The following is a 72,089-nucleotide window of genomic DNA, read 5'->3' as shown; positions in this document are numbered from 1 at the left end:
CAAACACTGCGTCTACCATTCTCAACATTGCCCATTTCGTGGTGCTTCTTCAAAAGAGTTTGAATAACACATCTTGAAACCCTAGTCTGCTTTGACATCTTTGCTTGGGAGAGACCTTGCAGATGCAGTATAACTACCTTATGTTTTGCTGTTTTGCTCAATCTTGCCATGGTGTATGACTTGTGACATGAAATGGTCTTTCATAACCTCACCTTAGTAGCAGTTTGGACGTTCCTCACCCAGTTTTAAGTCTACTGCACAACTGTTACTGCTTCAGTTAATGACTGAAATGAGATCAATGATCATTAGCACCTGCTTGGTACACCTGACTCTAATCTTGCAAAATCCCTGCCTATGCAAGTGTTCAAAGTGTGTAAGTGTAAGGCCCCTTTCACACTAACGTCCCGTTCAGGCCCGCCTGTCAGTTTTTCAGGCGGACCTGAACGGGTGCTCCATAGAGCTCTATGGAGCGTCGGATGTCAGCGGTGACATGTCCGCTGACATCCGACCCGCTCCGATCCGAAAAAGTGTGACGGAGGAAAAAGCTATTTTTCCATCCGTCTGCGGATCGGATCGGATGACGACGGGCACTGCGGTCCGTCGTCATCCGATCTCCCATAGGGGAGAGCGGCGCTGTGACAGGTCCGTCCCTGCACAGTGTGCGGAGACAGACCTGTCATCTCCCTGCTCAGCGGGGATCGGCGGAGTGATCCCCGCTGAGCAAACGGACATCCACGGGGCGGATCAGAACTGATCCGCCCCGTGTGAAAGGACCCTAAGGCCGCGTACACACGCGGGGACTGTTCGCTCAACTTTGTCCGCTGAACAGTGTTTCAGCGGACAGTCCGCTGGTGTGTGGGCTTCAGCGGACAGTTTCAGCGGACAGTTTGACGAACAAAGTTTTTCGGAAATCCCGAAAAACTGTCCACTGAAACTTGGTTTGAGCGGACAGTCCCCTCGTGTGTAGGCTTGTTCGTCAAACTAAGTTCCGCGCATACTCAGAAAGAATTTACAGGGCGGACAGGGCGGAAGCGCTCGGTCTTGTAAAACTAGTGTTCGTATTGAAGCTAGCATATTCGTCATGCTGCTAATTTTGTGGTTTTTTAATATAGCCCGTTCTTTTCTTCTTCGTAATGCAAGAAAAGTGAAGTAGCTTTGCTGCTTATATTCACACATATATATATATATATATATACACATATATATATGTGTGTGTCTATCTTAAAAAATATATATATATAAAAAAAAAAAAAAAAAATGTGTATATATATATATATATATATATATATATATTTATTTCTGAAAAAAAAAATAGAATTTATCTATTACTATATATTTTTGGAACTACTATTGTCATATTTTTTTTTTTTTTTTTTGTGGGGGGTTTGAAACAAGATGGACTTGCATTTTTTTTTGGCCAAGCAGGACTATGCAAGTAGAGATAGATAGATAGATAGATAGATAGATAGATAGATAGATAGATAGATAGATAGATAGATACCCAAACCAGCATTTTAGCTTACACATGATTGCATGTTCAAAATCAGCAGAGCTTCCCCTCATTTCAAATGTTAAGCCTCAAATTTACAGCGACTGCACTTCCAAGTGCACTTGCAGTGCTTTAAAAATTGCACTTGAAGTTAGCATATTTACATGAACGTGTGTTTTGTAACTAACCCCCAGAGTCTTTTGACATGTATCTGCCTACTCACAAATAAACTTTGTTTTTTAAGCCAAAATTATACAAAAATATTTAAAAAAAACTAAAATAAAAAAAACATACAAGATTTTTTTGAAATAATAAATTTTTATTTTTCCTCAGAACAAAAATAAATCAAGAGGGAGGCAACACTGGAGACAATTTTGACGTTTGTGAAGCCTTTTGTCCCCCAGGCACACATCAAGTGAGTGGACACCAAAATTCCGAACCTGCGTAGCATGTACATAGGGAGCACAACCAGGTCCTAGAATCCCAAAGACCAGGAACAGCAGCAGATGAGATCTATGTCCCCAGACTGTGGTACTACAACAGCCTGCGTCTTCTTTCAGAGCAGACTGAAGCCAGGCAGTCACTTGCGACTCTTCCGTCTAGCCTTCCCTCCACGCGTCGCTGGAGGCTGTGCCCCTGGTGGTGGAGTTGTGGTAGGAGGAGGAGGAGGAGGAGGAGCAGTAGGGTCTGTGTTGTAAAGCTTAGTGGTGGGTGTGAGCTCACCCTTCAGACCCCGTTGGATGGCATCAAAAAAGATTGCTTCACACAAGTTTCGCTGTGGTTTGTCCATTTCTTGTAGCTTACTAGCCAGATAAGTGGCATAGGCCTCCTCCGGATTGGGGGGTTTTGACAAAATTTGTGTGGCTTGGCGTATAAGCACCAAGGACTCCTCCTCTGTACGGCCCATCCTCCTGGGCCTTTTGCTGGCTAGGCGGAGGGGAGGGACCTGGCTTTCAGTCCGACTCCTGCTGGGCCCAGCTAGCTCTTGTGTGTGGCTGGTCCCGGCCTCCTCCTCCATACCACTGGTCCCGGCCTCCTCCTGGGTGAGCTCATCCTGTGTAAAAAAACAAAGAAATCAATAAATAAAATATGTCTATATTTAGAAATCATCAATCACTAACAATTTTACAGTTCTCACTTGCAAATACATTTGTCTTGAAATACAAAAGGCTATCATTTTGACACCATCATTTTTCCATCAGTTCATCAAGATTTGAGCCACATTTGTGTAAACTACTGTATCCTTCTATCTAATTTAATTTGTGATGAAATCCTAGATTTGGAAGCAATTCAAACATTGAACTTGACATCATTAATATTTGAGCAATCCAAACTTTAGAAAATAAAATATACCTGGCTCCAGCTGGGCGCATCAACTTCGTCCAGCAAGGAAGGGTCTGGATCTTCCAGGGATGGCTCACCTGAGGCGGAGGGAAGGGTGGAGGGACGGGTAGACGGAAGAGTCGAAAGTGACGGCCTGGCTTCTGACGTGTCATCCAGAAAACGCAGCCTGTCATAATACCACAGCTTAGGTACATAGACCTGACCTGCTGCTGCTCCTGATGTTTGGGACTCTAGGATCTTTCTTTGCTCCCGCCTATACCCGCTACGCAGGTTCTTAATTTTGGCGTTCACAAAGCCAGTGTCTGCCTGGGGGACTCGGGTTTTCACAAACGCCAAAACTGTCTCCAGTGTCTTCTTCCGGGCAGCACGGCTTGAATATTGGGGGTGTTTTGTATCCCAAAGATTGCTGTGCGACTCCACTAAATCGAGAAATGTTGAGAGGAAGGCCTCCTCCTTAAAGGGGTCTGCAGTATACCTTTGCATTTTCTGAAAAAAAAAAAAAAAGTCAGACCAAATGCACACTATATTGTGACAATGTAGGCGAGACACACACTACTACACACGCTACCCCCCACACACACACTACCCCCCACACACACACACACACACACTAAACACTACTGCCCCATACACATACACACACACACACACACACACACACACCACACACACTACCCCTCCCACACACACACTACCCCTCCCACACACACACACACACACACTACCCCCACCCCCCCCCCCCACCCCCCTATACACCCACCTCCACCCCCATACTACCACACAAAACACCAACCCCACTCAACCACCAACCCACATAAAAATCAATTAAACATCAATAAGAACAAAATTCAATATGCACATCCCTAACGCAGGCTTTAAATTAAACGAAAATAAAACGATAACTATCTTACCGTCGCGTGTAGCACTCGCTGCTTCCGTTCGGACAAGCGTACGGCCTCGTGGTAACGCTTTATATACAGCGCATGCGCGCAGGCTCCGCCTGCGTCGCCCGCCCCTGACGTTCCTTGCGACCGTGTTTCCCCGCCCCTTTTACCCTCGTTCCGCTGTGGGTGAATGAGAGGAGAAAATGGCGGACGCAAATTCTATGAGCAGCGTGAGCAGTGCGGAGGAAAACCATGGGCCCCATGCTTCCGGAGCAAGGAGGAGATATAAGGCCACCAATATGGCCTTTGAAGAGATGGTGGAGATGGTGGCTATCTTAAAGAGGAAGTAAACCCTTTCAAACCACTTTGACCTACAGGTAAGCCTAGATTAAGGCTTACCTGTAGGTCCAAGCAATATCTCCTAAACCTATATGGTTTAGGAGATATTTGCCCGAAAATGGGCACCGCTGTCTACGGCTCATGCGCCGTAGACAGCGGCGCGCAGGCGCACTAAACGCGGCAAATCCAAGAATGGAGCTGCCTAATTTGTCGTCTCCCGTGCGCATGCGCAGGAGTGACGTCATCGCGGCTTCGCCGAATGACAGCGGCGGAGCTGCGAGACGCGATTCCCGTGCGCATGCGCGGGAGTGACGTCATCGCGGCTTCGCCGCTGTGATTCGGCGGAGCTGCGAGACGCCACCAGCAAGATGGATGCGGCGGACTACAGGGGACAGCGGCGACTTCGCTGGCTCCTGTGTCAGGTAAGTGACACATAATGAGCTACTATGCGATGCATAGTAGTACATTATGCTTTACCTTTGCAGGGAAAAAAAGAGGAAGTAAACCCATCAGGGTTTACTTCCTCTTTAAAAAGGGAGGATTATGATGGGGAACATGGCCCGTACCCCAAACCTAATGTCCGGAAAAGCGCCATCTTGGATGAGGTAGTCACAACCTTGGAGACCAAATTTGGAGTACGAAGAGGCAAGGACCAGCTCCGGAAACGATGGTCCGATATCAAGTCCAGGGAGCCGGACCAATATTACCGCATCAAAAAGGTCCTGAAAAAAAGTGAGTAAACTCCGCGTTTCTCGTGACTGTCGGACATAATCGTTCGTGTAGATAGTGTATGTAAATCTGGTGTATTTTATCGTAATCGTTCGTGTAGATAGTGTACATAAATCTGGCGGATTTTATCGTAATCGTTCGTGTAGGTAGTGTATGAAAATTTGGCGGATTTTTCCGTAATCGTTCGTGTAGGTAGTGTCTGAAAACTGGCGGATTTGATCGTAATCGTTCGTGTAGGTAGTGTATGTAAATCTGGCGGATTTGATCGTAATCGTTCGTGTAGGTAGTTTATGTAAATCTGGCGGATTTGATCGTTCGTGTAGTTAATAGTTCATGTAATGAGCGCATATAGTTGTTCGTATATGTGGGCGTAAATAGCATGAATTTGTGTATGGTGTAAATTTATCTGGTGTTGGATTAGATTTTAATTAGTTATTATTTTTTTTGTATTGTTCATGATAAACTGAATTGTCACGCTCAGTTTATAGGATATACATTTTTGCTAAAGTTTCATAAATTTATTCAGTGCAATGTAGACTCAATTAAAAAAATGAGATAGATAGATAAAATGCTGGTTCAACATCTGGACTAGGAAACTTTTATAAGTGTAGTTTGGGCCATCATAGAACATTTTTGACATAATCACACACAGGTACTCCAGGCGATGATTCGAGTGTGTCCGTCTGTGAAACTTGGACAAAAGATATACAGTATCAGTTTGGTTAAAGGCTAGGTTCACATTGCTGCAATGTACGAGATCAAATGTGATTTGCACCGCACTGCAGTGCAAATCACATGTGATCTCTGTGTGATGCGATTTCAGCCATGCATATAGTATGGCTGAATTTGCATCGCATCCGGACCAAACTTGTACATGGCCCTTTTTTTAGTCCACAGTCGAATCGGATCACATGGGTGTTCACACCATGTGGTCCGATTCCTGTCCGAGTTTAAAGATTGCACTGTGAAATGAGAACTAATTTGGAGGTGTCAATAAAACTTTACACTGATACTCCCAGCAGGTCACATAGGGCAGTGCGAACTGCACATGCGATGCGTGAAACCACAGTAGATTTCTAGCGTTAGCACATCGCAGCAGTCTGAACACAGCCTAACTAAAAAAAAGTCATTTTAAGGATGTATTAAACTAGGATCTTGTAATAACCAGCTAATAATTTTACACCACTTCAAACCAATGTTTCATATTCAAATTTCTGAACTCAAATATCACTATGCTTAAAAGTATTTTTTTTTTTTTTTTTTTTCATTCTCATAGGAGAACAAAGACTCAGACAAGAGGCGGAGCAGCCCAGGACCCCCCGACCTCGCCAGCCTGATTGGGCACTTAGCCCCAGCCCCGCATCAGTATTGGAGCTGCCCAGCCCAGTGTCCGAGAGGGAGCAGCCAAGCTCGGTATCCTCCGCTGGACCAAGCTCCGTAGCTCCACTGGATGAGCCCAGCCCAGGGCTAGATGTGGAGGAGGAAGAGCAGGTGGAGTTACACACCCCACAAAGTGAAAGTGAGTGTCTGACAACCCAGCTTAAGGTAAACAATTAATGGCTGTATATTTTAACCAATTTTTTATCTACACATGTTTTTAGGTGATGATCTGGTTGTGGTAGGAGAAGCCGCGGAGCCATTTTCAGCGGACAGTGCCCAGAGGCTGATAGGGCAGATCATGGCCTGGAATGCCAGGATCGATTTAATGGAGAGCAACATCCAGGCCATGCAACAACAAATCCTGGCCATACAACAACAAATCCTGGCCATACAACAGCAGCTGGTCCCTATGAGGCAGGAAATGAAGAACATGATCGATGTTTTAGGGAGAATCTAAGCCCCTTTTCCCCTAAAACACAATCGATCATGTTCTTCATTTCCTTGCCAAAAGGTTTTTAATGTTTTTACAAGATTTTTAGAGGCCAAATTTTGAAGATGCACACGGTGTGTCAACATGTGCTATGTGCCATCAGAGGATCGCAATGGACGCATTTGGTGTTTGCAAACCCTTCCTCATTCTAGTATGTGAGAGGAAGGGATTGCACACACCAAACACGTCCATTGATCACTCATGATGGTACATAGCACATGTTGACATTACCAATTTTTGGTGTGCATCTTCAAAATTTGGCTTTACCCCTTGTTTTATGTAAATAGTTAAAAATCTGATTTTATTTTTTTATTTTTGTGATAATTGTATTTTTGATATATCTATATATTTCGTTGTTTACCAAAAAAAAAAAAAAAAAAAAAAGAATTTATAAAAAAAAAAAAAAAAAAAAAAAAACAAGTTTAAAAAACAATTTCCCAAAAAAATAAAAAAAAATAAAAGAATTTATAAAAAAAAAAAAAAAAAAGACACAAAAAACTAAAAAAGATCTAAATAAGAGGCACTGGTTGGAATATGCACTATTAAAAAATCAAAAAAAAAAAAAGATGTGTGTGTGTGTGTGTCTACTTCTTTCAATACTCAATACCAGTTTGGGAAGTCATTTTGTGTTTTCTGTCACAAAGGGCCTTATTTCCTATTGTCAAAAACCACTTTGCTATACAAATGCACTAGGACAGGAATATGCAATTAGTGGAAATCCAGCTGTTGCAGAACTACAAGTCCCATGAAGCATAGCAAGACTGACAGCCACAAGCATGAGACCCAGAGGCATGATTGACTTGTAGTTTTGCACCAGCTGGAGGTTGGCCAATTGCATATCCCTGAATTAGGACAATGTAGGATACAAGCAACGTGAAAAGCAAACAAGAACCAAACTTCAAAATTTGAACAGACAAGACATATTTCAAGAAAAATACATTTTTATTGGTCAGCTGGCATTGGAATAGCCCCCCTACCATTAAAATAGCTGACATAGCGGTCACGCACCTCACGTGCTGTTTGGGGGGCTAAGCCAGGAAGGGCATGATCCAGCCCTGTCAGTTCTGGAAGCCTGAGTCCGGCCTCAGGCCCAATAGGCTGCAGGTACTGGTTACCTGAAAATTTCCTTAGAAAATTGTGCAGAATGCAGCAGCACAGAATAACATAGTTCAGTTTATATTCTGCCAGGTTGATGGCTGTCAGTAACAGACGGAACCGGCTGGCCATAATGCCAAAGGCACTCTCCACAACCCTTCTTGCTCTGGCCAGCCGGTAATTATAAATCCTCCTCTCCGGGGTGAGGGTCCTTTGGGGGAAGGGTCTCATAAGATGTTCACTCAGACCGAACGCTTCATCAGCCAGAAAAACAAACGGGAGCCCCTCCACATTCTCGGCATCTGGTGGCAAGTCCAGGCCACCAGTGGTAAGACGGTGGCAGAACTCGGTCTGCCTAAAGACTCCTCCGTCAGACATCCGGCCGTTCTTCCCCACATCCACATAAAGAAAGTCACATTGTGCCGACACCACCGCCATTAGCACCACACTATGGAACCCCTTATAATTCCAATAGTAGGACCCCGAATGGGGTGGGGGCACAATCCTCACATGTTTCCCGTCGATGGCCCCTCCGCAGTTGGGGAAGTCCCAACGGGCAGTGAACTGGGAAGCCACAGTCTGCCATTCCTGTGGCGTGGAAGGAAGCTGGGGAGTCAAACACATGAAACAAAAAAAAAATTAGTCATTAAATAAAAACAATTCATAACAAATAAAAATCAAAAACATTTTGGAACAACAGTTAAACAGAAATATTGCAAATTTGTTTTCTGCCAAAAAAAAAAAAAAAAAAGTAGGCGGACCAATTCACAGATTAATCAGCCCTCTGATGGACCAGGGGACATAAATTAGGTGGGTAAGTGGGGTGGGGGGACTAATTACTAAGTATCCAACACCTGCAAGCAATTTGAGTGGGGTGGGGGGACTAATTACTAAGTATCCAACACCTGCAAGCAATTTGAGTGGGGTGGGGGGACTAATTACTAAGTATCCGACACCTGCAAGCAATTTGAGTGGGGTGGGGGGACTAATTAATAAGTATCCAACACCTGCAACCAATTTGAGTGGGGTGGGGGACTAATTAATAAGTATCCAACACGTGCAACCAATTTGAGTGGGGGGAATATATAAGGAGTTGGCAATCCATATCTATATATCTATATATCTCTATATATCTCTATATATCTCTATATATCTCTATATATCTCTATATCTCTATATATATCTATATATCTATATATCTCTATATATCTCTATATATCTCTATATATCTCTATATCTCTATATATCTCTATATCTCTATATCTCTATATCTCTATATCTCTATATATCTCTATATATCTCTATATATATCTCTATATATCTCTATATATATCTATATATCTATACATCTCTATATCTCTATCTCTCTCTCTCTCTCTCTCTACACACACAGGGTGTATACAAAGAGTATACAAAGGGTGGGGGGGCAAGTAAAATAGTACAATGGAGCTGACAATATGAATTATAGAGAAAAACAAACAGTCTCGGCTGTGGGTGTATATGGGGCCCAGGATTGAATGCTGAGGACGTTAATGAAAGCAAATATGCATGTGAGACACAAAAAAGGTAAAAAGCAAAAAAAAAATTATAAAAAACCCATTAAAAAAAAAAAAATGCATTCATATAAAGGGGACATTCACATCATATTCCTGTCATGGATATTAAAAGTCATGATGAAATGAATACAAACATACAATGCATACAATGCATATAATGCAATATTAAAAGAACAAACTTACCTTCATATATTCCTTCTGCAGGACCCGAATAATGGCAGAACAGGTCTCTGGAATAATGATCCCCAGAGCCTGGGGGGAGATGCCTGTCGAGAACTTGAGGTCCTGAAGGCTTCTCCCTGTCGCCAAGTAGCGCAACGTGGCGACGAGCCTCTGCTCCAGAGTGATGGCTTGCCGCATGCAGGTATCCTGCCTGCTGATATAAGGGGTCATCAAAGCCAGCAGACGGTGAAAAACGGGGTCCGTCATCCTGAGATAATTCCTGAAATCATCAGGATTATTCTCACGGATCTCACGGAGTAAAGGCATATGCGAGAATTGGTCACGCTGGCGCAACCAATTCTTTGTCCATGAACTCCTCCTCACCCTGTTCACAGACTGGGCTCGGGTCAAAGTATTAACCCCAACACCAAGCCCCAATATAGCACGAACTCGTTCCCGAGTACGTCCACACTCCATGGCTTTGAAACGGTCGGCTGGACAGACAAGCTCAACTGAACGCACTGAAGAACAGCCAGACCTATGAAGAACGACCTGAAACCCAGAAACGAGCGGACCAGAAGCGCCTAATAACAGGTACAACTGATCCACGCGTACCGAAAGACAGATACAAACCTCACAGGTAGACTGCGCCGCAGCGAACGGACAAATTAAGCTGAAGTCTGAAAAGCGTGAATCGTCTCTAACCAAACTTCTACTAACGCAAAGTCAGCAGAAGGAGCCCAAAGGGTGCTTTGCTGTGTCTTGGACTTCCTATTTCTAGTCCCGTCGTACGTGACGTACGTCATCGCGCACGGTTTCAGCGGACTGTTCGTTCGTCGTGTGTGGCCAAGTCCATCCATGCTAATTTTGAGCGGACTGTCCGCTGAAACTGTTTGACGAACAAAGTTGAGCGAACAGTCCCCGCGTGTGTACGCGGCCTAAGAATTCATGCTGGTTTGAAGCCAAAGGGTAGTTATACCAAATATTGATTTGATTTAGATTTTTATTCTGTTCGCTCACTTTTTTTTGTAAATCGGTAAAAATGAACAATTCAAATATATACATTGCCTTGAAAAAGTATTCATACTTCTTGAAATTTTCCACATTTTGTCCTGTTACAACCAAAAATGTAAATTTATTTTATTGGGATTTTATGTGATAAACCAACACAAAGTGGCACATAATTGTGAAGTGGAAGGAAAATGATAAATGGTTTTAAATTTTTTTTTACAAATAAATATCTGAAAATTGTGGCGTGCATTTGTATTCAGCCCCACTGAGTCAATACTTTGTTGAACCACCTTTCACTACAATTACAGCTGCAAGTCTTTTTGGGTATGTCTACCAGCTTTGCACTCTTATGCCCCGTACACACGATAGGATTTTCGGATGGAAAATGTGTGATAGGATCTTGTTGTCGGAAATTCTGACCATGTGTAGGCTCCATCACACATTTTCAATAGGAATTTTCGTCACACAAAATTTGAGATCTGATTCTCAAATGTTCCGCCAACAAAATCTATTGACGGAAATTCCAATCGTGTGTACACAATTCCGATGCACAAAGTGCCACGCATGGTCGGAATCAAGCAGCAGAGCAGCACTTAATTTTTCTCATCGTATGTGTTGTACGTCACCGCGTTCTTGACGTTCTGAATTTTCGACCAACTTTGTGTGACCGTGTGTATGCAAGACATGTTTGAGCCAACATCCGGCGGAAAAATCCCATGGGTTTTGTTGTTGAAAAATCCTATCGTGTATACAGGGCATAAAGAGTGACATTTTTGATGATCTTTCTATGCAAAATAGAAAGCTCTGTCAGATTGGATGGAGAGCGCCTGTTAACAGAAATTTTCAAGTCTTGCCACAGATTCTCAATAGGATTTAGGTCTGGATTTTGACTGGGCCATTCTAAAACAAGAATGTGCTTTGTTCTAAACCATTCCATCCATTGTAGTTCTGGCTGTATGTTTAGGATCATTGTCCTGCTGGAACCTTTTCTTCTAAGCCCTTGTACACACGGTCGGAGAATCTGTCGGAATGCGTCTTATCGGACCGTGTCGTCGGATAATCCGACTGTGTGTGGTATGCATCAGACTGATTCCGTCAGAATATCCGTCGGACCCAATTTTCCAACATGTTGGAAATATTTCACGACCAACTGGGCCGATCGGACATACTCCGATCATGTGTAGAGAATTTTGATCGGACCAAGTGCCACGCATGCTCACATCAAATTCCTACATCAAAGCTATTGGCTACTAGCCTGAATGTAGTCCCATCGTAACGAAATTACGTCATCACGTTCTGAAAGATCGGATTTTTCGCCAACTTTGTCCGACCGTGTGTATGCAACAGTTTCGGACAAGATCTGACAGACAAAATCCGACGGGCAAAATCCGACGGATTTGGTTGTGGAAATCTCCGACCGTGTGTACAGGGCCTTAGATTGCCCTGTATTTGGCTCCATCCATCTGCCCATCAGCTCTGGCCAGCTTCCCTGTCCCTGCTGAAGAAAGGCATCCTCACAACATGATACTGCCACCACCATGTTTTACAGTGGGAATGGTGTGTTCAGGGTGATGTGTAGGGATGAGCCGAACACCCCCCGGTTCGGTTCGCACCAGAACTTTTGAACGGACCCCAAATTCGTACGAACTTTAGAACCCCATTGAAGTCTATGGGACTCGAACAATCGAAATTAAAAGTGCTAATTTTAACGGCTAATATGCAAGATACTGTCCTAAAAAGGGTTTGGGGACCTGGCTCCTGCCCCAGGGGACATGGGTCAATGCCTAAAATGTTTTTAAAAATGGCCGTTTTGGCGGGAGCACTGATTTTAATGACGATTAAAGGGAAAAAATAAGTGAAATATTCCTTTAAATATGGTGCCTGGGGGGTGTCTGTAGTATGCCTGTGAAGTGCCACGTGTTTCCCGTGTTTAGAACAGTCCCTGCACAAAATGACATTAAATGGAAATAACATCATTTAAAACTCCTTGCGGTTTTAATGTTATATCTGGTTCCTGCAATATGGTTGAAAATCATTGAGAAAAATGGCATGGGTAGCCCTCCCTGCCCATTACCAGCCCCTTTGGGTCTTGTACGCATATTAAGGGGAACCCAGTACCCATATTAAAAAAAGGAAATGCGTGTGGCCCCCAGGCCCTATATACTCAGAACAGCAGTATACAGGCGGTGCAAACAAGACAGGGACTGTGTAGGTTTGTTGTGTTAAGTTGAATCTGTTTGTAATTTTCAACTGGTACATTTTTAAAGTGTAGCTCCAGTCAAAAAAACTATTTTTAAGCTTTTTGGAAAACATAGGGAAGGGTTATCACCCCTGTATAATTTGTTTTGTCGTCCATCTTTTTTCATCTCACTTGCTGTTGTCTCCTTCCGTTTGCAAGTAGGAGATGTTTGTAAGTTGGATGTTTGAAAGTAGGGGCCTGCCCTATATGCTCTGCAGAAATGGCGGAACAAGGTGTTGGTTTTGCCAAAACATTGTAAGCCCTGAAAGTGACTCTTGGTGGGCGCTGGAGCGCCCTGCTGTGAACAATTATATCAAGAATTGTAATTACATGCCATTGTTAAACAGTGGTAGAAAAATTGACCTTTGGTGGTTGTGGTGCTGGTGCCTCACAGTTACTCTGGGTGGGCACAGGAACGGGCCCTCCTGTGAAATATTATATCAAGAATTGTAATTACATGTCCCTGTTAAACAGGGGCAGAAAAATTTGGCCTTAGGCACTGCTGCTGGTGCCACCACACTGCAACCTCTTCCATATACTCTAGTTTTTTTTGCTGGAATTAGCCCTGCTGCAAAGCATTGCATCAAAAATTGTACTTAAACGCCCCTATTAAACAGGGGCAGAAAAATTGGGCCTTAGGCTGAGGTGAATATCGCGGTGTATACTGCGGTCAGGGCACGCAGACAATAACCAGAAAACAGCATAGATAAAGGGGTATATACAGATATATACTGTGCTGTGCTGGAGGCACACACAACTTCCAATAACTCCTGCAGATGGCAATTGGGCTCAAATAGAGAACAGCTATGTACGTGGATTATAGCGGTATGTACTGGGTACAGAGCACGCAAACAGCACGCACTATCTCCTAACACTACTGACTGCAAGCTCTATTATTAAAGATGGATCACTAGCTATATAGGTGAGGTGAATATCACGGTGTATACTGCGGTCAGGGCACACAGACAATAACCAGAAAACAGCAGAGATAAAGGGGTATATACAGATGTATACTGTGCTGTGCTGGAGGCACACACAACTTCCAATAACTCCTGCAGATGGCAATTGGGCTCAAATAGAGAACAGCTATGTAGGTGGATTATAGCGGTATGTACTGGGTACAGAGCACGCAGACAGCACGCACTATCTCCTAACACTACTGACTGCAAGCTCTATTATTAAAGATAGATCACTAGCTATATAGGTGGGGTGAATATAGTGGTGTATACTGCGGTCAGGGCACAGACAATAACCACTACACAAGAGCAAGATAGGAAATCAGCCAAAAACGATCGGTGTGTAACTGTGTTGAAGGTACACAGAACACCCACTGCTTCAGATGCCAACACACTACACGAGGCCGCCTCAAAGGCGGCCTTATATAGTGTGGGGCGTGCACTACACAGCCTGAGCTATGATTGGCCACAGGCAGGATGCCTGTGGCCAACCATGGCTCTCCTCGCTGCTGGCGCTGCGATTGGCCAAGCATGCGGGGTCACAGTGCATGCTTGGCCAATCGTGAGCCAGCAATGCATTGCGCCATCGCAGTGCATTGTGGGCCGTGCGCGCCACACGAATTGTGACGTGAACGGACCAAGAGTTTGGATTTCGCCGAGCGGACGAACAGCCAATGTTCGAGTCGAACGTACGTTCGACTCGAACACGAAGCTCATCCCTAGTGGTGACGTGGGAGTCCCATGAGTGCAGTTCAAGCTGGCGAGGTGGCAAGCACAAGTAGTGTCCCGCTGCCACCAAGAAGAAGACAAAGGCAGACCCGTCGTTCCCATAGTGCCCTTCCTGCAGAATTCACCAATCCTGATTGGGTGCCCACCACTTCTGCAGCACCAGTACTTCCCCCATTCACTGGCCAACCCGGTATTCAGGTGGATACAGCTGATTTTACGCCACTTGATTTTTATTCGTTGTATTTCACAGAAGATCTCTATAGCTCTATTGTGGACCAAACTAATTTATATGCTGGTCAACACATTGCCGCTAATCCCCAGTTGCCTTCCCTTGCCAGAGATTGGAAACCAGTTACGGTTTCCGAATTTAAGACCTTTCTGGGCCTTTCCCTCAACATGGGCACACATAAATTCATGATGTTGCGGGCATATTGGTCCACGCATCCGACTGACCACATGCCCGTGTTCTCTAACTCCATGTCCAGGAAACGATACGAGCAGATCTTGCGGTTCATGCACTTCAATGACAATGAACTTTGTCGTCCTCGTGGAAACCCCGAATGCAATCGGCTCTACAAAATTCGGCCCCTCAAAAACCACTTCAACCAACGTTTTGCAGACTTGTTTACTCCCCATCAAGTTGTCTGCGTTGATGAGTCCCTGATTACGTTTTCTGGTCGCTTGTCATTCAAACAATACATTCCCAACGAGCGTACCAGATACGGGGTCAATCTCTATAAGTTCTGTGACAGGGCCACAGGCTATAAATGGAGTTTTATGGTTTATGAGGGTAAAGATAGTCACGTAGAGCCGGAGAACTGCCCTGACTACATAGGAAGCGCTGGCAAGATAGTGTGGAACTTGGTGTCACCCTTGTTCGGAAAGGGGTACCACTTGTACGTGGACAATTATTACACGAGCGTGCCACTGTTTAGTCATTTGTTTGATCATCAGATTGGAGCATGTGGCACCGTGCGACCTACTCGCCGTGGCTTTCCCCAGGGGCTTGTAGATTCCCGTCTTAGGCTGGGGGAGAGAGCCTGCTATCGGTGTAATAATTTGCTCGCTGTGAAGTGGAGGGATAATAAGTTGTAAATAAATAAATTGTAATTAAACGCCCCTGTTAAACAGGGGCAGAAAAATTGGGCCTTAGGCACTGGTGCTGGTGCCACCACACTGCAACCTCTCCCATATACTCTTGTTTTATTGCAGGAATTAGCCCTGCTGCAAAGCATTGCATCAAAAATTGTAATTAAACGCCCCTGTTAAACAGGGGCAGAAAAATTGGGCCTTAGGCACTGGTGCTGGTGCCACGACACTGCAACCTCTCCCATATACTCTTGTTTTATTGCAGGAATTAGCCCTGCTGCAAAGCATTGCATAAAAAATTGTAATTGAACGCCCCTGTTAAACAGGGGCAGAAAAATTGGGCCTTAGGCACTGGTGCTGGTGCCACCACACTGCAACCTCTCCCATATACTCTTGTTTTATTGCAGGAATTAGCCCTGCTGCAAAGCATTGCATCAAAAATTGTAATTAAACGCCCCTGTTAAACAGGGGCAGAAAAATTGGGCTGATGGCATCACCCAGAACCAGAAATGTTCTTCCAACATATCAGCGGAGGAGGAAGAGGATAGACAATCAACATAACAGGACAGTCACTCAGCATCAGCATAGGCAGTCTTGAAGGGATGTGATATTTCAAAAAAAATTATTCGGTTACATCAGCTTCAGGTGCTTGGTAGCTGTGGGTGATCCAAGACTGATTCATCTTCATGAAGGTCAGTCAATCAACTGATTCGGTGGAATGGCGCACCCTGTGATCGGTAACAAAGCCACCAGCAGCACTGAAGGTGCGTTCCGAAAGAACGCTGGATGCAGGACTGGCCAGTAGCTCAATTGCATACTGTGCAAGCTCTGGCCAGTGATCCATCCTCAAGACCCAGCAAGCCAGAGGATTTTCGGTGGGAAAGGTATCCAAGTCTGACCTTGCCCCTAGGTATTCCTGCACCATGTAAATCAGACGCTGGCGATGGTTGCTGGGTTGCTGGAACCGATCATACCTTGGGGCTGCGGACTAAAAAATTGTCTGAAAGCATCAGTCAAACGGCCACCTTCTCCACCGCTCCGTCTGACCGATGCCTCAGCAACACGTTGTCCAGGAGTTTTCTAACCTCCCAGTCTCTGGGAACGCGTTGCACAGACCTTTCTGCAAGGCCTCCCGGAGATGTCTCATCCTCTAGTCCCTCTGCGATGGCAAGATAAGGTCGGCAACCTTACCCTTGTACCGTGGATCAAGGAGAGTGGCCAGCCAGTAATGGTCCCTCTCCTTGATCCGAAGAATACGAGGATCCTTCCGCAGGCTTTGCAGGATCAGGGAGGCCATGCAGCGTAGGTTAGCTGAGGCATTCGGTCCGGAGTCCTCTGGGTCACTAAGGACAACATGATCCGCAGCTACCTCCTCCCAGCCACGTACAAGTCCACGTGTTTCTTGGGACTGTAAATCATCCCTACAAGACTGCTGCTGCTGATGCTGAGTGCCAGCCTCCACCTCCATGCTGACACAATCATCCTCCTCCTCCTCTTCCTCCTCCTCATCCTCTTCATGTGTGATGGGTGGCACAGCAGGAACACTGTCTGGATAAAGGGGGCCTTGAGAGGCAAGGAAGTCCTCCTCTTCCTGCCTCTGTTCTGCCTCAAGTGCCCTGTCCATTATTCCATGCAGCGTATGCTCCAAGAGGTGGACAAGAGGTACAGTGTCACTGATGCATGCACTGTCACTGCTCACCATCCTTGTGGCCTCCTCAAACGGTGACAGGACAGTGCATGCATCCCTGATCATGCCCCACTGGCTTGGTGAGAAAAAACCGAGCTCCCCTGACCCTGTCCTGGTGCTGTAGTTGCACAGGTACTCATTGATGGCCCTCTGCTGCGTGTGCAGCCGCTGCAGCATGGCCAACGTTGAGTTCCACCTGGTGGGCATGTCACATATAAGGCGGTTCTTGGGCAGGTTCAACTCCTTTTGGAGCTCAGCCAGCCGAGCACAGGCATTAAATGATCGGCGGAAATGCACACAGACTTTCCTGGCCTGCTTCAGGCCATCCTGTAAGCCGAGGTACCTGCCCAAGAACCGCTGCACCACCAGGTTAAGGACGTGAGCTACACAGGGCACATGGGTCAGTTGTCCCTGTCGGAGGGCGGAGAGGAGGTTGGTGCCATTGTCGCAAACCACCATTCCTGGCTTAAGCTGGCGTGGCGTCAACCACCTCTCGGCCTGCCCCTGCAGAGCTGACAAAGCATCCGCCCCAGTGTGGCTCCTGTCCCCCAAACAAACCAGAGCAAGCACGGCATGGCATCGTTTTGCCTGCGTACTTGCGTAGCCCCTGGAACGCCTAGTTCTGAGGACAGAGCACTGGAAGAGGCCATGGAGGAAGAAGAAGAGGAGGGGGTGGAGGAGAGAGGTGTGTCACAACCAATAGTAGCATTTTGGAGGCGTGGTGGCGGAACAACCTCCAACACTACTGCACCTTGTCCTGCATCCTTCCCAGCTGCCAGAAGAGTGACCCAATGGGCCGTGAAAGACAGGTAACGTCCCTGTCCATGCCTGCTGGACCATGAGTCAGCGGTAATATGCACCTTACCGCTGACCGCCCTGTCAAGCGAGGCAAGGACATTGCCTTCCACATGCCGGTAGAGAGCCGGAATCGCCTTCCGTGAGAAAAAGTGGCGTTTGGGGACCTGCCACTGAGGAACCGCACATTGTACAAACTCACGGAAGGGGGCCGAGTCTACAAACTGAAAAGGCAGCAGTTGAAGAGCTAGCAATTTAGCCAAGCTAGCATTCAACCGCTGGGCATGTGGATGGCTGGGAGTGAACTTCTTTCGCCGGTCCAGCAGCTGGGGCAGGGACATTTGCCTGCTATAATCGGACGTGGGTGTACTGCTAGCAGAGTGCCTGGAAGCACTTGGCTGTGACACACCTAATTCTACACCTTCATTCCTCTCAGAGCAGGTTTCAGAGAGGACTGAAGGTCTAGTGGGGTTGGAGATGCCAGCTGATGAGGAGCAAGGAGAGGTCCGCTTTGTTCTTTGGTGTGGGTCTTTGAGGTACGCTTGCCAACGAGCTGCATGGCAGGTCAACATATGTCTGGTCAAGCATGTGGTGCCCAAGCGGCTGATGTTTTGGCCACGCGAGATACGCTTGAGACATATGTTGCAAATAGCAGCGGTGCGATCTGATGCACTCGTCTCAAAAAAGGCCCACACCAAAGAACTTTTAGAATAACGAGCAGAGGCAGCGCCCTGCACAGGCGGAGCTCTGCGGTGTGATTCAGTCGGTGTACTGCCCCTAAGCTGGCCCCCGGAGGGCAATCTGCCTCGTTGGACATGTGCCTCCTCCCCCTCCTCCTCCTCTCTCCTACCAGGCACCCACATGGAGTCAGTGCCCTCATCATCCCCTCCCTCTTCTTCGCTGTAGCAAACCTGGCAATATGCTGCAGCTTGTGGAACATGACTGCCAGATTGCTGTCCTTCTTGAGCATCCCCTCTCTCTGCATTTATGCTACTGCCTTCCTCTAGCTGAGTGTCATCATCAGAGCCTACAAAACACTGGGCATCCTCCTGGAGCATGTACCCAACACTGTGCTCAAAGAGTTCAGGAGACTCCTCAGGAGGACGTGGTGGGTCTAGGGAAGGAGTCACTGATGATGACATTGAGACGAGGGAAGACGATGCGTTGGCAGCTGCTTTGCTAGTACCCTGAGACTGGGTGAGAGAGGATGAGGAGGATGAAGAGGGCTTGGTCATCCACTCTACCAAGTCATTGGCATGTTGCGGTTCAACATGTCCAGCTGCCGAAAAGAAGGACAAGCCCACGTGCTGATGACAATGCACCGCGTCCATGACCAGCACTGTTGTCTCTAGACACAGAGCCTGCTTGCCCTCTTTTATTGGCTCGCGCCTGTCTGCCTCTCCTTGCTGGCCTTCCAGACATGGTAATGGCCTGAAGGGAGTTGGGTAAAACAGCAGTTGGGTAGTGTATATTGTGCTGGAGGCACACAACACCCACTAACTCCTGCAGATGCCTTTATTATAGAACACCAGAGATAAAGGGGTATACTGTAATGGAGTCACACAACACCCACTAAGCCCTGCAGATGGCTCTATTAGAGAACAGCAATAAAGGGTAGATACAGGTGTATATTGTGCTGGAGGCACAAAACACCCACTAACTCCTGCAGATGCCTTTTTTATAGAACACCAGAGATAAAGGGGTATATACAGATGTATACTGTGCTGTGCTGGAGGCACACGCAACTTCCAATAACTCCTGCAGGTGGCAAGTGGGCTCAAATAAAGAAGAGCTATGTAGGTGGATATAGCGGTGTGTACTGGGTACAGAGCGCGCAGACAGCACGCACAAGCTCCTAACACTACTGACTGCAAGCTCTATTATAAAAGATAGATCACTAGCTATATAGGTGAGGTGAATATAGCGGTGTATACTGCGGTCAGGGCAAGCAGACAACAACCACTACAGAAGAGCAAGATCGAAAATCGCCCGATAACGATCGGTGTGTACTGTGTTGAAGGTACACAGAACACCCACTAACTGCTTCAGACGCCAACACACTACACAAGGCCACCGCGCTGGTGGCCTTATATAGTGTGGGGCGTGTACTACACAGCCTGAGCTATGATTGGCCACAGGCATCCTGCCTGTGGCCAATCATGGTTCTCCTCGCTGCTGGCGCTGTGATTGGCCAAGCATGCGGGGTCACAGTGCATGCTTGGCCAATCATGAGCCAGCAATGCACTGCGATGACGCAGTGCATTGTGGTCCGTGAGCGCCACACGAATTTGGCGCGAACGGCCCATAATGTTCGGAATTCGCCGAACGGGCGAACAGCCGATGTTCGAGTCGAACGTATTTTCGACTCGAACACGAAGCTCATCCCTAGTGATGTGTAGTGTTAGCTTTCTGCCACACATACAGTGCCTTGCAAAAGTATTCACCCCTTTGGTATTTTTCGTGTTTTGTTGCCTCACAACCTGAAATTAACATGGATTGTTTGAGGATTTGCATCATTTAATTTATAGAACATGGACAAAAGAACATAAATAAATAAAAATGCTATAAATCTATCCCCTATTTTGTAGACGCTATAACTTTTGCACAAACCAGTCAATATACACTTATTGCAATTTTTTTAACCAAAAATATGTAGAAGAATACATATCAGCCTAAACTGAGGAAAAAAAAATATTTTTAAATATTTTGGGGGGATATTTATTATAACAAAAAGTAAAAAATAATGTTTTTTTTTCAAAATTGTCACTCTTTTTTTGTTTATAGCGCAAAAAATAAAAAACGCAGAGACGATCAAATACCACCAAAAGAAAGCTCTATTTGTGGGAAAAACAGATGTCAATTTTGTTTGGGTACAATGTCGCATGATGGCTCAATTGTCAATTAAAGCAAATCACAAAATCATTCAGCAACAAAATCTTCCGCGGATGAAGCTGTTAAAAAAACATTGAACTAAAGGCTGTAATGTAACAAAATAGTTAAAAATACAAGGGGCTGAATACTTTTGAAAGGCACTTTAGCATTTTGTTCTTAGGCCAAAAAGTAGAATTTTGGTCTCATCTGACCAGAGAGCCTTCTTCCACATGTTTACTGTGTCCTCCACATGGAATCTCACAAACTGAAAACAGAACTTCTTATAGCTTTCTTTCAGCAATGACTTTCTTCTTGCCACTCTTCCATAAAGGACAGATTTGTGGAGCGGACTACTAATAGTTGTCCTGTGGACATATTCTCCTACCTGAGCTGTGGTTCTCTGCAGAGTTTCCATGGGCCTCTTGGCTGCTTCTCTGATTAATGCTTTCCTTGCCTGGCCTGTCAATTTAGGTGGACAGCCATGTCTTGGTAGGTTTGCAGTTGTGTCATACCCTTTACATTTTCAAATGATTGATCGAACAGTGCCCGTGAGATGTTGAAAGCTTGGGATATTTTTATAACCTAACCTTGCTTTAGGCCTCATTTACATGAGGCGGATCCGCTCAGCGGTGTCCGCCAGCTCAGCAGGAGATCTCTCCGCTGAACCGGCGGATGACAGGTCCGTCTCTGCTCACTGAGCACAGAGGGGCCTGTCAGAGGACCGCTGATTCCTATGGAGAGATTGGATAAAAACAGACAGAACATTTCCATTTTCATCAGATTTCATACGTTGCAATCTGCCCAGACAGATGGGGAACATTTCGCCATATGTCTGATTATAGCGGATCAGGTGGCAGACGGGAGTGTCAGTGGACACATCTCCACTAACATCCTTCTCCCCATAGGAGTCAATGGATGGCCTGCATGGATCCGCCTGAAAAGCTGACAGGCGGATCCGAGGTTCCCAGGTCGCCTACCCATGCACTAGATTTTAGTTAGGGGTATTAGAGTAAAGGGGGCTGAATACAAATGCACCCCACACTTTTCACATATTTATTTGTCAAAAAATTTGAAAACCAATTATCATTATCCTTCCACTTCACAATTATATGCCACTTTGTGTTGGTCTATCACATAAAATCCCACCATCCCTCTGCCTCTGATCCCACCATCCCTCTGCCAGTGATTCCACCATCCCTCTACCACTGGAGAAAAATTTTGATTTTCTGACTGCTTGAATTTTTGGGTTGAAAGTTTAACAATGCGCACTTGCGTAGTAATTGTGATGTATTTTGATGTATCGTGGAATCTAATTGAATTGTGGACAGGATAATCGTAATCAAATCGAATCGTGAGACCAGTGAAGAAGCACCCCTAATCTGCAGGTGTTCTCTTCCCTGTGAGTTGAAACCTAATAATCCAGTGTAAGATTAGAGTGCTCTTTTGTGAGAGGCAGCCTGGAATGGCAATCTCTTACCATCCCTTCACAGTCTCTGACCATCTCCTGTATTATGTCCACAGTCTCTGTCCATCTCCTGTATCATGCCCGAAATCTCTGACCATCTCTTATATCATGCTCGCAGTCTCTGACCATCTCTTGTATCATGTCTGCAGTCTCTGACCATCTCTTGTATCATGTCTGCAGTATCTGATCATACTCTGGATCAAGTCTGCAATCTCTCACTATCTCCTCTACCATGCCCACAGTCTCTGATCCTCTCCTGTATCATGCCCGCAGTCTCTGACCATCTCTTGTATTATGTCCGCAGTCTCTGACCATCTCTTGTATCATGTCCGCAGTCTCTGACCATCTCTTGTATCATGTCTGCTGTCTCTGACAATCTCTTGTATTATGTCCTCAGAGCCTCCACTAATACAATTAGAAATGTGTTTAAGATTAAGAGATATTAGACATACTAGAGGAGATGGTTGGAGACTAACAGAATCTCTAATGAACAGCAAGATGGCCTCTGTTAGAGAGACCCCCCTTCAGGTCCCACTAGAGCCCATTGTAATCTCTAAAGGGGCCTGGTGGGGGCCCTTTCTAACAGACATTCTAACAAAGGCCATCTCTGTGCCCATTAGAGAGACCCCCCCCCCCCCCAGGTCCCTTTAGAGTACTCTGCTTCTCTTCTTGTATTTTGTTTATTGTTAAGGGATCGTGGGAGAATCCCAGGGTAACGAAAACTCCTTAGGGAAGCATCTCTGTGCTTGAGTCATTGCCATAGAAAAATTTGTAAAGGGGAGCAATTAGTAAGATGACCCCGCCCATGTTTGGGAACCAGAAATATTCCAGGCATCTGTGACCCTAGGATCTGTAGAGAGAGATGTGTATCCTGCCTACATGCGGAGTGATCTGTGGAACTGTCTGGGGGAGGGGCTGTGCTCTGCAGTGACCGCCCAGCGCAGGAGAGAGAATTGGAGAACGGGCAAGCAGCCTGAGCCTAGGAGGGGGAGGAAGCAAAGAGGACTCGTTGAGTGGAAAATATATATATATATATATATAATATATTTTTTTGCAAGGGGAGAGACCGGAGAGCCTGGAGTGTGGTGCTGCAGGAAAACCTGGAGATTGTATTCTATTCTATATACAGGTGAAAAAAGGTAAGAGAAAGAAGACTAAGTAAAGGGGATCTAATCTGTGGGGGACTTGCCCTGGCCTGGCCCGCTGTAAAGAGGGCTCTATATGGGAAACCCTGGTCTGGCCTGCGCTTCAGGTGATAATGACTAAGCCCCTCCCCTTCATGACATTGTCAAAAAGGGGCGAAGCATGAGTGACCTTAAAATTATGCCCCCCCTCGAAAAAAGTTCTGCGGACACACATGCACATAGGTATGGAGTATATCCAGTATGTGTATGCAGTGTACAGTACAAAATACATTTATTGTACTTTAGTTTGGTATAACAACTCTATCCTGTGATAACAGTGTAACTGTGAATGGTTGAGCTTTATTTAGCATTTACTCTCAATATTTTGTAGATTATAAACTTTGGGCATCCTGCTGACAACATTCAGACACTTGTCCCTCTGTGTGCTGTGCTCCATCCTGCAATCAGCGAGCTGCTGGGGAAGAAATGTTAAATCCGCTGAGCTCTCAGTAGTATTCTCCTGCAGGCGAGTATTCTAATAGAACATCTTGTGTATATATCTATATGCGGTATTTATCATTGTGTGTTTCCTGCATGTGTCTGTTATGAAAGATTAATCCCAAAGGTGAAGCTTGTAAAGACGGTGTTGTCAGATTTTAAGTCAACACACTCTAGTAACATATGACGCAGAACGTCTTCATATGTTTTTACGGCAGAGATATCTAATTTAATATCTCATGGCAAAATGTGGTCCTGCAGAGATCTTTTATGGCCTCAAACAGTTATGATATTGCAGTTTACCAATTCTTAGATATGGTGGCTGCATTCATTTTCTTTTAGGTTTTCTCGCCTTTATTTTCACCTGGTTATCTGGCCAATAAGTCTGTTGTTTTCAACAGAACAAGTTGGCCTGCAAATGTATCATTTAGAGGGTTAAGACAAACCAATTTACTACTGTTGCTGTAAGTGCCTGTGTAACTGCAGTGTGGGCTGGAGTTTGGCTTCAATTTTGTTAGTGTATCCAAAACTTCTAGTACATCTAACACCCCCCTCCCCCTAGACTCATAACGCTGCTGTCAGCTGTGCCCTGTGCTCATTTATCCATAGTGGGGGCATTCTAATACATTCTAATACAGGAGGGAAAAAAAGCAGAAAAAAACCCCCAAAAAAATACAGCCACCACATCTTATGCCCCGTACACATGATCAGACATTCCAACAACAAAATCCATGGGATTTTTTCCAACGGATGTTGGGTCAAACTTATCTTGCATACACACGGGCACACAATGTTGTCAGAAATTCCGAACGTCAAGAACACGGTGACGTACGACGAGCCGAGAAAATTGAAGTTCAATAGTAAGTGTGTATCTTCTGCATGATTCCGATCATGCATAGAACTTTGTGCTTCGGAATTGTGTACACACGATCGGAATTTCCAACAATGGATTTTGTTGGGAGAAAATTTGAGATCCAGATCTCAAATTTTGTGTGTTGGAAGTCCAAATGGAAAATGTCCGATGAAACGGTCAGAATTTCTGACAAAGAGCTCCCATTGAACATTTTCCGTTGGAAAATCCGACCGTGTGTACACGGTATAAGGAATGGTAAGCTGCAAGAACACCCGCTGCACTGGAAGTTTACCTCTTTTTTTTCAATAAGTTTTTAATGAGCATTATATCAAACAGAGCAGGCAAAATGTTCCATACATATAAATTTGCAGAAATGAGATAGAGGTAATACTGTCTAACGCGGTTAAACTATAGATGTTACCTGCATGTCACATATGACATTAAAGAGGATCAAGATATACAGATCATTTCAGTCAACATGTCTCAGCTTTACTCTCACATTACGTAACCAACCTAGACTATTTGTAATAAGCGGTGAGTATCTCCTTATTCAATAATAAAGAAAGTACTAACTAATAGAGAGAATTAATTAGCAAAACCTGTATGGTAATAGGGCTACATTAGAAATGCTGCTGTAAGATTGATCTTTGATTTTGCATGTAAGATCAATTGCTGAAGTGCAGTAGATGAGAGTATAAAGGGGATTTTCACAAGGGAAAAAAGGGCAGAAGAGAAGAAGAAAAAGGAAGCAATTCAGCTAATCTTCCATGAGCTCTCCACATCTTCTGAATCATACCTTTTCATCCTGGAATACCTATATAGGTCGCCCTGGGGTCCCATGTAGAATTGAACCTAGCTGCCATGTCAGTCATGGAGCTCACCATTTTCTCCTGGGCCATTATCCAGGACATTTTCAGTTTAGCTGCTGAGAAAAAGACCTTTGGTTGTTTCCATGCTCTTGCTATGGTCAATTTAGCACCCAAAAAAGATAAAGAAGATTAAGCCCATGGTAGCTCTATTGGTGTTAGGTAAATATTCATTGAGGGCTATAGAGGGGCTCTTGGGGATTTGGTATCCTGTTACCTTGCACATCATGTGGAAGATTCTGTTCCAAAATCCCCTCAGTTTCGGACATTCCCACCAGATGTGGATCATTGATCCTGATGATGCACAGTCTCTGAAGCAGAGAGATGAGGAGGAGGGAAACATTTTTGCTAATCTAGCTGGAACTAAGTACCACCTGGTAATCACTTTCAGGTTCACCTCCATATTAACGATATTTCATGTAGCGGCCATAACCCATTGCAGGGCGGCCTTGACTTAATGGGCTTACCAGTTACCTTCTCATGGCCTGCTCTTCCACATCTAGGGGTTCCCAGGCTTGATACCCAACGACTTGAACACTGACACAGAGGAAGTCCTCTTTAAATGGTTCTATTTTGTAGTAAGAACTCTCAAATAACACAGTCTCTTAGGGAACAGAGGGCACAGGTGAAGAACTCAGGCACCTTGAACTGCAGGTCTAGCAAAGTCTCTATTTCCACCCAGAGAGTAGCCACTCGCAGCTGTGTACTTCAAGGCTGAACGGATCTCTAGCCAGAGATCATGGCAGTCAGCACGTTGACTCAAACTTGAACAATCAACTAAAGGTGAACAGGAACCTTTTTCCGCTGTACCTGGAACATTTCCGTCTCCTCAATGGTACTGAAAAAGTGTGAATTCGTCAATGTCCTTCCCAACTCAGTAACCAGCCACTTCTCAGGATGCCACTTGCTGACCCTCCTCCGAAGAGTCCTCCCCCGGTCACTTCCACGAGCTGTGGTGTCCCTCCAAGCCGAGAGCACACCCGGACCCTTTGAATCCTCCCTCAGTTACTGCGCCTCGGACCAGCAGGTTCTGAGACTCGGGAACAGATGGATCCCTACTCCAGTCCAGGCAGGTCTACCAGGGGCCACTAACAGGAACATGTTGTGGGATGTCAAACACCCCGTGACTGGGACCACTCATGGGGCTACCCCGGTTCTGGAACCCGAACAGACCACACGGGTCTTGCGAACACCTCTCCCCGTCACGTGACCCACACCGCTTAAGTACCCCCTTCCCAGACTCCTCAGCGGGCCCCAGCACTCCCACTGATTGGCTCCGAGAAGGCCGATACCCAAACATCCAACCAGACCTGGTTCTGGCCTGTCATGTGCACCTCACCGTCCACATGACCAGGCAGAACTTCTAAACACAGCCTGGGCAGACTGGTGTTAAGGCCCACCTACATAATCAGCTCTCAGAACCTTTATTGTTCTGAGGCAAAAACTAAATTTACATGCGTGTGACATTTTGTCCAAAATGTCATCCCCTACATTCATATGCATATAAGGTAGTTTGGTGCCATTTGTGGCCAGTGACAGGTAAATAATCAAAATACCACTCCTCTGCTCTGTGGCTTGGCCACACCATTGTTCATATGTCGTTAATCTTGGGGGTTCTGATTTGTTCTTCCATAGGGAATTTAAGAAATGGGAAATCTGTAGAAATCTATACTGCTCCGATTCTGGCATTTCCCGTTTATTTTTGCAATCATTAAGCGAGAGCGGACCCTTAGGAGTTAGAAAGTGTCCAATGCAGTATAACCCCCATCCAACCACCAGCGGAAAGCCTGTATGTTCATACCAGGGGTACATTTGGGGATATGAAAAATATGTGCCAACAGTTGAATATCTGAAGTTAGGGAGGGGGGGTTGTTTTAGGCTATCTCAAAGGGCTATCGAGATAGACAGCACTGGAGACATAATTGGTGGACGGTCTCTTGGAGGACACCATAGAAAAAGTCCAACGTGTGAATTGGGGCTGCTTTACGCACTATATGTACCCAATAAGGTTTTTCCAGGTGTCTGTAGATTACTGATAGTTGTTCCAAGTGTGCCGCTCAGTAGTACCACAGTAAATTAGGAACCCCCAATCCTCCCTGTCTTCTTGGTCTATATAGAGTCCTCTTCGCGAGAAGGGGACCTGAGGTTCCCCAGATAAATTTCCAAAGTTTGCTTTGGAATTTTTGTAGGTGATCTGTCCTTAGGGGAATCGGGAGGGACCTGAAGAGATATAGTACTTTGGGAAGGAGCATCATCTTGATTGCATTTATCCTCCCAAGCCAGATCAGTTCGTAGAGGGCCCCGCCTTTGAGCTTCGCTTCAAGCTTATTATACAGCGGGGGGAAGTTAACCTGATAAAGATGTACGAATTTCAGGGAGAGTTCTACTCCCAGATAACGAATGGTGGAGTCACTCCATTCAAATTGGAAGGAGTTTTTAAGGGTCTGAGCAGTTTGATGAGGGATTGTTATATTTAGAATTTGTGACTTAGAGAAGTTGACCTGCAACCCAGCAGCCTTAGTAAAGTCTAATTAATGATTAATAATGAATGAATGAATTAATCTAATTAATAGTAATTTGCAGATGTTCAGGAGTGAGATTGTTGGTGATGTGACAAATGGTAATAGGTCGTCCGCAAAACCGTGCGCATTCATGCGTCTGCTGTCCGCAGTCAACCCCCCGAACATCAGGATGGTTACGAATGGCTATCGCCAGGGTTTCTATTGCCACTGTGAATATAGGCTCAGAGTAATATCCTGTAGTTGGACTTGTGCTTCTGGTTGGGAGTAGAAGGCCCTCATAAGTCCCATGAATTTCTGACCAAAACCCCAGGGGACCTTGTATTTCAACTAAAGCATGGGACACTTTGCATTGATGGCAAGTACTATCCCTTGTGGTGATTAAAAAAAACTATCCTTAAGCTGTAATGCAAAAATTGTAAACATATACAGAGATATACCCCAACAGTACACATGCATATGCCAGAACTCTGTTGGACCTGCTTTGGACAGTCTGATGGTAAGATCCACATTTTTTACTGTAGCAAGGTCCCAGGCTTCCTTCAGTCTGATGAGAACTTCCAGGGCCAAAGACAGCCGACATCCTTCTCAAGATACCGCTCAAGCTTACCCCCACTGGCCTGCTTGGTCCCGGGCTTGACACACAAGGCTGCTCTGCAAGTGTCACCTCCGCTAGCTGGGTCCCTGACATGATACCCACTGAAGATTCCCAATTCTTCACTGGCTCCGGCTGGTGAGAAGGCTGCTCCAGTACTTGCTTCAGTTACTCACTGTGGTCCCTGGTAATAAGATGGTTGGTCCCTTAGTGGCGACAGCTTCCCTTTTACCTCTGGCCACAGCAGGTTTTCCTGTTGGCAGAACTGTCAATTTTAGTTGAACTGCAAGCTGCAGTCCCAACCCTGCGCTACTCTCTTGCTTCTGGATAGGCCCTCAGACAGCCTAGCAGCCACATGTGCCTGGGATAAGCCCAATCTCTAGCCTAGCAGCCCGGGCAGTACAACACACATCCACCCAGACAGCCATCCAGGTGGCACAAAACACAGATTACCTGACTCCACCAAAATATATAGCTTCTCCCATCGGGCCAAAGGATACAAAAAAAAACCCTGCCCATTGTCTGAGATACCCCATATACCCACAATCTGACCTTGCATTGCCCTTCTCGTATCTAATACCACCAGGTACCTGGCCACCTAGTGGTAGAAGAAAATAGTGCAATGAGGCCAAACTTAGGGAGAAATCAATTGATCTCTAACAATTAGCCAAGATGACTATTCCTGGCAAGTAAATTTTGAGGAGCAACCCTGCCTAAACTCCAGGGTGCTACATTACTAATACAGTGGACTTTTCCCTTTGCATCACAGACTTTTATTCAACATTAGAAACACTGTACTCTCAAACTTTTAATATAACCCAACATTAAAGCTGAACTTTAGCCCCATCAGTGCCCATCAGTGAAGAAGAAAACTTACTTATTTACAAAGTTTTGAAACTGAAACAAAAAAAAAACATATTTGTTTTCAAAATTTTCAGTATTTTTTTATTTGTTTAGCGAAAAATAAAAACCGTAGAGGTGATCAAATACCACCAAAAGAAAGCTCTATTTGTGGGAAAAAAATGATAAAAATTTTATTTGGGTACAGTGTAGTATGACCGCGCAATTGTCATTCAAAATGCGACAGCGCTGAAAGCTGAAAATTGGTCTGGGCAGGAAGGTGTTTAAGTGCCCGGTATCTAAGTGTTTAAACTACATAGATGGTTCTTTACTGTGAGAGCTGCAAGGATGTGGAATTCCCTTCCACAGACGGTAGTATCAGCAGGGAGCATCGATAGTTTCAAAAAACTATTAGATAAGCACCTGAACAACCACAACATACAGGGATATACAATGTAATACTGACATATAATCACACACATAGGTTGGACTTGATGGACTTGTGTCTTTTTTCAACCTCACCTATTATGTAACTATGTATGATTGGGATGAAGTGTGGGATTCTCCCTTTTGATCTTTGGTCTCGTTAAGAGACCATTTGATTCTATTTAAATTGGTGCATAGATCCTATATTACGCCATACTGACTTCATAAGGTGAACCCTACATGTTCTTCTGACTGTTGGTGGTGTGGTGTGGTGTGGCTCTGGGAGACTTCACACACATTTTCTGGACTTGTCCATATATTGCAGTGTTTTGGATGGAGGTGGTGAAGGCTTTGTTTAATTCTATTTTACGCACTTATATGCCAGTTACTATATCATTGTGTTTGTTGGGTTTGGTTAAGGATATTCTTCCAACAGAGGCAGAGCGGACATTCATTAATAATACTCTGTTTTGTGCCAGAAAAGCCAATGCCCTGTATTGGAAGAAGCCTTTCCCGCCCACATTAGTATACTGGAAACAACTGGTCAATAATAGTCTACCATTACATTGAGACACCTATGTGAACAGGGGTTGTTCTCATAATTATAAAAAACATTGGGCTAAGTGGTTGGAGGAGCCCTACACAGCATCGTCCAACAATATTGACTTCTAATCTTTTATATTAATTTTTAGATATGATATTGATACATATATTGCTATATGGATTAAATTGATTATTTATGATATGGTTTGCTAAAGATATACATGATAAGGCTGATGTTGCAGTGACTGAAAGGGTTTATATTCTGTTCTAGTATTATTATTATTTATTTATTTTTCAGATAGGAAAACGGTATTGTGGTCCAATGAGGAGCTCAATGATGAATATATACTTTGATCAACTCGTAATGTGTTTTGTACTGTGTATTGTATTTGTGTTAGTTTTTCTTGACTTAAAGAAAAAAAAAACAATAAAGAGATTAAAAAAAAAAAGAAAATGTATTTAAAGCTGAAGTCTAGGTATGATCTTTATTATATAATTACATTGGTCCAGCTTGGTGCAATATATGTAGGCATATGTCATACCTGAAGGACCGTTGTGGAAGGTGGCAATCACTGTAGTAGTTTGTTTCTACAGTGATCACCGCAATCTTCCTGGTTCTGTGCATTTTCCGATTGAACAAGGTGCAAATTGTTATGTCACTGTCCCACCTTGTCCAAATGAAGAATATCTTGTATCTATTAAACAAATACAGGATTGGTTGACGTCTGAGAATACCATCTGCTGAACCCAATCCACTGCTTTCTTGCTACAAATATATTAAAGCAATATATACAGTATAGCCCCAACTTCTGACCAATACTAGCCCAGAAGTGCAAGCTTATGAGAAATGATGTAAAGATAATAAATAAAGCAAATATACATCTTGTATAACTAAACCTGCATAGTTCTAATAATTTAAAATATAAATCCACATTCCTAAAAAAGCTCAGTTGTGACTGGTTCCCATTACCAGATGGTTCAATTTCTCTGCTCTCGGGGACATTTGACCACTATATGTCAATGTTAAGAGGGTCAGTTTATTGGTCGTTGTGTACTCAAAAGGTTAAATAATGGGAATTAATTTGGAGCTCTTTGATTACAGTGCTCACGTCATTGGCAAATTAAATGCCATCATTAGGCTAATTAGTAATCTTGGAAGGGATTCATTTTTTATTTGTCTTGATTGTAGAGCTTGTTAATGTAATGCAGTAGACGTAAGCTGTTCTGCTGCCGAACCTCCCACAGCAGTTCTCTCTGAAGCTGAAATTTCGCAACTATCTCTAGGCTTAAAGGTATACTCAAATTAAGCTTGAAGAATACTCAATATAAAGTAGAATTTTTGCCAAAGCTTTTTTGACCTTCCTCCTACTGTGGGTCCCAGGAGTGTACTTCATTCTGCACTCCTGTGACCTGTTTTCAGCCGACAGAGGGCTAAAGTGTTGGCTGATGTCACTTAACTGGTCCAGGCTCTGGAGGGATTCCAACTTTAATGTCGGGATCAGCCAAGATGGCTGAGGGGCAACTAGCTCATCCTTTTAGCGAGTCACTGGAAAACTGAACCAGCTGCTCCTGTCCCTTCCACAGCCGGACACTCCAGTAAGCACTGAAGGGGCAGAGCAGAGAGCTGGGGACTGACAATCATCATTCTATGCTCACTGAAGACAGAGAAATGAGCCATCGGTGGTCTTTGATGGCTCGGCTCTCTTTAGAGCCAGTAGGAACAGCTGCAGCCATTTAGGTGAATACAAAAATGTTTTCAATTCAATTTAACCTGAATATAAAAATGTTTTTTAATTCAATTTAACCTCACTCAGGGAACATCAGTGAAGTGACTGTAAATGTTATCCTTTAGCTTAGCATTCATGTTGTACAGCTGGCTACTCGGTGGTCATGAGTTCCCTTATTTAATCATAAAATGAGAAGATGCAGGTTGGAGTGTTTCCTGGCTTAGAGCACTGCCCTTTATACATTTCAGACTGATTTGAGGTGTGAAGGTGCAGGAATTGCGACTTTTCTGAGGTGAGAAGGTGCAGAAATTGAGATTGATCTGAGGTGTGAAGGTCCAAGAATTGCAACTGATCTGAGGTGTGAAGGTGCAGGATCTGCTGTCATCTGAGGTATGAAGGTTCCTGAATTGGTGCTAATATGAGGTGTGAAGGTGCACTAATTGGGACTGATCTGAGGTGTGAAGGTGCAGTAATTGGGTAGATCTGAGGTGTGAAGGTGCAGGAACTGGGGCTAATCTGAGGTCAGAAGGCACAGGAATTGCGACTGATTTGAGGTGTGAAGGTGAATGTATTGAGGCTGATCTGCAGAGTGAAGTTGAAGGAATTGGGGCTGATCTTTGGTGTGAAGGTGTTTGAGTTAACCTGAGGTGTGAAGGTCCGGGAACTGGGGTAAACTGTGGTGTGAAGCTGCAGTAATTGGTGCTCATCTGAGGTGTGATGTTGCAGAAATAGGGACTGGTCTGAGGTGTGAAGGTGCAGGGATTGGAACTGATCTGAAGTGTGAAGGTGCAGGAATTGCGACTGATATGTTGTGTAAAGGTACAGGAATGGCGACTGATCTGAGGTGTGAAGGTGCAGGAATTTCGACTGATATGTGGTGTAAAGGTACAGGAATGGCGACTGATCTGAGGTGTGAAGGTGCAGAAATTGGGGAGATATGAGGTGTGAAGGTGCACTGACTGGGACTGGTCTGAGGTGTGAAGGTGCAGGAATTGGGGCTTATCTGAGGTGTGAAGGTGAAGGAATTGGGCCGATCTGAGCTGTGAAGGTGCAGGGATTGGGAATCATCTGGGATATGATTTCCAATTTATATTTTGCATAATTCCTTGGCTGGCATATTCATTTCAATCTTACCCTACTTATCTTAGAGCACAATTACCATTGATCTTTGAAAGCTCAATGTTCATTTGTTACTATTATTAAAGAGGGATTTCACTGTGGAAAAAAATATTAAAAGCCAGCAGCTACAAATACTGCAGCTGCTGAATTTTAATAAATGGACACTCACCTGTCCCAGAGTCCAGCGATACCAGCAGCCGAGGCCGATCGATTGCTCGGCTCTCGGCTGCTGCCGCCACCATTCTAGGTGAGGGAATCAGGAAGTGAAGCGCTGCGGCTTCACTTCCCGGTTCCCTACTGCGCATGCGCGAGTCGCGCAGCGCAATAGGAATTGTCTGCACTGTCTCTGGGACCCGTGTGTGTCCCAGCAGACAGCGCGCAGGGACAGGAAGAGGCATAGACTCCCGTGGGAGTCTATGCTCGGAAGTGGGTGTAAATACCTGTCTTTGACAGGTATCTGCACCCCCCTGAAAGGTGCCAATTGTGACAACGGAGGGGGGGAGGGTTCCGATGAGCAGAAGTTCCACTTTAGGGTGGAACCCCGCTTTAAGTTCGTTTTTCCTTTTCGTTTCCTCACTAGGAAAAGCTAGACCAGGTCAGAGAAAATGTCCTTCTTGCAAGACCCCGCTCAGCGATTCGTGGCAGAAGGCAATGTGCAGAAATTGTATCAGAGAATTGGTGGAAGAAGAAACATCCCAGCAATATAAGGATTTGTTTTCTTCGGTTAAAGAGCTGACAAACTCCTTGAGTTCAGTCAGGTCCATCCTGATACAAAACCCTCCCGCACAGACTGAGCCTCAGAACTTGCCGCCCAGCCCCAGGGCGTCGTCGTCCAGACAGGTGGAGACTGAGGATTCTGGAGACGAAGGGGGTAGTACTCTCATCTCCTTCAGGGATTCTGAGGAGGAGGAAGAGGAAGAAGATAGCAGGGGCTCTAAGTACAAGCTATCACTAGAGGAAGTAGATGACATTCTTAAAGCAATCTACACTACTCTAGAAATTCAAAAAGAAAAAGTACAGCTGTCAATTCAAGACAAAATGTACCAGGGGTTGGACGAAAAAAAACGGAGAGTTTTTCCAGTCCACAGGGTCCTCTCAGATTCGGTGAGAAAGGAGTGGAAGGACCCAGAAAAAGCCCCTTTCTTCTCTAAAGCTCTCAAGAGAAGGTTTCCCTTCGAAGATAAAGACTCAGAGGTTTGGAACAAAAAACCCAGAGTCGATGCAGCTTTCTCGCAGGTATCCAGACGAACGGATCTAGCCTTTGAGGATATGGGGATCCTTAAAGACCCAATGGACAAAAAAGCTGACTCCATCCTTAAAAAAGGCTTGGGATGCTGCGTCAGTCAGTCTAAAGCCAGCTATGGCAGCTACGGTAGTGGCCAGGAATCTGGAATGTTGGGTAGAGAAGCTGAAGAGCCATATTGAAGCGGGGACACCCCGCAAGGATCTCTTAGAGTCCTTTCCACTGATCCTGAATGCAGTCAAATACATGGCGGATGCATCAGCAGAATCAGTTAAACTGGCCACCAGGTCTTCGGCTCTTGTAAATTCAGCCAGGAGGGCAGTTTGGCTGAAAACATGGTCTGGGGACACGGCTTCTAAGGTCAAACTGTGTGGTCTGCCCTTCTCGGGTGACTTGCTCTTTGGACCCGATTTAGAGTCGGTGCTGGATAGGACAGCCGATAAAAAGAAGGCTTTTCCAGCTAAGAAAAAGCAGGTTGCCAAAAAGAATTTTCGTGCTTTTCAACAGTCCCATAAAAAAGGCCAGGATCGCAAGAGCAGATGGGGTTCGCAGAAGGGCAAAGGCAGGGGCGGAGTCCTCTTTAGATCTCCCCCAGAGCAGTCCCCCAAGAGCAAGTGACAATCTCTCCCCAGTGGGGGGGAGACTGTCAGCTTTTCGCGAACAATGGGACAGGCTGTCTCCAAATCTGTTCATGAAGAGCATTGTCGATCAGGGGTACAGGTTGGAATTTTCAGAACCACCCCCGAGCAGGTTTTATGTGACAACATTGCCAAGGGATCAGGAGAAGGCCTCTGCAATGAAGCTTTTATTACAGGAGCTGATACAGCAAGAGGTTCTGATTCAAGTCCCAGTAAACCAGCAGGGCAGGGGTTTTTACTCACATATTTTTCTGGTGAAAAAACCCTCAGGGAAGTACCGTTTAATCCTGAATCTGAAAGTTCTGAACAGGTTCATTCGGTACAAACATTTCCGGATGGATACAATTTTTTCCATCACAAAGTTGTTGACCCCAGAATGCTTCATTGCATCCCTGGATCTAAGGGGTGCCTATCTTCATATACCCATTCATCAGGCATCGCAGCAGTTTCTGCGCCTGGCATTGAAGGTGGGGAGTTCGGTATGGCACCTCCAATTCAGGGCTCTGCCATTCTGACTCTCGTCCTCTCCCAGGGTCTTTACAAAGATTATGGCAGAGGCTTTGGAGCCCCTAAAGTTGAAGGGGATTCCAGTAGTCCCTTATCTGGACGACCTTTTGTTTTTTGTGGACTCCAGAGAGCAGGTCCTAGTCAATCTCCAGAGGGCCCAGTCTCACCTCGAGGGCCTGGGGTGGCTTCTAAATCTAGAGAAGTCGAACCTGACCCCCTCACAGGAATGTAATTTCTGGGATATACGTTAAACTCGATTCTCCAGAAAGTTTTCCTGCCGCTGGAAAAACAGGAAAAGTTGCAGCTAGCTGTACAGCGGATACAGAGCAACCAGGCAGTCTCAGTCAGGACGACTATGGCAGTTCTGGGCCTGCTTACGGCAGCAATCCCGACTGTTCAGTGGGCCAGGTTCCATTCCAGACCCCTTCAGAGGGAGGTTCTGTCAAGCTGGTCCTATCAGGATCCTTTGGAAAAGCAGTTAAAAATTTCGTCAAGGACGAAAAGGGCTCTTAGGTGGTGGAGAGACCAGGCAAACCTCTCAAGGGGCCTGGTGTGGACCTTTCCTGTGGACAAGCGTCTTACCACAGACGCAAGTGCCTGGGGCTGGGGGGCCCACCTGGATGGTCAGACATCTCAGGGGGTCTGGTCCAAGCAGGAAGCTCAAAGATCATCCAACTGGAGGGAGTTGAAGGCGATCTTTCTGGGTTTGGTGGCCTTTCAGCAGAATTTGAGAGGTCACCATGTCCAGGTGTTGTCAGACAACACAACAGCGGTTACCTACATTATGAAGCAAGGGGGAACCAGGAGCAGGAGCTTGTTGGAGTTGGCCAATCTGTTGTTAGCCTGGGCAGAGCAGAACACAGCCTCACTATCGGCAGTGCATCTGAAGGGCTCTCAGAATTTGTTTGCGGACCTCCTAAGCAGGCGCAAATTGCTAGAGGCAGAATGGAGCCTGAATCAGGAGGTGTTCCTGATGATCTCCGAGGCTTGGGGGGTTCCACAGGTAGACCTTTTTGCCAGCCAGCAGAACTCAAAGGTGGACAGATTCTTTTCTCTTCACCGAGGAGATGCAGCAATAGGGTTGGATGCATTTGCTCACCCCTGGCACTACCAGCTGTGCTACGCCTTTCCCTCCTTTCCTCTAATTCCACTAGTGCTGAGGAAATTCAGGGAAGAAGGGACGGACTTAATACTAGTCACTCCTTTTTGGCCAAAAAGGCCTTGGTTCGTGGGTTCTTCGAAACCTAGCCTCGAAGCCCCCATGGAGGTTACCACTCAGAAAAGATTTGTTATCCCAAGGGGACAGTAAATCATCCAGAGGTGGAACTTCTACAGCTAACCGCCTGGTTTGTGAGGAGGACCTCTTAAAAGCCAAAGATCTCTCAGATAAAGTAGTAAAGACCCTGCTGTCTAGCAGGAAGGCAGTTACACAGGCAATTTACATGAAAGTCTGTAAAAAGTTCAACTCCTGGTGTAGTTCTAGAGAGCTCAAGGTCAAGAGCACGGTGTCCGTCTTGGAGTTTCTCCATGAAGGAATGGAGAAGGGTCTCACAGCCAGTACCCTGAAGACTCAGGTGGCTGCCTTATCAGTTTTCTTTGAAAAGACTTTATCTAAAGAAACTTTAATTTCTAGATTTTTTAGGGCTCTTGCTCGAAGTAGACCAGTAGCCCTTAAAGACTTTCCCAGCTGGGATTTGTCTACAGTTTTACAGGGTCTCTCGGGAGCACCGTTTGAACCCTTACAAGAAGCTTCTTTACAGAAGGTGGTTTTAAAAACAATCTTTTTGGTGGCCATCACCTCGGCCAGGAGAGTCAGCGAGCTCCAAGCTCTAGCTATTACAGAACCCTTCCTTAGAGTTTATCAGGACAGGGTGGTACTGAGGACGGATCCAGCATTCCTACCGAAAGTATCCTCAGCTTTTCATCGATCGCAGGAAAAAGTGCTACCTACATTCTCTGCAACCCCAGCGAATGCAGGAGAGGAAGTTTTTCACACATTGGATGTGAGAAGGTGTCTATTGCAGTTTCTGAAAATGACAAAAGATTTTAGAAGATCAAACGCCCTTTTTGTGATATTTTCTGGATCACGCAAGGGGGAGAAAGCTTCTAAGAGTACGCTGGGTAGGTGGCTTAAGCTGGCTATAACAGAAGCCTATAAAGCAAAAGGAGAAATACCTCCCTCAGGTATTGCTGCTCACTCTACTAGATCCACAGCAGTTTCCTGGGCTGAAAGGGCTGGTGCAACGCCTGAACAAATCTGCAAGGCTGCCACTTGGTCCAGTTATTCGACATTTCTCCGGCACTACCGGTTAGATCTACTGTCTGCGGCAGATCAGGCCTTCGGCAGGAAGGTACTGCAGGCAGTAGTCCCTCCCTAGGGTAATTTTCTCAGTTATCCTCTCCGGGGTTGTCCTGAAAGGCGATTTGAGAAAGACTAAGTTAGATTTACCGGTGACGGTATTTCTAAGAGCCTTTCAGGACAACCGTTACTTCCCTCCCTAGGTTATGCTTAGTAAATGTATTAAGTTCTACCATGGTGTTGTGCTTTCTGTGCTTTGTTTTCCAGTGTCGGAAGGCCACAATAACTGAAGCCATGGAGGAAGAGGAGGTGTTTTTAAAGTGGGCATGTGTTTCCTAATGACAAGGTGGAGCTACACTCTCTCCGGGGTTGTCCTGAAAGGCTCTTAGAAATACCGTCACCGGTAAGTCTAACTTATGCCGGCCATACACGATGCGAATTCCGAACGAAAATCCGAGCGAAAATAAAATCGACCGATTTTCGTATCGTTAGTGTGGTATGCGCGACATGCGATTTTCGTACGACAGGGCAAATTGACAAATCCAACATGTTGTTTTTTTTTTCAAAAATCGTCCAAAAATCGTATCGTTAATGGCAGAGTTGGACGATTTGACATAAGAAAAAGAACTGCGCATGACCTCTGGAAAGTTCGAACCGGAAGGAAAACATATAGAAAACAACGAACGAATGGTCGAACGCAACTTTAACCACTTGCTTACTGGGCACTTAAACACCATTCTGCCCAGACCAATTTTCAGCTTTCGGTGCTCTCACAATTTGAATGACAATTACTCAGTCATGCAACACTGTACCCAAATGAATTTTTTGTCCTTTTTTTTTCCCACAAATAGAGCTTTCTTTTGGTGGTATTTGATCACCTCTGGGGTTTTTATTTTTTGCGCTATAAATGAAAAAAGACCGAACATTTTGAAAAAAAACGCATATTTCTTTGTTTCTGTGACAGAATTATGCAAATTATTAATTTTTCTTCATAAATTTTGGTCACAATTTATACTGCTACATATCTTTGGTAAAAATAACCCAAATTAGTGGATATTATTTGGTCTTTGTGAAAGTTAGAGCGTCTACAAGCTGTGGTGCAAATCGCACAAAATTGATCACATCTGATGTACTGGTGGCCTATCTCGCTTCTTGTGACCCGAACAAGTCAGAAAAGTACAAATACCCCCCAAATGACCCCTTTTTGGAAAGTAGACATTCCAAGGTATTTAGTAAGAGGCATGGTGAGCTTTTTGATGTTGTCATTTTTTTCCCACAATTCTTTGCAAAATTAAGATTTTTCATTATTTATTTTTTTCTCCACAAAATTGTCATTGTAATAGGTTATTTCTCTCACGTGGCATGTGTATACCACAAATGATACCCCCCAAAAAATTCTGCTACTCCTCCTGAGTATTACAATACCACATGTGTGTGACTTTTTCACAGCCTGGCCACATAGAGAGGCCCAACATGCAGGTAGCGCCATCATGTGTTCTAGGAACATAAATTACACATCTAACTTGTTGACTATTTATTACACTTTTGAAGCACCAGGACAATGACACGTGACACTGATGACAGATGGCACTGATACGTGGCAATGATGACACTTATACGTGGCACTGATGACAGGTGGCACTGATGACAGATGGCACTAATATGTGGCACTGATGACAGATGGCACTAATATGTGGCACTGATGACGCGTGGCACTAATACGTGGCACTGAAGACACATGGCACTGAAACGTGGCACTGATGACAGATGGCACGAATACGTGGCACTAATATGTGCCACCGATGACAGATGGCACTAATACATGGCACCGATGACGCGTGACACTGATGACAGATGGCACTGATAAGTGGCATTGATGACACGTGACACTGACAACAGATGGCACGTGACACTGACAGGTGGCACTGATGACAAATGGCACTGATACATGGCACTGATGACAGATGGCACTATGTGGCACTGACGACACGTGGCACTGGGGGCAGGTGGCACTGGGGGCAGGTGGCACTGGGGGCAGGTAGCACTGGGGTGGATGGCACTGGGGGCAGGTAGCACTGGGGTGGATGGCACTGGGGTGGATGGCACTGGGGCAGATGGCACTGGGGCGGATGGCACTGCTGGGGGTGGATGGCACTGCTGGGGGTGGATGGCACTGCTGGGGGAGGATGGCACTGCTAGGGGAGGATGGCACTTTATTTTATTTTTTAAATTTTTTTTCTCTCACAGGCAGAACGGCTGCCGCTGCAGCCGTTCATCTCTCCCCTCTCGCACTGTCTGTGCGAGGAAGGAGAGCGGCGCTGAGAGATGATCTCACATGGCAGATTCTCCAGATGCAGGGCCCCAGATACATTTCAAATCATGTATAACATCAAGTGTGGGGAATAGAGGTGACATAATGCACATAATGATTAAAATAAAGACACTCCACACCAAATTCAAACAAGCACAGATTTATTGTGCCAAACCAAAAAAAAGGAATGGTTTCATGCGTGTACCCGTTTCTTGAAAATATAAAGTTTCAAATACAAAAATATAATATAAACTCTTTTTACAAAATAACTATGTGATTTGTACAGTAGTAGTGCAGCCAAAACATTGCCTACACATAGACAAGAACACTATAGGAGTTATTTATGATAGGCAAATCCACTTTGCACAAGTGCACTGAAAGTGCACTTGGAAGTAGTTGTTCTAGATCTGAAATGAGGGGAAGCTCTGCTGATTTTAACAACCAATCATATGCAAGGTAAAATGCTGTTTTTTTATTGTCCTTGCATGCCCCCGTCAGATCTACAGCAACTGCACTTCCAAGCGCACTTGTGCAAAGTAGATTTTCCTTTAGTAAATAATCCCCTATAGGTATATAAAACAAAAGTTGCATGTGCAAAAAAGAACCAGGGTATGCATGAAAAACAAGCTAAACGTCTAAACCCATTCAAAATGTAGATAATTGCTCAAGGATCTCTGAAATTCTGCGTGGAAAAGAATTCAGGGTAGTGCGAACATTCTCAATGTCAGCATGTAATGACTTTAAATCTGCAATAATTCGGTTTGCTGATGTACTACTGTCAGAAGTTGAGCTGCTTGAAGTAGATGATCGAACAGCTATAAAAAAAACAAAAACTTAAATAAAAATTTTGAAAATAAATTTCAAAAATAATAAAAATATAATTTACCTGAAGTGGACACATGGCTGCTCTCATCTTCAACAGGCGTCAGTACGATTACAGTTGTGTCTGTTGCCATGTCAGTCTGTGCACTTGTCTGCTCCACATCCTCATGTACTATTTCCACCTCTCCATGTTTCTTTTTTCGGCTTCCTATTAAATGCAATATATATATATATATATACTTTTAGGTGCAAGTCAAGCATTGCAATACCATTGTTACATTTTCAAACATAAAGTCAAGCAACCTACTGCAATTCCCAAGTAAAATGAGTGAAAGCAGACACGCACATAAAGATTGCATATACAGAACATAACACTCAGAAAATATGAGTGTTATGTTCTGTATATGCAATCTTTATGTGCGTGTCTGCTTTCACGAATTGCAGTAGGTTGCTTGACTTTATGCATACAAAAACATAATAAATACATGCACACCAAAAATAAAGTACTTACTTTTGTCGATTATTTTGTTGATCTTTCTAAGCTGACTTTCTTCTCTTAATTTCAGGTCAGACCATCGCTTTCTTAACTGGTCTTTTGTGCGTTCACTGCCATGGCGTTTGCGTAAAACATGTTGCACCTTCTCTAATATTGCATCTTTGCGTATGTTCATGTTGCTGTATACATGCTCACGACAATCATAATCCTTCTTCTGCAGAATATTCACCATGTCCACCATCTCCTCGAAAGTCATATTGCTGGCTTTCTTCCTTCTTCTTCTGGTGACTGCACTTACTGGCCGACTTCCCTCCACAATCTCCTCTCTTTGCACTATCTGGGGCCCTGCATCTGGAGAATCTGCCATGTGCTCTGCCATGAGGTCTGCAACTGTGCACTGTATTAAAGAAGAGGTGTGGCTTGTACAAGATACATCGCATGTGATAATACGAACGTACGCGGTTTCGTGACGTCACGTATGAAAGAATATTCGAGTAATATTCGTTTGATAGACGATAATACAAACGGAGATACCTGAGGTAAGTTTGATCTGGGGACTATACTTTGATTATTTAATGTGCCCGTGGATGTGTGTGTGATTGATGTAAATACCTTTGATTGTGTTATTGTATTGTATTATTGCTACACTACAATTTTTGTATTATTGTATTGTATTATTGCTACACTTTAATTATTGGAGCTGGATGTTCTAAATGGCCATTTGTCCAATTCTAGACATGTATTATAAAACTTTAAGCATGTAATTTAGATATATATATATATTTAATTCATGTTTTTTTTTATTTAAAGGACAATGGCTTCCAAATTTACATCACCCGATTTCCTACCCCAATTTATCGACAAATACCGTGAATTATCCTGCCTATGGGATGTGAGATCCAGAGATTATTCCAATCGTTATAAGCGTGATGAAGCTTTAAAAGAACTCAAAGAGTTATGTAAAGCAGTGTGTATTGAACCAACTGAAGATTATGTAAAAAACAAAATTGCAAACTTGCGCACTGTGTTTAAAAAGGAATATAAAAAAATACAAGCCTCCAAGAAATCTGGTGCAGGAGCTGAGGATGTATATGTGCCACGTTTGTGGTACTTCAAAGACCTCATGTTCCTAGCTGATTCCGATAATCCCAGAGAGTCCCATTGTACTCTGGAAGCAAGTGGCCCATCAGACTCCGGTGCATTATCTGAAGCGGAGGATATATCCCAAACACAGACACAGGTAACTATATGTTGTATATTCTTTATTTAAACAACTGGCAATAGGGTAGTGAAGAAATTGTGCACTACTGTACTTTTTTGCATGAATATTTTTAAACTGAAAGTCTAACCAAAACTTCTTCCACTGTCTTCCACTGTCCCCAATCCATATTATCTAAAGCTAGATACAATCCTGCCATGCAACTGCCCCCCTGCCTACAAAATAATCAGTATAATTTTGTCGATTCTGACGTGCACTGGCAGTTGGTAAGCTAGGCCTTGCAGGAGCTAAATTTTGCAAACCAGTGCTGTCGTTTCTCCAGTCACCTGGTACAATTGTCCCACTGGTAATGTCTTCCATATCAACTGCAGATGTTGGCATGTATGACACTGTTGTGCTTCGTAAAAAATTGTGTAGCATACAACAGCACTTCACGATGATGTCCACTTTTTCCACTGCTACATTCATAGCAGTGTGGAAGATTCTGAATCTGCTGGCCATAATGCCGAACGCATTTTCAACCACCCGCCTTGCCCTGGACAGACGATAATTGAATATCTTCTGTTGAGCTGTTAAATTACGTAAGGGATACGGTTTCAAAAGATGTTCATGCAAAGCAAATGCGTCATCCCCGATAAAGATGAAATTTAGTCCTTCCACGGTTTCACTTGAAGATGGAAGATGCAAAACACCTCCTTTCAGTCTGTTTAGGAATTCACTCCGCTGTATTACTCCTCCATCTGAGTTTCTACCATTTTTCCCTATGTCCAGGTATATGAATTCATATTTTGCATTGACGATCGCCATTAATATTATGCTAAAGAACCCTTTGTAGTTGTAATAGTAGGATCCTGAATTCGCTGGTGGGATGATCCTTACATGTTTCCCATCTATTGCACCACCACAATTCGGGAAATTCCACATATCCTGGAATTCTTTAGCAAGCTCTTTCCATTCCTGGGAATTTGTGGGAAACAGTTGGCAAAAAAGACATAGGAATATTTAGCATTCATGGTAATTGATTTATTAATTACTTTTTACATTATTTTCTATAGGATACTCCAAGCCCAGTACCAGAGCAGCCAGGGCCATCGGGTCTGAGTGCTCAGAGGGGAAAAAAAAGGAAGACTTCAGATTTGGACACTTCCACTTTATTAAGGAATGCATCATCCATTATGGAACAGAAGGATGATGAGTGTGATGCTGTGGGTTATCTTGTTGCACACAAGTTACGCAGGATGACTATGCAGCAGCGTGACTTATTTGAACCTCTGCTGCATAAAATGATGGGCATTGGACTTAAGGGGCATCTTACCCCAAACACCGATGTTATAGGGTATCAAGGTTGTACATACCATCAACCTGTACCATCTGTCCCAAACTGGCAGACATCCCAACAACATGGAACCACGAGCTGGCCAATGAACCAGGAACACCATCAAGGTCCTTGGTTTCGTGATCCCCATTATACGAATTTGTGAATAAAAAAAAATTTCTTTACTGTTCTTGTTAAAATTAAAATGGTTATTGTTGTTAAATAAAAAATAGATTCTGTTTCAAAACGTCTCTTTTTGGAAATGGTGTACTTCTTGTTATGTATTTTCTTAGAAGAAATTGTGTTTTTGGCCATTTTAGACACATTGTTGATTTTACATATTTAAACTTTGTTTCATTTTTAGTCATGTAATAGAACTCTGACAGTTCACCATGTTTTCATACCTTTAAATACTGTGGTTGGAGCACTTTTATTATGGCCTCACACGTCTCCGGTATAATTCGACCTAATGATTGGGCAGAAATTCCAGTTGTAAACTTCATGTCCTCAAAAGACCTGCCTGTAGCCAAGAAACGGAGGGTTGCCATGAGCCTCTCCTCTGCGCTGACAGCCTTTCTCATACAGGAGTCTTGTTTGGTGATATGTGGCCGCACATGCGATAACAGCATCTCAAATGACTCCTGTGTCATCCGTAAATAATTTCGATAATCCTCAGGATTATTTTCCCTCAGGTTTGACAATAGATTTACATGTGAGAATTTCTCACGCTGCAGGAGCCAGTTTTTTGTCCACACTCTGCTCTTCCTTCTTTTTCTTCTTTTTTTCTTCTCTTCCTCCAAGGCTATTATTGCAATTACCATGGCTGCCATTTTCTGCTTTCTATTGTACCTCTTGAATGGCATTTTCTCAGAACGTATGAATGTGCAATGCGCGAAACGACCGCTCGTTTCGTACTCGGCGTGACCCGATTTTGTACAGTAGGGGGTGTGGTTAAAAGGTTAATAAATATTACATCACTTCCTCTATTGTCAAGAAAACATAGTGTTTTAACGTACGATTTTCGTACTTAATTGATGGCACATTCGGATGTTGTTGTGAGTGCCGCTTTCGTTTATCGCTCGACGGGTCGTTCGGAATTCGCATCGTGTATGGCCGGCATTAGTCTTTTTGTCCATTCCTCCTGGCAAAACTGCTCCAGCTCCTTCAAGTTGGATGGTTTGCACTTGTGAACAGCAATCTTTAAGTCTGACCAAAGATTTTCTATTGGATTCAGGTCTGGGCTTTGACTAGGCCATTCCAACACATTTGCATATTTCCCCTTAAACCACTCAAGTGTTGCTTTAGCAGTGTGTTTGAAGTCATTGTCCTGCTGGAAGGTGAACCTCCGTCCTAGCCTCAAATCACACACAGAGTGGTACAGGTTTTGCTCAAGAATATCCCTGTATTTAGCACCATCCATCTTTCCCTCAACTCTGACCAGTTTCCCAGTCCCGATTGCTGAAAAACATCCCCACAGAATGACGCTGCCACCACCATGTTTCACTGTGGGGATGGTGTTCTTTGGGTGATGTGTTGGGTTTGCCCCAGACATAGCCCTTTTCCTTGATGGCAAAAAAGTTTAAAATTTTTGTCTCATCAAACCAGAGCACCTTCCTTCATACATTTTGGGAGTCTCCCACATGCCTTTTCACAAATTCAAAACATGCCATTTTGTTTTTTGCTGAGAGTAATGTCTTTCTTTTAGCCACTCTGCCATAAAGCCCAACTCTATGGAGCGTACTGCTTATTGTCGTCACATGTACAGATACTCCAGTCTCTGCTGTGGAACTCTGCAGCTCCTCCAGGGTTAATTTAGGTCTCTGTGCTGCCCCTCTGATTAATGATCCTTGCTCGGTCTATGAGTTTTAGTGTGTGGCCATCTCTTGGCAGGTTTGTTGTGTGTGTTTATTTCTGAAAAATTGTTTTATGTATATGTTTTTCAAATTTTACTTCACCAACCAACTTAGACTATTGTGTTCTGGTCCATCACATATAATTTAGATTAAAAAAACATTGAACTAAAGGCTGTAATGTAACAAAAAAGGCAAGAGGGTGAATACTTTTGCAAGGCACTGTACACTGAGCAAAATTGTAAACGCAACACTTTTGTGTTTGCCCCTATTTATCATGAGCTGAACTCAAAGATCTATGACTTTTTCTATGTACACAAAAGGCCTAATTCTCTCAAATATTGTTCACAAATCTGTCTAATGCCACGTACACACGATCAGAATTTCGGCCAGCAAAAGACCGATGAGAGCTTTTCATTGGAAAATGCTACCGTGTGTATGCATCGGAATTTAGCTGGCCGAATTCCCGCCAGAAAAATTTGAGAGCATGTTCTCAATTTTCCCGATGGAAATTCCGATCGTGTGTATGCAATTCCGATGCGCAAAAACTCACGTATGCTCAGATTCAACTATGAGATGGAAGCTATTGACTAGGTTTAGAACTTCCCTTTTCTAGTCTTGTCGTACGTGTTGTACGTCACTGCATTCTTGCCGATCGGAATTTGGTGTGACCGTGTGTATGCAAGATAGCTTTAGCGAAATTCCATCGGGAAAACCATCAGACCTTTTCCGACCATTATTCCGATTATGTGTACGTGGCATAAGTCTGTGTTAGTTAGCACTTCTCCTTTGCTGAGATAATCCACCCACCTCACTGGTGTGGCATATCAAGATGCTGATTAGACAGCATGGTTATTGCACAGGTGTGCCTTAAGCTGGCCACAATAAAAGGCCACTCTAAATTTTGCAGTTTTACTGTATTGGGGGTGTCTGAAAACCAGTCAGTATCTGGTGTGACCACCATTTGCCTCACACAGTGCAGCACATCTCCTTTGCATAGAGATGATCAGGTTGTTAATTGTGGCCTGTGGAATGTTGGTTCATTCTTCTTCAATGGCTGTGCGAAGTTGCTGGATATTAGCAGGAACTGGAACACGCTGTCGTATACGCGTATTCGTATCCAGAGCATCCCAAACATGCTCAATGGGTGACATGTTAGGTGAGTATGTTGGCCATGCAAGAACTAGAATGTTTTCATCTTCCAGGAATTGTGTAAAGATCCTTGCAACATGGGGCCGTGCATTATCATGCAGGTGATATGAGGTGATGGTCGTGGATGAATGGCACAGCAATGGGCCTCAGGATCTCATCACAGTATCTCTGTGCATTCAAAATGTCATTAATAAAATACATCTGTGTTCATTGTCATTGTCCATAGCATACCCCTGCCCATACCATAACCCCACCGCCACCATGGGCCACTCCATCTACAATGTTGACAGCAGCAAACTGCTCACCCACACAATGCCATACAAGCTGTCTGCCATCTGCCCTGTACAGTGAAAACCGGGATTCATCCTTGAAGAGAACACCTCTCCAAAGTGCCAGACACCATCGAATGTGAGCATTTGCCCACTCAAGTCGGTTACATCAACGAACTGCAGTCAGGTCGAGACCCTGATGAGGATGACGAGTATACAAATGAGCTTCCCTGAGACGGTTTCTGACAGTTTGTGTAGAAATTCTTTGGTTATGCAAACCAATTGTTGCAGCAGCTGCCCGGATGGCTGGTCTCAGACGATTTTGGAGGTGAAGAAGCTGGATGTGGAGGTCCTTGGCTGGTGTGGTTACACATGGTCTGCAGTTGTGAGGGCGGTTGGATGCACCGCCATATTTTCTGAAACGTCTTTGGAGGCGGCTTATGGTAGAGAAATGAACATTCAACTTGCAACATCTGTGGCATTATGCTGTGTGATAAAGCTGCACATTTTAGAGTGGCCTTTTATTGTGGCCAGCCTAATGCCACGTACACGCGAGCGGAATTTCCGATAGAAAAAGTCAGACAGAAGTTTTTCATCGTATATTCCAATCGTGTGTGTGCCTCATCTGACTTTTTTTTTCAAAAATTCTGACGGACCTAGAAATAGAACATGTTTTAAATATTTCTGAGGGAACCAATTCCTATCATGAAAACCGCTCATCTATATACTGTTCTGACGGACCAAAAACGACGCATGCTCTGAAGCAAGAATGAGACGGAGGCTATTGGCTACTGGCTATTGATCTTCCTTTTTCTAGTCCCATCGTACGTATTGTACATCACTGCGTTCTTGACAATCGGACTTTGGTGTGATCATGTGTACGCAAGACAGTTTCAGTGGAACTCTGGCGGAAAAACCTTCAGAGTTTATTCCGACGGGAAAACCGGTCGTGTACGCGGCGTAAGTCACACCTGTGCAATAATCATGCTGTCTAATCAGCATCTTGATATGCCACACCTGTGAGGTGGATGGATTGTCTCTGCAAAGGAGAAGTGCTCACTAACACAGATTTAGACAGATTTGCATGTATAATCTTAGTATCCTATAAAACACATTTATTTAAAACTGGCGCACATAAGCCCATGGCATCCAAACCGGGCTTTCATGTTATTTTTTCTAGTTCATATTAATGTATGAAAGCAATATTCTAATTCTGTTTTAATGGATTAAAGGTTTACTTTCCTTAATAAATTCTTTCTATAGAGCCTCATGTGACTTCCCATAGCTTCAAATTACTATTTTACCTTTCCTTTTCAAGTTATATATTTTTTACTCTGTACAGCCCTGCCAATATACCTATTTGGTTACATTTAAATTGATCAAAAATGCAATTGTAGAGCAGAAACTGGCAATAAAATCCACAATTGCTTATAAAATCATTAGTGAATCCTGATACTTGCAAAAATGAATAGCTATGCCAAGTGTGAAATGGTGTATTTTCTAAATGCATGCACACCAGAATTTGCTAGTTAAATTTAGCACATTAGATAATGGCAGCCAAATTGTTGAATTAGGAACAAATACTAGTTCACTTTTACTGGCACATGACCAGAGATCTTTGCTGACATGTACAGTGCCTTGAAAAAGTATTCATACCCCTTGACATTTTCCACATTTTGTCATGTTACAACCAAAACCTATATGTGTTTTATTAGGATTTTATGTGATAGACAGGAGTGTGCAAGAGTCGCAATCGCGACTCGGCCCCAGGCTGCGGGGGGCCTGTGCAGTTCCCCTGTCAGTTTTGTATACACGTTTGTGAGCCGGAGTCAGGGGCGGAGCTGGGAGGCAGAGCTGGCGGTCCTAGGTACGGAAGACTGGTTGCCTCTTGACTTTACACTCTGGATGCAGCTTGCACCAGGCTGGATAAGAGGGACAGTGGGGCGATCTCCTATTTTCGCCTCCTGTCTCCTGCAGGTCTTTCAACAGCTGCAGCAGCAGGATCGGTTTCCTATATACTGCCCCGCCGACCCTCCTATCCAGCCAAGAGGCAAGCAGTCATCCATACACAAAACCGCCAGCTCCACCTCCCAATTCTGCCCCCCCACCCTGGCTCTGGCTTCCTGTCTTAAGGCTGTTTCTGCCGCCGGAATGGTAGGAGAAAAGCTTCCTGCCCAAGGCTGCTCCTGGTAAGCCACAAACTCTCTGTCACAGCAGAGAGTAAAAGAATGCACTGCCAAGCGAGTATAGTGTTCCAAGTGGGCTGCTATCACTCTGCTCCCTCCCATACTACCCCGCTCCCATTATGCTGTCCCCCCACTCTGCCCTTCGCTCCCTCCCATCAAAAACTGTAAAACTACAAAAAAAACTATAAAAAATAAAATAAAAATAAAATTATAAAATAAAATGTTAAATAATAAAAAAATGAAAAAAACAAACAACTGACCCCATTCACTGCCCTACTGACCCCGTCCACCGCCCTACTAACCACATCCACCACCCTACTGACCACATCTACTGCTCTACTGACCATGTCCACTACTCTACTGACTACGTCCACTGCCCTACTGACTACGTTCACTGCCCTACTGACCATGTCCACTACCATATCGACAAGGTCCACTGCCCTACTGACCACGTTCACTGCCCTACTGACTACATCCACTGCTCTACTGACCACATCTACTGCTCTACTGACCATGTCCACTGCCTTTCTGACTACGTCCACTACTCTACGGACTACGTCCACTGCCCTACTGACTACGTCCACTGCCCTACTAATTAGGTCCACTGCCCTACTGACCATGTCCACTGCCCTACTGACCATGTCCACTGCCCTACTGATCACGTCGACACTGCCCTGACTGACAATTATTCCCAGTCCACACTGACACCACTGGCTGAACTAGGGTTGCAAAGGTTGCACTTGTGACTGAGCCCAAGACTGAAGGACTGCACAACATGTCAAAGGGATCCGCTGTAGGCCGTAAAAGGTCATGGGATCAGTTGGAAGGGCTTTGGGCTTGGGGGGAATGGCTCAGGTCGGAGGTCGTGGGCCCTTCATGATTTCTTGCACCAGGGCCCTGAAAGTTCTAGCTATGCCTCTGGTGATAGAGCAACACAAAGTGGCACATAACTGTGAAGTGGAAGGAAAATGATAAATGCTTTTCAACATTTTTTACAAATAAATATGTGAGAGTCCATTCACACAGGGGCAACACGACTTCCAGCACGACTTTGGGAGGCAACTTGGACACGACCTGAGTATGAATCTCACTGCGCCTTGGGGCGACTTCAACGCGACTTGGGGCAACTTACAACACGACTTCAAGTCGCCCCCAGACCAGGCACCTTTGGCTGTGGCCAATCACAGAATAATTAGCTTTCGAGGGGGAACTCCAAGCCAAATTTTAAATAAAAAACAGGCATGGGTTCCCCTCCAAGAGCATACCAGGCCCTTAGGTCTGGTTTGGAATTTAAGGGGATCCCCCTACGCCAAAAAAACAGCGTGGGGGTCCTCCCAAAGTCCATACCAGACCCTTATCCGAGCACGCAGCCCGGCCGGTCAGGAAAGGGGGTGGGGAAGAGCGAGCGCCCGCCTCCTGAACCGTACCAGGCCTCATGCCCTCAACATGGGGGGTGGGTGCTTTGGGGAAGGGGGGCGCCCTGTGGCCCCTCCACCCCAAAGCACCTTGTCCCCATGTTGATGAACACAAGGGCCTCTTCCCGACAACCCTGGCCATTGGTTGTCGGGGTCTGTGGGCAGGGGGTTTATCGGAATCTGGGAGCGCCCTTTAATAAGGGGGCCCCCAAATCCTGGCCCTCCACCCTATGTGGATGAGTATGGGGTACATCGTACCCCTACCCATTCACCTGAGTGAAAAAAGTGTCAATAAAAAAACACACTAGACAGGTTTTTAAAGTCATTTATTAGGCAGCTCCAGGAGTCTTCTTCTGACTTCTCCGCTCTCTCCGGGCTCTTCTCCCGGTGTCCGGTTCTTCTCCTGCTCTCCGGCCTCTTCTCCAGTTCTTGGGCTCTTCTCCCACTCTCCGGTTCTTCTGCTGAGCTCCTCCGCTATCTACTGCTCTTTTGCTGCTCTTTTGCTAGTAGTGGCCCGGTCTTCTCCATTGTCTTGATCCCTCTTCTCTTCTTCCGATGTTGACACAACGCTCTCTCCCACTGTAATGCAGTGTGTGAGGTGCGCAACGACTTATATAGGCATGGGGCGTGGTCACTCAGTGACCCCGCCCCTTATGAGGTCACAGCCCCAGCATGCCCCGGGACTGTGACGACTTTAAAAACCTGTCTAGTGTGTTTTTTAATTGACACTTTTTTTTCCTTCAGGTGAAAGGGTAGGGGTACGATGTACCCCATACTCACATAGCGTGGGGGGCTGGGATCTGGGGGCCGCCTTATTAAAGGGGGCTCTCGGATTCCGACAAGCCCCCTGCCCGCAGACCCCGACAACCAAAGGCCAGGGTTGTCGGGAAGAGGCCATTGCCCTCATGCCCCCTCATGTTGGGGGCATGCGACCTGGTACAGTTCAGGAGGGGGGACGCTTGCTTCCTGACCGGCCAAGATGAGTGCTTGGATAGGGGTCTGGTATGGATTTTGGGGGGACCCCCACGCAGTTTTTTTCGGCATAGGGGTTTCAATTAGTATTAGTATCCATAGTGGAACCAATTGCCTTCAGAAGTCACCTAATTAGTAAATAGAGTCCACCCTGTGTGTAATTTAAAAAATTTGACATTTTGGCATAAAAGCAAAACGCTATGTGTGGTGGAAAACAAATACTGCACATCAATCTGAAAACACTATCCCCATCATGAAACATGGTGGTGGCAGAATCATGCTGTGGGGATGCTTCCTGATGACGTATACAACACGAAATGCATAGGGTCTGTTAGTCCGTCCCTCACTGATGTCACTGCCGTGCTCCTTGGGTTCTACATCCCCAGCTTTGGAATGCACGCTGTGGCTACCAGAATGGTGTACAGAGGTACTCTAGAGCTGTTATTGTTGGTGCAAGCATACTTTTCAATGGGAGTGGGCATTGCTTTACTTACCTGCATCTGTTCCTGCCACTAAAGCGGTTGTGTAGTCTTTTTTATAACTTTTACCTACAGGTAAGCCTAAAATAAGGCTTACCTGTAGGTAAAAAAAAATCTCCTAAACCTGTATGGTTTTGGAGATATTCCGCTCGCAATGCGCTGCTGACTGCAGCGGTGCATGTGCACGTGGGATTCTCGGCTGAAAGTCCGGCAGACACCGGACCCTGCTGGAAAAAAATCGCAAGCTCACGGGAGTGACGATATCACGGCTCTGGCCACTCACAGCGCCGGAGCCACGATACCCAGAAAACACGCTGAGTGAACATGTCAGCTTCCTCGGCGTGGATCGTCGGAGATGTCGGGGCCTCGTTCTAAGGCAAGTATTTCATAATGAGCTAGTATGCGGTGCATACTAGCTCATTATGACTTTTCCCTTGCAGGTCAGGAAAAAAAAAAACGTCAGCGGGTTTACTCCCTCTTTAAGTATATCATGTTATGATCCTTCCTATGTTGTGTGCTCCATGTTTTTTCCTCTGAGCATGACTGCCTGAAGTTCACCAAAGAACAAGGAACCACCATTCCTCACACTGCAGGTTACAGGGGACCCATTAACCTTTAGGGTGTTTTTCCAGTGCCTAAGCGTTGGTGAGTGCGAACATCTCACACACGATTTGAGGTGGGTTGTCACTTGTATCACTTTAGAACTGTGTATTCACATTATTTTGATTTTTCCACTTCTTATCACGGCAAATGGACTTTCTTTGGAGTGTTTTGGTCTGTGCAATATTCATGAAGATTTTTCATGTTTGGCTTTGCGCCATTAGAGTCATTATATTTAATATTTGATTGCAGTAGTGTATTATAACTACTATTTGATTGGAATCTGAGGTAGCGTCACACTTTTTTACATATATATTTATTTTCACTCTGCTCTGTCACTTTTGTGATCCCCACATCTGTGTGACACGGCACAGCAAAAAGGGTGACACTAATTTCTCTGTTACAGCTAGGAAATATCATGGTGTCAAATCTCCTTTCCTCACCGTGCCTGTTGATTGCACAACAGAGGAACGACTATAAATGAATGAGGGTGTTCTTGTGAGCAGTGTTAGGGCCCTTTCACACATGCGGACTGTTCAGGTCAGTTTTTCAGGCGGACCTGAACAAATGCTCAATGCATCTCTATGGAGCGACGGATGTAAGCAGTGTCTGCTGACATCCGCTCCGCTAAATCCAGAAGGATGTAAACCCTATTTTCCATCCGTCTGGTGGATCGGATCAAATGAAAACGGACAAGTGGATCAATTTTCTTACAATCCCCCATAGAGTATAGCAGGGCTCTGACAGGTCCATCTGTGCACAGTGAGCAGAGACGGACCTGTCATCTGCCCTCTCAGCGGGGATCAATGGATCAATCCCTTCTGAGCAAGCAGAGTCTGTGAAAATGGAAAATCAGGTGTGAAAGAGCCCTTAGACTAGCAGCACTATGCAAATCAATAGAGCTTACCTAGCGTATGCCTCTGACCACTCCCTTCTAAATTCAAACTATTATTTTGGGGATTGCAGGAAGCTGATATAAAGACAGGTATGCATAACGTTCACTAGCTGTATTTAAAGAGTAACTTTTCTATACTGAGAAAAAATGTATCCCTTCTGGGTGATCTGTATACATTGCAGGGATTTTAACAAACTTTATTGCAGGTTACTTACCTTTTGTTATTCTAAAGAAATAGCTGTTTGTTTGTCTGTGTCCATGTGAAAAATGAATCTGTATGGACGTTTTCTTGTAAATATTAACCAGCTGCTGCGCTTACAGGGTTCTAATGAGGAAAGTGGTAGTGTCTGCACCCCTTTAGATGTGATTTCCATTTGGGAGTATCTCTCCAAAAATGAATTTTTTGTTGCAGAGGATACCCAAAATTGAATTTGTATCTTAGTACACAGTACAGACTTCTGGGAAAATCATTAAGCCAATCATACAAGCAGGAAATTATATATCTTGGGGGGCATTATGTATACCATCTGTGCACAACGTCTCCAGCCATATTGCATTGTATTTTAAAGACATTTACAGTGGCTGCAAATTGAAAAGGAAAGGTCATTTTAAGTATAACATTCAATTACAATATGACTTGTGTTACAATTGTATATGCTATATTTTTAGTTTTTTTCCCCATGAAAGTGGAGTTACCCTTTAAAGATGAAATCCAGCTTTGGCAATTTGGACATAGTTACATTGGTCCAGCTTGGACCTGCCATACCTATGGGATCCACAAGGAGGCTGGGATCTACACTCGCTTCGGGAGTCCATGTCAAACGGCTGGCATTCCGCAATGTGAATACAAGAGGTTGTTAACTCGAGTGCCATTCAGGGAACATGCTGCAGTTTCTAAATTAATGCAAAGTGTTCTCTGATTGCATGAGGCTGGGTGGTGATCTCATGTTTTCCACTTTGTTCAATCGGATTCTTTGCCTTTATTGAAAAAATTGAATGTGTTCTCTGAATGGTACCTGTGCTGAGCGAGTGACCTCCTGTGTTCAGTAAGCAGTTGTGCAGGCATTCACACAGGACCTAGGAGCTAGTTGCAATCACTGTACTAGTGGAGCCTTCTGTGAGTTTCAGCTTCCATCAAACAGGTACAGCACATTCATGCTTACATTGGACCAATAGGGTTTATTTACTAAAGGTAAATAGACTGTGCACTTTGCAAAGTGCAGTTGCACTCTGCAAGATCAGTTGCTCCCGAGCTTAGTAAAGAAGAAGAAACTCTGCTGATTTTCATCATCCAATCATGTGCAAGCAAAAATGCATTTTTTTTTTATTTTCCTTGCACGTGATTGGGTATTCCTTGCATGGTGAAGCTTCACCTTATTTACTAAGTCCTGGAGCAACTGCACTTGCAAAGTGCACAGTCTATTTGCTTTTAGTAAATCAACCCTATTGCATCTATGTAATAATTATCATAGCTAAAATTCAGCTTTGAAAAAAAAAATTTTGTTTCAAAAACATGTATGCACAAACAAAATTATGGTATTTGGGGTTGGTTTTCAGTTGGGTCTTTTTTCATTCATTAAATAAAGAATAACTGAGCAATGTTCTACCCTTTTCACAGGCAAGTCAAATAATTGTCTTAGTTCCATAGGCGACACACGATGAATCTTGGAAGGTAAAAGTAAGCACTTAGCAATCCAGACAACATCCATCTTGGAAAAAGCAAGGGCTGTCAGCCAGGGAGGATTAAGAGCCACAGAAAGGGAGTCAATCATGAGTTTATAATGGGGGCAAACAGGACAGTTTCATCAAGTGGCTCGATATGAGTCCCATTGATCATTGGGAGATACTTGATCTAACCACGCAGGCTGGATGAGGGTTGGGAGGATGGGGGTATCAGGGGAAGACTTTGGAGAACTCAATCATTCCCAAAGATTCTCTCGCTTCATCAGAGACATGAAATAGGGGCAAATAATGCAGAAAATGGTCCATAAACTCAATGAGTTTTCACAATGTGAAATTGACCCAAAGGCACAAAGATAATTGATGGAAGTGTTTGTTTATAGACAAATAAAACTAGAAAGATCATTTATTGACAGAAGCTTCCTGAAGACATAGGTACAAGACAAATAATTTGGCCTGTGCATTTAGCCATAGGGACAGGGGTCTTTTATTTTGACCGATAGATCGTTTTAATAGTACATGACTATGTTCTATAGTCATTGAAGATGATAGTGATATGTAGCATAGTTTAGAAATATACATACAGACAAAATATTAGAAGACTGTATGTGGCCTCACACAATGTGTAAATAAAAATAAAACAAATACCCAAAGTACCATCATTAGAATTAGGTAGAATAGAGATTTGGGAGTTCTGGTCCCAGACCAGAACCACCAGGAAAAGGGGAGCTTCCGCACCATCTCGGTACGGGTTGAAAATGAAATATACAGTAAATGAATGTGTAGACAGATATATATAAAAACATATACATCAATTTATTAACTATTTCCCACCCAGCCAATGTATATATATGACCGGGTGGGAGCTCTCTACTTTCTGAACGCCCTTCAGAAGTAGGGGGATCGCGCGCGTGAGTGCCCACGCAGCGGCGCGATCCTGATGCGCTCATGTCCCCCGGACACGGCGCATCTCGGATCGGCAGGAGCGCTCTGTGATTGGCCCTTCTGATCACATGACGGCCGTGTCCAATCACATCCGTCATGTGATATGAACAAACAGCCAGTTGCTAGGCAATCCGCTCTCCTCTCCTCACACGGAAGTCGTCACTAAGGAGAGGAGAGCAGATCGCTGCAGCCGGCTGGTGATCAGTGAGTATGAGCTGTTTTTTTACAGATTTTTACTCACTGATCACCAACCTAGTCTAAAACACAGTGTAAACACACATGTCCCCAAATAATAAACACATGCGTCACCAATAATAAAAACACATGTCCCCCACATATGTCTCACTAAAATCAATGATTATCTGCACACATATGTCCGTGATCACCTGCACACATATGTACATGATCATTTACGTACATATGTCCATGATCACACAAACCAATTATTATCCACTTAACTGAATTTTCTTTACCAAAGACATGTAGCAGAATACATTTTGGCTTAAATGTATGATAAAATTTGATTTTATTGGATTTATTTTAAAATAGAAAGAAGAAAAAAAATTGTATTTTTTTTCAAATTTACGCTATTTTTTAGCTTATATCGCAAAAAATAAAAACCGGAGTCGTAAATAAATACCACCAAAATAAAGCTCTATTTGTGCAAACAAAACGATAAAAATGTAATTTGGGTACAGCGTAGCATGACCACACAATTGTCATTGAAACTGCAAGAGCGCTGAAAGCTGAAAATTGGGCTGGGAAGGAAGGGGGCGAAAGTGCCCTGTATTGTTGTGGTTAATACATAGAGATAATTAATCACTAAAAAATCTGTACTTGTCTTTTTAGTGATTGTCTCTATGTAGTAATAAATTGATGTATATGTTTCGTTTTCAATAGTTTTTATTTCAAGTTTTCAATTTTCCATAATAAAACAGAAATACAAAATAAGTAAACAGTATCGCTTAAAGGGGTTGTAAAGTTAATTTTTTTATTTTTTTTAAATAACAAACATGTTGTACTTACCTCCACTGTGCAGCTCATTTTGCACAGAGTGGCCCTGAACCTGGTCTCCAAGTACTTCTCACGTTAATGCGAGCTCCCTTGCATGGTGAGGAGCACTTGCGGGAGCACTCCCATGATACAGTCGGCGGCTATAGCCGCGTCATTGGATATGATTGACAGCAGTGCTTTCAATCCATCCACTCTAGCCACTCAGTGGCCATGCTGAGCGGCGGAGAGGACGTCGGGGGGCGAGTGCAGGACTTTCGAGAGGGTCAGTTAAGTAAAACGGTGGGCTGGGGGCGCCGGCACTGTCAGATGTTTTTTCACCTTAATGCATAGAATGCATTAAGGTGAAAAAATATTTACCTTTACAACCCCTTTAAGTGATTACCGTACCAACATATGTTAACGATAAAAAACTTCCAATAACATTGGTCTGACATATTGTTTTCTGAGGTAGGATTGACGTCATTATTGTTACATTTATGTCTCTCTATAAAAAAAATTATTGCCACCTCATGACAGATCAGTTAGAGATGGCTGGCATAGATATTTAAACCCAAAAAGAGATAGGTGAAGAAAGGAAAGAATACAAAATGAGTTAGAGTTTTAAAGGTTTAGAAGGTGACCCCCCCCATATCCCGACCCCCACCCCCCGCCTGGCCATCTTTATGTCTCTATCACTCTATGGTCTCCTGCTAGGTACTGGATCCAGGGGGTCCATATTTTTTCAAACTGCTGTATTTTGTCATTTAATATCGCTGTCATTCTTTCATTAATCATGATCCAGGAGAGTTTATGTTTGAGCTGGCCAAACGGCACCACAGCCGATTTCCATGATTTGGCTATTAGGATTCTCACTGCTGTGAAAATAAACAATATTAGACGCTTTTGAGGTTTTGAGGCTGAATCCACCTCTGCCCCTAGCAGTGCCTGTTTCGGGGATTTAATTAAATTTACCTGGGTGAGGGAATATATAAAATTATACACCCTAATCCAGTAAAGTTTTACTTTGGGGCATTGCCACCATGTGTGGTACATTGTCCCCAGTTGTCCGCAGTTGCAGAAGCATCTAGGGGATGCCTCGGGAATAAAGGTCGCCAATCTTGTTGGGACCATGTACCATCTCAATAAAACTTTATAATTTGCTTCAATTAGTGAAGTATTTATAATGGATTTTGCTGCTCCCTGGGCTAGTTTGTGCCACTTGTCCAGCTCAATACTCTCCTGGAGAGCTGCCTCCCATCTCTTCATGTATTCTAGTGTTACAGCGCTATTTGTGAGAACTGTGTATAGTTCAAATATATGGCCTCTTATCTTATCATATTGTGAGAAAAAGTATTCCATGGGAGTCCTCGTGGTTATATCTATGTTTCTAGAAATTATAGACAAGAAATGCACATCTGAGTGTATCTGTAGTGTTCCGAGATTGGAAGCTGGTGCTTGTCTTCCAGTGCCCTTCTCGTTAAAATTCCTCTATGATCACACATATCTGCAATTCTCATTAGACCCTTATTCGTCCACCAATAGAACGTTCTAGGAGAGAGACCCTGGGTGAATCTTACGTTCCCCACTAAAGGAGCTAATGGGTGTGTAAAGATTGAAAGTTGTGGGATTTTAGTAATCTGTCCCAAATGCTCATGGAGACAGAAAGTGCCGGACATAAGATCGGGGGTCTCTGCTTCGGAGACAGCCAGAGGATGGAGGAAATCGGGTGTGTCGTACAGGCTGCCGCCTCTATCTGCATCCAAATTGGATGTGGTCGCGAGCTATGGAATCTGGTGATGTGTGCCAGCTGTGCTGCATAGTAGTATTTTAATAGGTCTGTAAAGCCCAGTCCACCTGTTCTCCTGGGGGCGTATAACGTGCGTATATTCACCCTAGGTCTCTTATCCCCCCATATGAAAGTCAGGAGTGTTTGTTTGAAATTATTTCAAATCTGATCTAGCAAGTGGCACTGGTAATGTTCTAAAGAGGTGCAAGATTCTCGGTAGCACGTTCATTTTGAAAGCGCATAGTCTGCCGAACCATGGCGGCGGGTGTGAAGATCATTCATTTTGTCAAATCTGCCCCCTATTTTTTGAACAATGGAGGATAGTTTTGAGAACATAATGTATCCAAGATGGAGTAAGATTAATTCCCAGATAAGGGAGAGTGTCGATTTTCCACTCGAATTTGTAAGATCTTTTCAAGTTGGAGATCATGAGATATTCATGGCCTAAGATTTGTCGTGGTTGATTTTAAGACCTGAGATTATTGAAAATGGTTTAAGTATAGCATATAAATTGGGAAGAGTTGTAATTGGGGATGAATTGTCATCAGTATATCATCTGCAAAGAGGATGCATTTGTGTCCCTGCATTCAATTCCCTTTACATCTAAAGAATTTCTTATCTGTATCGCAGGTGGTTCTAAAGCTAGCACAAAAAGTAATGGGGACAGAGGACAGCTTTGGCGTGCCCCTCTTTGTATTTTCATTGGTCCTGAGAAGTAGCCTTTTACTGTTAGTGCTGCCGTCTGAGAGCTATAGAGAGTTTTAAGTGTGGATATAAAGTGGGTTCCAAATCCTTGTTGGGTCAGCACAAAGAAGAGGTAGTCCCAAGACAGGGAATCAAATGCCTTGTGAATATCTAATGAAAGCAGCATTCCCTGCCTTGGCCCCCTCCCATCCCAGTCCGATTGGACCGCGGAAATAATATCTATAACTCTTCTCGTTTGATCTGTCGTTTGGTGCCCTAGTACAAACCCCGCCTGATCTGAGTGTATATTACTGGCTAGAAATTAGTTCATTCTGACTGCCAGGATCTTTGTCAAAATCTTTAAATCAGTATTGATCAACAAAATGGGGCAGTAATTTTTGCAGCATCCGTGATCCTTGCCTGGTTTTGGAAGGACATGTATAAATGCTTTATTTTCCTTGTCGGGGATAGCCGTGCCCTGTCAAATCACATTAAAGAATGAACAAAGATGTGGTGTTAGAATCTCCTGAAATTTCCTATAGTACAGCCCTGAGAAACCCTCCAGGCCCGGGAGTTTGGAGGGATTAAGATCCTTGATTGCCTGTGCAATCTCAGATTCAGAGAATGCTTGATCCTTCAAATCCAAGTGTTCCTTCTGTATTTTTGGAAGAGGAATATGTCTAAAAAACTCATCCATTTTATTCTGCCCCACCTTCTCAGAAACGCGATATAATTTGGTATAGAATTTTGTAAATTCGACAACTATTCTTTTCGGATTCTGGCTCAGTTGCCCAGTATTCAGTCACAATTTAGGTAATGCTGAAGTAAATGGGCGGGACACAAATTTTCGTGCTAGCAGTGTTGTGGGTTTATCACCCATTGTGTAATATCTGTGCCACGACCACTGTATTCTTTTTTCCACTTGAGTGGTAAGGCTTAAGTTCAGTGCTAATCTGGTTTCATTTATTCTATGTCTCATGTCCACCTGTGGTAATGTTTTTTGTTCCTTTAGGAGATCCCGCAAAGTCTGTTCTTGTTGTGTCACTACGCTATCTCGAGTCCGCTTTCTTCAAGCTACCGGTTGGAGTAGATTGCCTCTAATGGTAGCCTTATGGACTGCCCAATTAATTACAGCAGAGGTAGTCGCAGAAATATTATCCCTAAAGTATAAGTGGATTTCTTTCTCTATTTCTGTTACCATTATCGGGTTGTTTAAAAGCGTAGCGTTCAATCTCCATGGGGATGGACAACGTTTTTTCCACAGGTTGGAGAGAGAAAGCTGGACTGGCGAGTGGTCTGACCATGGTGTGTTAACTATCTTAACCGAAATTACATATGCTAACAGCGGGTTTCCTATGAACAGATGATCTATCCTAGAATATGTACGGTGGACATGTTAATAGAAGGTATAGTCCTTAGCCGAGGGATTATCTTCTCTCCATGCATCTATTAAATTGTAGTTACGCTACATAGTAATCGTGCCAGGCCGCTACTGCTTTTAGGAATATATTTGTATTGTATTTTACTTTGTGAGGTTTTATCCAGTATTTTGTCTAATGGTAGGTTGCTGTTCCCCCTAAGATCACTTGCCCTTGCACCATGGGAAGCAATACTTCAAACATTTTATGGAAGAAGTCCATTTGGCCAGAGTTAGGAGCATAGTAAGAGATTAGGGTGATTACCTGATCATTCATAAGACCCACTGCCATAATGTACCTATCCTGTTTGTCTTTAATAATGGTAAGAGGGACAAATGGTACTCTACGGGAGAGACATATCGCTACTCCAAGCTTTTTTTCTGGCCCCGAAGAGGTATAAAATTGCGGGTATTTTGAACTAAGATATCTCGGGCTGAGGTTTTAGAGAAGTGGGTCTCTTGTAACATTGCTATATCAACTTTTTGTTTATGATAGTAAGTAACGGCTTTTGTTCTCTTGACAGGGGAATTAAAACCCTGCACGTTGTGTGTGATGATAGCGTATGTAGTTTGGTGATCAATCGCCATTGTGGTTCTGAAAAGTACACTTACGCAGACCTAACCATGGAGCCATCGGTTTTCTCATACCAAAGGATGGAGACGTACCATTAAGCCGCTGAGGTCCTAACTGGTCAGGATGGGGGAGGGGGGCCACCACCTCACAGAGAGAGAAAAGGAAAGAAGGGAAAAAGAAAAAGATTAGTAAATTTAGGAGAAGACTCCTATGCATTGTTATTAACATAAAATGTAATAGTTCCATAGGTGACCCTGCCTCCTAGCAGACAGGGTCTATCCCAGGTGATGATCCTGGGAATGAAAATGTGAGATCACTTTCATTAAAAAATGAAAGCAAAGTCACTTGGGTGGTATGTGTGTCCAACCCGGCTTCACATCTAAGACCTAAATATGCATGATTTAATCTAGTTAAACAATAGAAATAAAAAACAAACAAAAAAAAAACACATAAACTCTAGAGAAACCCAACCAGTCTCTACCATGCGTGCCTAAGGCATCTCTGCCTCAAGATCGCCTATATAGAAACTTTGAATACCGGCCAACGCTGCCTTTATCTGGAGGCCTAGTGTATCCAGACTGTTTACATGTCTAGAAAAAAAATCAAAAAATCGATAAGGCCACTCCGATTTGAGTTTTAGGCTTCAACTTTTTAACTTTTAGCAGAAGATCTGCAACTTGTCCAGGTTTAGCTGCCTGTGTCCTGTTAAAGGGGGTAGCCTTCACCCGAGGAATCCGTCAGACTTGTTTGAGTCCGGAATCCTCTGTGGGACAGTCGAAAATAGTGTCCCATAGGTGGATGAAAAAACCTTTGTAGGGGTCACAAACTGAACTATTCAGGTTGGTGATTGTTGTCTTCCATTGTTCCTGGGTCTTTGTGAGGACCAAATGGGGGACAGTGCTCTGTTTCGGTGGTTGGTGGCGGGCGTCGGCGGGTGATCCCTGGAGATGATTCCCAATTCAAGTAGAAGGTCTTCACTGTCATGGTAGTTGGAGAAGGAGTAATTCTTGCCTTTGTATGTAAAGGAAAGTCTGAAGGGGAATGACCATCTATATTTGATTTGGCAGTTCAGTAGTTGTTATAGGAGTGGCTTTAGGGTGCAGTGTTTTTGCACCGTGGAGGGGGCCAGGTCTGCAAATAGTTGGATCGGGGCACCAAGTAGGTTCAAATCTTGTTTGTATCTTGAGGCAGCCATTAGTTTCTCTTCCATTTTGTAATGGTGCGGTTTCACGATAATATCCCGCAGAAGTCCATCAGGTCTCGGGGCTGTCAAGGCTCTGTGGATTTGGTCGACTTCAAGGTGGTGCGGTGAAATGTCTGGTATTAGGTACTTCATGAGGATAGTCATAGCTCCTTCTAGATCCGTGTGGGATTCCGGGAGGCACCATATTATATATTATAACGGCGGGACCTATTCTCAAGGTCCTCAATTTTAGCGTACGCCTCCTCCAAACATCCCTGGAGTTCTGTAGTCAGCCTGGTGTTTTGGTTGATTCTGTGTACTGATTTATCCATTTTCGTTTCAATAGTGTCCAGTCTGAGACCAAAACTTTTTATATCCTGTTTTATGTCATTTGTAATGATGGGACATGCTTTGGAGAGCTCCTGCTGCAGCATGGTCGAAAATTTGCTGTTTACTTCCGCATCTCCCCGTTCAGCCTCCCCGTGAGACGATCGTGGGTGTCCCTGCGGTGATCGAGTCCGCGGGATCTGCGACCGGACTCACAGGGTTCCACTCAGCCCCCACGCGCCGTCAGCGGCGTGTATGCGATGGCATGGCGGCAATTTTAAATGGACATACCTGTACGCCAATTAGCCTGTCCGTGCCATTCTGCTGACGTACATTGTCGTGCGCCGGTCAGGAAGCTGTTAAAATCACTGCTCCTAAAAAAAAACTATTTAAAAAAAAAAACCTCCATACTGCTTTTATGGCCAATTACGTGCATAGAAGCCTTCAAAATGGGCACTTTTCATTACTCATATTCGGCTCACATAGACTTCAATGGAATTTTCTGTTTGGGGCAGAACTTTTCCCCTGTTCAGGAGTTCTGCTGCAAACCGACAAGGTTTTGGGAGTACTTTTACCCCAGCCCTTGTGAATTCCGCTTGGATGCTAATTAGAAAATGCTGTAGTTTGATCGCTAATTAGCATGCGGCGCTATAGTAAATGACCCCCATAATGTCCCTCAACAGTCATGATACATCTCGCCTCTCTTGAAAGCAGAACAAACTCTTGTAAGGCCAGCTGTGATGTGTGGGGCATGTGCGTATTTATTCTTATGATAACAGTGATGGGCAGGTTCTTGCAGCTAGTGGAGACAGAAAATACTTATAATGTGGTACTCCTAAGGGTTGAGATTCATATACTAACATGGTGCTACATGAAGACAATTTTAAATAAATTGGCACCAGTTTAGCTTATATACAGTAGTTATGTATTAATTCCATTCATGGTTATCTTCTGCCTACAGGTCCACTCTAAGCTTCTAGTAAATGAGTTATCTTCAAGCCATTGTTCTAAAGTTTCCTTTTTCCCTGGTTGGCTAGGACCCATGTATTCTAGAGATTTGCCTGCCTGTAGACAAATGAAACAAGCAGTCCGAAGCTAGAGATAACATATCAAATAGAATCAGAACATCCCACTGATGTTGCCCATAGACATGATATGACAGCTGTTCAATTTGGCAATGATCTTATATCTATGGTGGCAGGCAGATGCCCACTGGTCAACTGCTTTTGGGTGGAATATCAATTAGAAAGGTTACAAAATACCTGTAAATAAATTACCATCTCTATTTGTCCTGTTACTGTTACTTTCATTACCAAGAGTAAAAGTGATGGAAAATCTTCCAATGGGGATGCTAGATTTGATGACAACGAGGGAATTCCTTCACTTTTAAGGGATTTTCTCACACTTTTTGTTTTGGCTTTGCGTCCCTAATGGGAAACACTATAGATGACATTAAAAAAAAAAAAAAAAAAACTGACATGGGTTATAATCCTCTAAATTGAGAAAAAAAAGTTTTGTCTTTAGTTCTAATTTAATTCAGTGAGGCCAAGTCTTCATTACTGTTTTTTTTTACTTGTTGGTGAGTAGACTACCCAGTGACTCACGCTCCGGGAATAATTACAGTACCGACTTACCGTGTTTCCCCGAAAGTAAGACAGTGTCTTACTTTTTTTTTATCCCCAAAAGCCCCACTATGTCTTACTTTCGGGGTATGTCTTATATTGGAATAAAAAGTGTCGAATTTTTTGTTTTAACCTATGGAGGACTACAAGTCCAAGCATACAAAGCTGCTATGCTCAGCAGAGGAGAACTGTAAGCACACACAGCCCGGTATGTTGGGACTTGTAGTCCTCCTCAGCTGCATCTTGCGGTTACAAGAGCTGCAGAGAATCTCTTCACACCCCCCCTCCCCCTCCCCCTCCTTGGTCTCTCTCTGTATGCACTGACCTTTTTCCGGGAGGGCACAGAGCCAGTGACACCTGCGTCGCGCCGTTCTGATCAGTCTTGGGCAGCGGCTGTCACTCACAGCCGAGCAGAGTGAAGCCGCCTCCCCCTCCTCTTGTATGGCTACACAGTGCTGTCCATGAAGGAGAAGGAGGGGGAGGCGGCTTCACTGAAGCCGCCTCCCCCTCCTCCTCCTCCATACACAGCACTGTGTAGCCATACAAGAGGAGGGGGAGGCGGCTTCACTCTGCTCGGCCGAGACTGATCAAAACGGCGCTGTCTCTTCAGTCGGAGGGGGAGGGCGCTGGCCTGGCACCCCCCCCAGGGTGCGGCCCGCACCCCCCGCCCCACTCTTAGTACCGTACGTCACTGGAGGCGGCAATACCCCCGTGTTTCCCCGAAAGTAAGACATACGTCTTACTTTCGGGGTACGGCTTATATTAGCCGACCCCTATGAAACTCCCGATACGTCTTACAATCGGGGGTGTCTTACTATCGGGGAAACACGGTACATATCCAAGTACATTCTGCTTACAATATAGTGTTAGGGTAACCTGATTACGAATCCAACAGAGATGACATTTGTTGTGTCAAATAAAAGGATTAGTGGAAATGCAAAATAACAGGCCCTAAAGGGACAGAAGTATGAGAATGTTACAGATCAACATGCAGCTGATAACTCTGCTGCTTAAAGAAGCAATTATGAGAGAACATACAGAGAAAAGGTTTGATACTACCTGGAAATAGTTTAATACTGCACATAGAAAAGAAACACTTAAAGCAGAACCACCCATAAGCTATTTAAAGCCACTATTTGACATATTGAAACTCTGATGTTAGGAGACCTCTTATTCCCTTAGGATTCCCTTTGCGGAGTAGAAGTGGGAGGTTTGTAGTCTAGCGTTGTTTGTCCTTTGTGACCGAATTCCTAACCACTTTATCACAAGGACTATGTAGCAGCTGGCCACATTGGATAGCCATTATGGGAGGAGCTTATACGAGCTGCCCAGTGTATAATTCTAGCTCTTACTGGACCATATCAATTTGCAGCTATTAGCCACAGGGTTGTAGCATTGTTTTCTCATAGCATTTGAGAAGTGAATTGTTTTTACAGCCCCCCGTCCAGCCACTGGAATTGTTAGATTACAGCTGGACAGAACTATGCACATGCCACACTGACAATGCTTTGCTTTGTGACCATGGCATTGTTAATTTTGCCTGCAGAGTTTGACAGGTGTCAAAGTAAAAAAAAAGTGTGTAAGGAGGCTGCAGTAGCAACTCCTGAACCTCTGTCAACCACTTCTTTACTCCCTTTGAAAAGCAATCCACAGTAATGTCTTCAAGCTGTATGCGGTGTGGTTGAGGACATGGGCAATTATAGTCATAATGTGTGCCTTAAAGACACCCAAATCCTCTCCTGGTTGTACTGTTGAATTTCCATTGTTGAAACTGTTTGAATTTATGTTATTTATTCATTTGTTAATAAAATGGCTACTGTGGCCATTAAAAAACCATGTCACACAGTTTTGTGTCTTTATTGTAACATTGGAGGACCGAGGTTGACAAATCCTTTATTCATGCTTGATAAATGTATACACATACAACAGGTGCACCATTAGATAAATAATTAAATAAGTGCTAAAAAAACAAATACATGTGAACAACATAGGTAGATAATGGCACCTGGTAAGCAGACATAGAACTTATTTGAGTTCTGTGTCTGCTTATCAGGTGCCAATATCTACCTATGACCATCTTGATTAGGGGAGATCTTTATTGGACCCTTCTATGAATTGCCATTCATGGCCAACGTCCAGGCCTAAATGACCCCTGGACCGAAATGCTAGGGGTCCATTCCTTTTGGTGAGTGGGGACACAGGAGGGGTGTGTGATGCACCTTGAAGTTTGAAGCACAACTGCACTTGGAGCACATTTACACAATATATATGGACTTTTTTTCACAGATTTTTTAGGATGTTTACATTATTGTGAGCGCTGTAATCATATATCCTTTTTTTATTGGGTTACAAAACTGGCTGAACAAAATGACACATTTCTCAATAGGTAAGACAGCACACGTATTCTTTTCAACAGGGAATTTAGCTGCCTGTTTTAAAGACAGAGATCTGGCACATTAAAACATTTTTTCTGAACTGAGACAAATAAATGCTAAGTAAGTACTCTAGGTGACACTAAAATCTAAAAAGATAGAGCTGCAAATGGCCGGCTTGAAGTTTAGAAGCATGTACTGTCGGCTCCTGACAAAATTCTTGTTATTACTATGTTCACTCCTGCTGCAGAAGTCAACTTATTACTGTCATCCAGTTATTGTTGAAGAGAATAAGAGATAGTTCTTCATCCAAAAATATGGCTATAAAGAATATGGAACACTGTTCCTATTAAAGGCAGAGTTACGAGTTAACAATAGTACAGAGATATTATTTTAGAAAATGTCAACTGGTATAGTTGCCAAACACAATACAATTTAAAACATAATTTCAGTTGTAAAGAAGTCCAGATGAGTTTGAGAAACAGCTTTTATGTCATTTTCTACCTATCTACTACACACTAAAATTTGAAAAAAGTGGAAAAAACAAATAAAACAAATACCTTTATGGCATCCCCATACCTATCACATCCGTATATGCAGGGATAGGAGTAAGGGGTCCTTTGTGTGGTTGTTTCTCTTGCATGGCATCCCTGGGCAGAGGCGAACCTAGGAAAATATCTGCTCCCAAAATGTATTAGCAGCATGCACTGTTTGACTTTATAGAGTCTGTATTGATGATCAGCAAGATGTACTAAAAATGGTGGACCACACATACTTTTCAAATATTGGGCTACATATTAGCTGCATTAATATTATAAACGTAGTAGATCAAATTGTTTATCATAGTAATAATTCATACTACCGCATTTTTTTAATAGAGCATTATGCTTTTCGGTCAAATTCTTATTAAAGCCTAACTTTGGGCTTTGGACTAACTGCTTTTAAAAAAAATGTACAGTACTTGCCCTTTTTAGGTGTTTTAGGCCAATGGCATGAGGATCTTCTCTGGCACATGATCGTCCTTGATGATACAGAGATCTGTGCTGAAATGACACCCCCTCAGGGGGTGGTCAGTGGGGCCCTGCACCATCCAATTTAAATGTCAGCCATATTGAGAAAATCTTGTGTCGAAAAAGGATTAGGGGACAGCACCAGAGTGGAGATGAGTATTGCAGTCACTGCAGAATGTCTTTTAGCTGCTGAAGAACTTAAAACTTAACTTAAAATATCTCTAATTGGTCTTTAAAAGTCTTGTACATTTTTTTTCTTTGTTTGGTTATTATGTTTATATTTAAAAATTTTATTTTTGTCAAGTAAATCTGAAATAATGCATATGATTTATTTTATTTTCATATTAAGAATCTTTGCTGGCTATCTTTCATGTGCCTATTGTTTATAGAACACACTAACTGAGGCTGCAATTTGTGTCGTATATGTGGACAGAAATTGCTGATGTGGAAATTTTAACTTGCCATGTAGTAATACAGTTTTTTTCTTTTTTTTTTAAATACGATTTTTTTTTTTACTATTTATATTTCAACACCATTAAGGCAAACCACTACACAGGATGAAAGACAAAAGCAGGCAAAATAATATCAATAACAGATAATATTTAAAATATAATAAAATAAAACAAGTAACCCCCCCCCCCCCCCCCAAACATCCTATCTGGACCTACAAAGAAACATATGTTCCATCCATTGAGACCATATAGCATTACATTTAGAATTTCTCAATTAATAAGTATTTTTTTCATAAGAAATGTATCTGTTTAGATCTGTTATGCACTCAGAAAGAGTTGGTGGCGAGGTCCATATAAGTTCAATCTGCCTAGGAGCCAAATAAAGCAATAGAGATGGTAAACATCAAGTCAAGATTTATAGAGGAGTAATCATATGACCTAACAGGTATGTAAGGGGTTCCACTAAGATATTAGTCCCCAGTAAGTCATTCAGAGTACCTACAACTTTAGCCCACTACCTCTTCAACTTTGGACATCGCCACATATGGTGGATAAGGAATCCTGAAGAATGACCACACCTATTGCAGCATAGGATATCTCTCACTCCAATTGTATTTAAAAATGTGGGAGTTCTATATACCCTATGAAGAATACTCACTCAATGAAGAGTACAGTGTTACAGTAATACAGTATTTGGAGAGTAATTGTTCACTACGTAATTCAGCTTGGCACCAAAAAGATGTGGAGTATGATGACAGTGCCTCAAGAGTTAGAGAAGCCAAAGACATCATTACTAACCACTTGGATGATTTTTTTTAGGGGGCGGGTGTCCTGGGCCTGTAGTGAATCTGTAGCTTAAAGAGTAACTCCACTTTTGTTAAGGAAAAAAAAAAGCAACATTCTACTCTGGGTAATCAATGTACATTGCAATGATTTTAACAAACTCTATTAGAGTTCTACCCATTTCTGCTGTAAAGGAAAAGCTCTTTGTTAGATCATGTCTTGTGCACAGTGATTCGGAATGGGGGTGACTAATTCATTACAAGCGGCTGAATAGAAAAGTTGCAGTATATTCATCCCTTTAGAAGCAAATAACCTTTTAGCAGTATGTCACCAAACATTAACTTTTTATAGCAGAGGATGCCTAAAACCTGACTTATCTCAACATAGGGTTCAGCACACAAGCAGGAAATGACATTTCCAGGGTATTCTGTACATCAGCTGTGTACAGAATGCCTCCGGGTTGCAACATTGCATTGAATTTGTAGAAGATTACAGCAGCTGCAGATTGAAAAAAAAAGGTAATAACATTAAATTACAATATGGTTTCTGTTGTAATTGTATATGCTATTTTTTAATTTGCTATATTTTTTTTCCACAAAAATAAAGTTACCCTTTAAAGTGGTTATTTATAAGTCATGCATAGATGATGTAGTTCTATACAAAACCACTCACTGTTAGGCATGGCAAGAATATACTGTGAGTTTGGGCAGGCAGAGGTTAAACGAGTGATGGGCTTTTGATTTATAAAGTGTGGATCACCACTGTAGCCAACACAATGATAGCAGATAAATGACTGGCACTTTGTATCCATCAATCATCATTAAAAGTATCTGAAAAAATGCAGTGGGCGGCTGTTTTCATGGGATGCTCAAGCTGTGAAGGATCTAACTCAGAATGTCATTTGCACATCTAATTTGATGTTGGCTGTGACACATATGGAGCAGATCCTGTAGTAAAAAGACAACAAAAACTCTGTTGCGGAGAATAAAACTAGATAGCATAGGCAATGACACATAGAAATGCTTATCACAGGGAAAGTATCATGCATATTCAGCGAGAACACATCTTGTCTTGTTACTGTAATGTTTACCAGAAATAAGTTTTTTTTTTTTTTTTTTATGTTACGCTGACATTTTGTTTGCCTGCTGTTCCATTTGTTTAGATTTCATATGCATTTATATTAGTTCTCATCTTCTATGTCAGAAAGTACAATCAGTTATCTTGCTAAACAAGTACAGGGAAAATCATCTAGAGGATCAGTCACCTGGATCATAAGTTCTTCAACCTGTCCTCAGGCTTCACCACCAGTGCATATTTGTCTGTTCGGGTTTATTAGTGACTATTACATCAAACTTTTGGTATTCTATCTATTATGTAGTACAAGTACAGGGAAAATCATCTAGAGGATCAGTCACCTGGATCATAGGTTCTTCAACCTGTCCTCATGCTTCACCACCAGTGCATATTTGTCTGTTTGGGTTTATTAGTGACTATTACATCAGACTTTTGGTATTCTATCTATTCTGTAATACAATAGAGAAAGTGACTTCATGTGCGTAAAATTCATCAGCTCCACTGGATCCTCAAAACCCAGAGCCCATTCTAATGCAAATACTGACTTCACCTAGTTTATACTTGGCACCCAACCCCTTCTAAATTCCTCAGCACTCCATCTCCAGCTTCCACCTGAACTCCACTGCGCCTGCTGGCCTGACCCAGAGTATTTAGGAGGTCCCTTCCCCTGCCAGCCTAGTTGGCTGGTGATTGGTTGGGGCCCTCATCAATAATCCAGCCAGCTCCTCCTAACCTCCCTCCCATTCTTCTGGAAGTTTCTCAAAAGTTCTAGCAAGTAGAGGGAGATAACAGAGGTGCTACCTGATGAGTCATTGCAGCCTCCCTAAGTTGCTCACCCTGACCCAGACTTAAAACACACAGGCTTGGCTGCCAGCCAAGCCAAACAATTTACCTACACTACCAAAAACCTATTTACACTAGCACACTAAATGGGTTTTTGTAGCACATCTGATAAGAATTTATGCCACACTAATATTGTGCAATGACCTATAGCACAATTTGCTAGCTGGAAAGAAGACTGCATGACTTAAAAGCCTTGTTCACACCTGTGTGGGGTTTTTTTTGTGTATTTTAGGAGCGGGTCATAGAAATGTGCTTT

General features: G+C 43.8%; 2 protein-coding genes across 2 annotated transcripts; one reads left to right on the top strand and one right to left on the bottom strand.

Annotated features, from left to right (window-relative positions):
* Nucleotides 1-40,562: 40,562 nt before the first annotated feature.
* On the bottom strand, nt 40,563-42,115 carry LOC143933065 (uncharacterized). The gene is made up of 3 exons (XM_077456048.1): nt 41,752-42,115; nt 41,305-41,448; nt 40,563-41,233 (listed from the first exon to the last, which is right to left on the bottom strand). The coding sequence occupies exons 1-3, from the start codon at nt 42,113-42,115 to the stop codon at nt 41,064-41,066; spliced, it is 678 nt and encodes a 225-aa protein (XP_077312174.1). The 3' UTR covers nt 40,563-41,063.
* Nucleotides 42,116-42,153: 38 nt separating this feature from the next.
* LOC143932997 (uncharacterized) lies at nt 42,154-44,517 on the top strand. The gene is made up of 3 exons (XM_077455940.1): nt 42,154-42,275; nt 42,547-42,976; nt 44,011-44,517. Exons 2-3 carry the CDS (start codon nt 42,551-42,553, stop codon nt 44,434-44,436), a joined length of 852 nt encoding a protein of 283 aa, XP_077312066.1. The 5' UTR covers nt 42,154-42,275; nt 42,547-42,550; the 3' UTR covers nt 44,437-44,517.
* The last annotated feature ends 27,572 nt before the right edge of the window (nt 44,518-72,089 follow it).

This window comes from Lithobates pipiens, unplaced genomic scaffold (genome assembly GCF_037356315.1).
Source record: "Lithobates pipiens isolate NorthernLeopardFrog02 unplaced genomic scaffold, aLitPip1_a1.2 Scaffold_1, whole genome shotgun sequence".
Classification (NCBI taxonomy): domain Eukaryota; kingdom Metazoa; phylum Chordata; class Amphibia; order Anura; family Ranidae; genus Lithobates; species Lithobates pipiens.
The sequence above is the reverse complement of the archived record's forward strand: the minus strand, read 5'-3'. Positions and strand labels throughout refer to the sequence as shown.

Coding starts and splice junctions, on each gene's coding strand:
- LOC143933065 (XM_077456048.1), bottom strand. CDS start 42,115: ATGGCAGAGCACATGGCAGATTCTCCAGATGCAGGGCCCCAGATAGTG. Junction 41,449..41,751: donor CAACAAAATAATCGACAAAA/GTAAGTACTTTA, acceptor TGCATTTAATAG/GAAGCCGAAAAAAGAAACAT. Junction 41,234..41,304: donor CAGCCATGTGTCCACTTCAG/GTAAATTATATT, acceptor TTTTTTTTATAG/CTGTTCGATCATCTACTTCA.
- LOC143932997 (XM_077455940.1), top strand. CDS start 42,551: ATGGCTTCCAAATTTACATCACCCGATTTCCTACCCCAATTTATCGAC. Junction 42,977..44,010: donor TATCCCAAACACAGACACAG/GTAACTATATGT, acceptor TATTTTCTATAG/GATACTCCAAGCCCAGTACC.